General features: G+C 36.6%; 1 protein-coding gene across 1 annotated transcript; it reads right to left on the bottom strand.

Annotated features, from left to right (window-relative positions):
- Positions 1–10,812: 10,812 nt before the first annotated feature.
- RAB18 (RAB18, member RAS oncogene family) lies at positions 10,813–61,064 on the bottom strand. The gene is made up of 7 exons (XM_072651812.1): positions 60,744–61,064; positions 52,744–52,799; positions 33,253–33,314; positions 14,954–15,026; positions 13,295–13,413; positions 13,146–13,212; positions 10,813–12,123 (listed from the first exon to the last, which is right to left on the bottom strand). Exons 1-7 carry the CDS (start codon positions 60,809–60,811, stop codon positions 11,951–11,953), a joined length of 618 nt encoding a protein of 205 aa, XP_072507913.1. The 5' UTR covers positions 60,812–61,064; the 3' UTR covers positions 10,813–11,950.
- Positions 61,065–70,250: the final 9,186 nt, after the last annotated feature.

The following is a 70,250-nucleotide window of genomic DNA, read 5'->3' as shown; positions in this document are numbered from 1 at the left end:
GCTTCACAAATACTTTCTGATTGATTGGTGCCATGATTTTGTTTTCATCCTATGTTACCTGTCCTTGTTTTCACCTTCTGTCTTTTAAAAAATCTAAATGGGTGAGTTTCCTGTGCATTAGCATAGGGAACTTCACTTTAGACAAATTCTCCCTTTCCTTCTCAGGAGAGTAGTTTATTTCTTTCTAATTTCATTCCAGAAAGCACCCCATCACTCCAGAGCTTCCTTTACCTATTTGAATTTTAGGCCATGGCATCCTATCTATTCATTCTCTGAACCCTTCAAAATCTGCTCTTCGACAATCTACAGCACATATCATATCACACATGGCTTTCTTATACTTCTCTATTACAATACCCTAAGTTAAAATGACCACTTTAGTTCATTTCAACAAACACTTATCAAGTACCTACTATGTACCAGGCAGAGGCAGCCAGGTGTAGTTAGTGACTGGTGAGCCATCCTCAGAGTCAGGAAGACCAGGTGTCATATCTTGCCACTTTAGTCAAGTCAAATGAATTCACCAACATTAGTTCCTAAGCACCTGAGATCTCTTTCACCTATACGTCTATAAAGTTAGGAAACACAGACACAGGGAAATATATGTGTATAAATACACGTAATGCAACTGAGGGAATTAGGAGATGGAATTGAATTCCTTAAAGGGAGTCAAGAATTCCAAAAGGTACAGATGAGGAAGGAGAATATTTCAAACACGGGGCACAGTGTATACGAAGGCAGAGATGGCGAACAACCCAGTCCTGTTGAAATGTGTCAATAGTGAGAGAGACCAGTGTGCCCAATCTCCCCATAGTGATTCTAACATTAGCTATTTTCCCTTTTGTCAAATTCAAAATTGTTTTAACGTGTACTTCTTTATTAGCACTATGGGGCATGTTTTTATATGGTAGTTGAGAGTTCGGATTTCTTTTGAGAACTGTCTTTTCACAGCCTTTGACCGTTTTATCTTTTGGAGAATGACTATCATTTTAATATATTTGTGAACCCCTTATAGATCTTAAACATTAAACCTTTACTAGAAAAGTGTGGTGCAAAATTTTTAGTTAACTGTTTCCTTTCTAATCTTCACTATGGTAGGGGTAGTACCATTTTAGATAATTAAAATTGTTCATTTTCCATGATACTGTCCAGGAACCTCTTCGCTCTGTTTGTAAAAAGCTTTTCTCCTCCATGCTCCTCTAATTTATGTGACCTTTTTTACTTGTCATGTATCTGTGTAGAGAATATTGTAGATGACATAAGATGTTGGTCTAAATCTAATTTCTGCCAGACTGTTTCTAGTTTCCCCATCAGTTTTTGTTGAATAGTGAGTCCTTACCCCAGGGTTTTCAGGTTAACTCTGCACTACTGTACTCACTTTTTTCTCTGTTGAGGAGCTAACACGTTCTGTTGACTAACTAAAATCACACTAAATAGTTGGACGATTACTGTTTTGCAGTGCAAATTGACATTTGATCCTAGTTGGGCACCTTCCTTGCTTCCAACTGCTTTGAATCACTTCCCATGAGAATGAAGCTATTTTCTCTAGATGAATTGTGTTAATTTTTTTCTAGCTCTCTAAAGTATCTGTTAGTTCGGTAGTGACAGTTAAAACAATGATAATTATAACAGCTAGCATTTATGTCGTTCTGCGTTTTCTTTAAGTTATATCACACTTCCCAAATGTCACTTCATTTGATCCTCAAAACAATTCTGGGAGGTAGATGTGGTTATTACCCCCATTTTACAAATGAGGAAACAGAAGACAGAGGTAGTGAGTTGTCCAGGGCCATACAACTAAGGTTGTGGGGCTGCATTTGAATTCAGGTCTTTCTGATTCCATGCCCAGTATTCTATGCACTGTGCCATCTAGGTGTGTTTATATACCATGGAACAAATAAATTTAGAAAGTAGTCATTTTTATTACGCTGGCATTGGCTCAACAGGCACAATTAATCTTTCCATTTATATAAGCCAATACTTCTATAGTTTTTTGAAGATGCATTAACATTAATTCCTATGTCATGGCAGGTGAACCCCAAATAGTTTATACATATGTACAAAATCTCTCTTCCAGTTGGATTTTATTGGTAACATACAGACTGATGATTTGTGTGGGTTTATTTTATATTTTGCTATTTTGTTGAAGTTAATTATCTCTCTAGGGTTCTCTATGCAGATCATCTGCAAAACCATAGTTTTGCTTACTTGCCACTGAAATTTGAGCAAGGGAGTGACACAGTCAGATTTATGCTCTAGAAAATTCACTTTGATAATTGTGTAAAAGATGAATTGGAGAACACAGGCTAGGAGATCAGTTAGAAAAATATTACCTTTTTGTCTTTTAAGATGAAATATTATGAGAACCTGAATTAAGGTGGTACAAAGAGGAGAGTGGAGAGAAAAGGAAAGATGTGAAATGTGGAGACTGAAATGACAAGATCTGACAAATGATTTGATATGGGAGGGAAATTAGAGTCAACTGAGGATAACTTCTACATGGCAAGCCCAAGTAACAAGAATGGTGGAGCCCTTGACAAAAGCAGTTAGGGGGGAGTAGGTTTAAGGGGAAAGATGAGCTCTATTTGGGACAAACTGAGATGTTTAAGGGACAATTGGGTAGAAATGTCAGGCAGAGAGCTGGGAGTGTGAAACTGAAGTTCAAGAGAGAAGACAGGGTAATGTGGAGTAATCTTCAAGGTGACAATAGTTGAACCCACAGAAACTGATGAGTTCAACAAGGCAAAGAATGTCATAAGGGAAGAAGATCCAGGACAAGAGTGCTAAAATACAGCCACAGAGAGGGGAGCCTGAGCACTGGTCCCACAGGTAGGGGAACCACAACTGAAGTCTGTCGTGAAAATCTAGGATGGAGAAAGTATGCTATAGAGGAAGGGGTCTAGTAGTATGAAAATGCAACAGAGAGTAAAGTATGAGGACTGAGAATTGGATTTAATATTTACAATATCAATGGTAAACTTAGAGAAAGCAGTTTCAATTAAGTGGTGGGGACAGAAGCCAGACTGCAAAAGTTGGGAAGTGGGTGGAAGGTGATAAAGGAAAAGAAAGGTGTGAAGAACTTTGTTCCTTCTCCTCCTCCCCCTTTTCCCCCAACCCCAATAGTTTAACTGGCAAAGAGAGACAGACAGACTGAGGCTTGGTAAAGTCAACTGGAAGCTTTTTGAGGATAAGGGGACATGTAGGCATGTTTGCAGAAAAGATGGAGTCAGGAGAAGGAGAGATTGAAAGCAATGATAAGGTTAAGAATGTAAGTGGAGGAAATAATGTTGGCAAGAAGGGCAACCACGTTCTTGAGGAATGGAACAGACAGGAGAGGAGGAGAGGATGTGAGGTACAGAATTGTGGGAAGGAGGTAGTTTGAAAGGGATGACCTCAAATTTTTTTCAGTGAAGTATGAAGTGAGAGATGGTATGGATGACTTGGGGGGCAGAAGACATTTGAATTAAATACAGGGAGTGCAATATAGTTAATCAAGTATGAGTAATAACCCATTTATAAAGCACTTTAAAGTTTGAAAGGCACTTTACAAATATTGTCTCGTTTGAGCCTTGCAGCAACCCTGGGAAGTAGGTGCTATGATTATTCTCATTTTACAGATGAGGAAACTGAGGCAGAGAGGTTAACAGGTCACACTGCTAGTGTGTAAAGCTAGATTTGAACTCAGGTATCCTGACTCCAGGATCCAGCACTAATGATGGTCTAGTTGAGATTAGATAACAAATTAGCAGTGGACTGTTCAACATGGTAGTATGACTTCCTCCTCCACGAGCATTCAGCAACACCCCACTAGTAGTAATACTGGCATGGCATTTATAAAGACGTAAATGACAACAGGACAAAGAGGTAAGGGATTTAAGCTAAAAAGATAATTTAACTATAAGATCAAGATTTTGGAAGAAAGGAAAATGAGACTAGATCAAGGGTGACAGCCTGGGAAAACAAATTCTTTGTCTGGAGAATAACAAGTGAAATGAGAACGGAGAATTAAGTTCCTATCATTTCCACCCTTGCAACTTGTCCCTCACTGTTGCTAAATAAGGTCCAAAGTAGTTCTCCTCTTTGGTTCTTACATATTTTCAAGGTTAAAATTATTATCAAGGTAAGTCAAGAAATTATTACCTGCTCTGCTTTTAGAGGAAGACAGAGATCCTAGTATAGGTACAAATAACTAACATCCCTTGATCAATACCATCTCACACCTTCTTGCTAGGTTTCTGATCTATTTCCCAAACTCCTATTTTCTCTCTGTCCAAGTAGTCTAAAAATACTCCAGTATTTTTAGTAAGTGTTTGCTTCTGCCTTCAATGATCTTTATTCAAATGATTTCCACCATGTTCACTCTTCCGATTCCTGGACTTTCTCACAAGTATATTAACATTCTTTGTAAATAATGTTGGTCCCCTCACTCTGACCATTTAAGCTGTTTTGAAGTCTTAAGCAGTATTTTTACAATCCACATTTACATATCACTTTAAAGATTTCTAAGTTCCTTCCTTCCAGCAACCCTGTGAGGTAGGCAATGTATTATACTCATTTAACAAATAAGGCAGCTGGGGTAAGAGGTTCAACGTCAGAGCCAGGCCTCCAACTGTTCTTGGGCCACACCCACACACACCCATCCACACATACCCACACACAAACAGCCATCATTATTGTCAAATTCTAATACCAAAAAAATTATTTGAGTGGTGGAATTAAGAGTTTTTAAAGCTAAAGATTATAAGGATTTAGAGGGAAGATAACTGGTCATATACTGTTAAACTAAAAAGAAATCCAGTCCAACTCTTATTTTACAGATAGGGAAAATAAGACCTGGAGACATGATTCGTCCAAGGTTATGCAGTGGTAGAAACAGGACTTTAACACTAGTCTTTCAATTTCTGGTAATTACGCCAAAGTCTCAGTTATCTTTGAGTTTGCTCCTTCGAAGAACATCTGTTCAATACACCATGTATTTACTGGCGTAGTTCATATCCATCAACACTAGGTCCAGACATGGTGTCATTGTTGGGCAATATCATGCCTTCTGAGTAAGGACACAGTTGAGAATGGCAGAGCCAGACTCTGATGAAGAACACAATAACAGAATTGTCATCTAATGTGAAACACTCGGAGAAAGAGTCTATTAGAATTAAAATATATTCAATATCCAGGAATCAAAATCACTGACCAATTTAGTTTTAAAGTTTAGTGGAAAATGAAATGCAATTTGGAATCCTTTATTTTAACTGTTTCCAGAAAATAGCAATCCTTTTCTCTCCCCATCCCCAGAAAAGGGTATATAAACCTGTGTCTGCAATCCAATTTCCAAGCCTCCAAACACCCTTCAAAAGGGGAAAAGGGAATAAAAATTTGGATTGAAAAACATCTCATCAAATTCAGTTTTTAAAGTGCTATTGGCACTTCCATTGCTCATTACCCCCACCCAAAAAAATTCTTTACAAAGCTATAACCACAGAAAAGAAACCACCCCCTTCTTCAAAATACAGGATCAATTATGCTTTCATTTTCCCCACATTCAGCACAGTCAACCACTGTGAACACTGCACTGTAACCTGACACTGAAGGCTGTTGCGGGTCGGCTTGTTGACATCAGCATCAGTCAGCCAATTCAGAACAACAAAAAAATTTAGATCAAATAAAAAAGGCGTTACCCTGCTCATCTCCTGCCAAAAAAGACTCCAAGGGAATAGGTGACGAGAGAGAAGAGGCTGGCAAAAGAAAGTACAGCCGGTATGAGTTAGGAGTCAGAGTTCTCTTCCCATGCTGCCCTCCCAGCAGGCCAGGAGTCTGGGTTCCCCAGGTTACTTAAGAGTTGCTGCCACCTCATGGAAAGATGAAAAATATCCCAAAATAAATCTGCAGTCATGTCTTAAATCTTTCTTTGCATTTTTAGAAAAAATACGTGGTGTTTAAGGAGACAAAAAAAAATTTCTTATGAGAACCCTTTTGAATTTTTGTGATTTTTTTTCTAAACTAATTATTTCTGAGTTACACATATTTTTAAGAAACATCCAAAACAACTTTGTGATCATTAATCCAAAGGGAATAAAACAGTAGTTTTTACAGGGTTCATTATTAAGCATCTTCATCGTTAAAATGTCTCCCAAAACACAATTACTTATAGAAACCGCATGATGTGCTTAGGACCTCAAACTACAGCTCACAGCCTACTGAAATTTCATTTGCTGACACCAGATACAGAGGGTTCTGGGGTGCCAACCAGATCTTTTAAAGACAAGAAGTCGACCCAGTCTCAACACTACTTCCTATCTCTCCACTCACTCCCCTTCTTGCAACATCCTTATTGTTTTAATAGATTTAGCCATCTCAATTTTTTTTTTTTTGCAGTCTCCACACTCCCTGAAATTTTGAGAAGTTGTGGCTCCAGCAGGGGGATGGATTGGCTCACAATCTCATGAGTGATGAGGTCACTGCCAGGAAGCCTCTATCTCTGACTGGCAATGCATGGCAATGTGTTCCTCTGCTCAGTGTCTGAGTTTGATGCAGAGGAGCCACCCACAAAGTTTGAAGTCTATGGCACTGCTTTCTAAACTTGAGATGCTTGGCCAGAGAAAGAGCATTCACTGCTCGCAAGTGCAAATGCGTCTGCCATGTTTCTCAGATGCATGCAAAACTACTTTGGGTAAATCTGTCTCCTAAAAGTGAGTTATGCTTTCTTTGGTCATCTATAGTGGACCTACTAATGTCTGACAGCAAATCTGTATTATTCATTCTTGATACTTCATGTTCCAATCCAAGTTAGTCATCCTTCGATTATTCCAAGTGGAAGAAAAAAACGCAACATGGGTCCAATTTTCTTCCATGCCACTCCAGAACTTTCTAAAGCTTTACATATTGTCAGACAGGGGTGAAAGGAATATGGGTTCTATAGTTTAATTTGAATTAGTAAAGAGTAAAAAGGAGGGAAAATGATAACAATGACATACAAATATTAAATGGACACCTGAGGATAAAACACCAAAACAATCTAGCCTACCCTAGAGGCTGTCAAATCAGTAAGCATTTATCTATTGTGTACGTGTATTTCATTGTCCTACATGTTATATACAAACATAGACACTACAGATCTTTTTCAGATTACCCAATTTGCAGTCTAGGTGAGATCTACAAACATGGAATACAAGTGCTTGATTGTCTGGTTCAGCTTCAAGGCATAACAGAAGTCAGAAAAAAAACTGATCACTGGGATCTAAGGTGTTCAAAGAGGTCTGACTGGAGATGGTGTGTTTTTAGCCAGATTACAAATAAACTTGTTTCACTGCATTTTTGAGCAATGTGTTTTCAACCTTGCTTTCTCACATACTTTAAAGACAGTATGACCATATATATATGTGTGTGTGTGTGTGTGTGTATGTATGTCTACATACATATATGTATATATACACACACATACATACAAGATACATACATACACACATATATTCTTGAATCTTGTATTTCCTATATAAAATGGGAATAGTGAGCTATCCTGAAAAAAGGTTTGGTAGGTATCCAGTAGCTACGTAAATATAACTAATCATCATGCTTTTGCAAGGAGTCCTTCAAAGATTCAAAAGAAACAGACACTGTGATTATGTAATTACCAAGGATATTAACAAGTCCTTTTGGATATAGTGGAAATGACATGGCCTTTCTAAATTCAAATTCTACCCTGCCTCTTCAATTCCTCAAATTCAAATGGGCACAATCTATAGACATGTGAAAAGTACACAGTTACAAATAATTCTTTATTGGCACCCCTTCCTACCTCCAAAATGCTTTGTGTTTATTCATCTTTTATGGAACTCCTGTCACCTTTCTTTGTTCCTAATTACTAAGGAGCTCTCATTTTGTCTTTGAGCCATCATCTCTCACCCTTCAAGTCAGTCTAGTTAGGGTACTTCCCCAGAAGAAACCATACTTGAACTCCACTTGAGATCTTAAGGTTTCTCAGGGGCCCTTACATGAGAACATTTTCCTTCTCCACCCCTTCCCAACAATAACTTCACTTCTGAACTCAGGATTCTTACCCCACTTCCTTTTTCTAGATCTGTCATCTATCCCAAAGGGTAGGGTTTTTGGTGGGTGAAGCCACAACTTCAGATCACCCATGAAAAGCTAATCATCCCTTATCCACTTTCTAGATTTGGCTATTACCTTGAAGATACACTAGCCTCTCCAAGACCTAATACTACAAATTCATTTCCAATAATTCCCTTCTCACCTCAATTTTTCTATAGGAAAGATTAACTAGGACAACAAAGAATTTATAAAACTTCCTAATTTTATATATAGAAAATAAAAAACAATGATTCAAAACTCAATTTCCACCTGCTTTTTCTTTTTTAGCTTTTGTCTTCAGCAACAGATGTCAAATTTTCTGGGATGCCAGTGAAGCTATATTTTACGGCATGGTGGGAAAAAGCAATGAAATGAGAAAACAGAACTGAGTGTTACTCCCAGCTCTATAAAGCTAGATGAGTCATAACCTTCTTGGACTTCTTTCTTCATCTCTAAAACGAGAGAGTGGGAAGAGATGACCTCCAAGGTCCTTCCTATGAGGTGATGAGCTTGATCCCTAGGTCAACCAGCTGAGACAGACTTGAGACAACATTTGTACCAGACATTAATCTAGGATGAAAGTATCTTAATTAGCAAGAGTGCCAGAAAGAAGGGGAATAAAAACAAGTTTCAGCCATGAGGCAGATTATCCCAATGCTAGCCTCAACTATCCAGAATAACATTACTTCATTCAATTACAATTGTTATTCATTTGTCATATGTATCAATAACATTTAGTAAATACTTATATAAGTAGTCCCACAAAGTAAAATTAGTGTATAGGAATTATTTCTTCTCCTACTTCACTGTGTTTGTTGTGCTATAAACTAATTAAACGCTATGCGTGTACCGTTACTTTTTTTTTATTATAGACTTCTACACAGAGTAATCACAGTGTGATTATGAAACCAATCCACTTATACTTCTGGATACAAGATTTTGCTTAGGACTTTTTTTTCTGGCACCAGTCACTCATTTTAATGTCCATAGTTTTGAAAAAGGGACATTCAGAATCGAGTCTGAAAACAGTCTGAAATTAAGTTAAGCACCTAATGTCAAGCCTTTGATTTGAAACTCAATGGAAAGGTTGAATACTTTTAAGTCAGGTCTTTAATACTGACTCCCCAAAACTATGCCAGAAAAGTGCAAGTCCATATGAGTTTCTGTCAAGCTGGAAAGACTAAGCCCAGGCCTACTGACATACTGTGTTCATGGTGTTCAATGGGAGACCTCCCCTGAGGTTCTATGAGGTTTTACCCACGATGTCAATGTCATAGACTTTTAGTAGGGAGTATCACTAACAGAAGCCTACAAGGGTAAATTTAAAAGCAAGTTCCAAGTTGTCTAAGGCAAACTGCTTTATGCTCGTAGGTACTTCATACTCCTCATATGCCTATGAGTTGAAACAAATCAACCTTTTTGGGTTTCAGTTTCCTTATCTGTAAAATGAGATGGTTTTTAGTAATTTCTGAGGTTCCTTCAGTTCTAAATCTATGTTCCAACTGCTCTATCACCAATCTTGTTAAGCTCTGAGAGACTCATCAATAGAAGGCTAATCACATAAATTCATGAAGCTATGTGTACTGGGGTATGGAGGGGTGCAGTGCAGACTAGTAGAAGGGATTACCCACACAAGGGACATACAGATCTTCTGAGCATGTGACATAAAAGTATCAAAACAGATGTTTTCTTTTGACTGTATCCATGTGAGTGATTCTAGACTACAAGAACATCTCCTTTTAATATTCAAAGATCTGTATTTAATATATACTTAATTCTGAAATGCTTTTAATGATGAAGATGGGGATACTGTTAAAAAATGATTCTAAGGATAGTGGTATACTAAATTCTTAGTTAAATAATCTGTCAAAGTGATCAGAAAAATAGATTCTTAAATATTAAAATTATATTAAACTAGTAGCAAAATGCCAACCCTGTAACTTAAAAAAAGTTCATCACTACCATCAAGATCACTGACTTCTGATCTGATAATTGGAAACAGGAAAATGTGCATAACCTGTACAGGTACACTGGGGAAAAGCAGGCTATGAATTATTTATTTTTTAAAACTGTAAAAGGTTACAATAGAAATGGTCTTGAAAATAAGCAGCTTATAAAACATGACACCATTTAGTAACTAAATTCTGCCAATAAAATTAAGATTAAAGCCTGGTTCACAAAAACATTCCAGTTATAGGTCATTAAGGAGCAAGAAGAAATTTTAAAAATCATGTCAACAAATGCACTGTATAAAGAACTCAATAATATGAACTAAAGTTTTAATTGGAACATGAATAAATTATAAGTATACATGTGGATTATCTACCTTCTTCCAACATTACAATATTAATGATAAAATATTCAGTTTAAAAAACCCATCCAGCATATATAATGCTATCTAGTCAATGTAAACAAAGTAGAATGTGAGGCTATATGTGAAGAAAATGCATTTGAGAGACCGGGTTGTGGTGAAAATAACTCTTTAAAAACAAAAAATACTCATTATGATGTTGAAATATATAAAATGCTTATGAGCTCTAAATTCATACGTACAACAAATTTCCAAGACAAGAATACCAGTCACTTGCTGTCATGTATTATGGTGATTGACTTTCAAGGAAAAATAACCCCTATTTTTGGCATAAAATAGCAGAAACAAATAGTAATGAACTTATGTGTATGTAAAAAATATACAAGTATACAATAGCAAGAGGTTAGAAAACTGAATACTTTGGAAAAGATTTATTAGTCTGTACAAGTTAGTTTTGATAAACCACTGCTACTTGTTACAGTAAATTCAAGATTTTCATTGCAACAGTATTTCCCCACACATCAGAATCCAGAAGCTATATGTCTTTTCTCAAACTGTCACTTCGTGCTTTTCTCCCTGACCCCCAAAACACAGAAATAAGGTTCAGAATATCAACTAGCCATTTAAAGCGATCATATGATACATATCTTCATAACATTAAACAAGCTACAGTTGAGATACTTGGACAAATACTACCAACATTTAAGAAAAAGCGTTGGTTTTAAAATGTGCTAACTATTATATGAATAAGTCACAATGAACACACTAATTTCATATCCCTCTGGAAACAAAGTGGGGGAAAGAACTTGACTGCCACTGTCAGACACTGCACTACAAAACCTGCAGTGCAAAAGTGCCAGGAATCTAATGTATATATCACAGGATTAAAACTCCAGTTAAGCAACTGAGTTATTCATTGAAGTGAATTAAAAAGTAGGTCCCAATTGTGTTACTTCACCGCTAGTTCAGAAGCATCATCAGACAAATGCAGGCGACTACAAATTGGCCACAGCCATAATGAGTCTTGAGTTTTTGCTAAATACCTCCCTCCCCCCCAAAAAATTTTTTTTAAAAAAGAAATCTGTAACATCAGCTTCCTAGAGAAGCTCTAAGAACATGCTGTGAAACCTGCAAAGGAATTCATCTGTTATACTTATAGCTCCCAGTGTTCCTAGGAGTTATACAAAGCAATCGAATAATCAGACAAAATTAACCAAAAGGAGACCAAAATGCAGACAGACAGCTTTACAACAGATATTTGTTGGATGGATTAAAAAAAAATACATGATGAATGTAGGTCATAAAATTGAGTGCACTTAGTAATGCACACCCATTTTATGTTACACGAAAGACTGAAGGTTGCAATTTGTGCATGCTTACCATAAACATTTTTACCTGGGAAAGCTGATGAGTGTTTTCTTATAAATGTTCATCGCCATGATACAAAACAAATATGTGCAAACTGCAAGGTCCCTAAAATAGCAGTTAAGGAGTTTATATACAGAAAGATGACACTATCTGATCAAAAACGCAAAAGATAGACCTTCCCAGAGTTTATAACATAGAACAATATCCTCCACAAGCTCCTCCATGGCTTTCTTCCCTGTGTGATAGCCTTACTCCTTTATTCTGGTTCTCACTCTCCCATAGTCCAGGGGTTTGAATGATCTTTTCAACAAGTTCTTCAAAGGCACATTGTACACCATCACAGGTTTTTGCACTAGCCTCTAAAACATGGGAAAAAAAATAACGTTCATTTCTCATGCAAAAGAAAATAAGTACTTGGAAGTAATAGACAACTTCCTCTCTGTTTCTGTATTACCAATTTTTGCTGGGAATTATTTTGGTACTAAGTCATCTTCCCAAGATTTATTGTCACATTGGCAGTATTTCCCACAGGTCTCTCATTAGTCTTTCTTGACTCACCTCTCAAAACTGTATCAGAAAAATAACTGATATCAACAAAGGTCTCAATCTATATCGTACTTAATATTCAATGATTTACACTGGGTTCTTACCCAAAAGAAACCCTGGATATTATATGCATTTGATTTCAAAGAGAAAAATTACTCTGCCTATGAGTTTGTCATTATATGTAGTTTTAGCTAAGAGATACTATTTAACTGGCTCATTTAAACTCATGCAAGTTTACCTTATAAAAAAGATTCAATTATATTGTAAAAGGAGAATAAAAGTAATCTAATTTCTCATTTGGTGTTTGTAATGCCAAGCAAACAAAGAAAATATAAGTTAGCTGATACAATTTAACAAAACTTCTGACTCTTCAACATTTAAACAATTTAGAATGCAAACTAAAGCTAATTTTAAACACAAAAACAGGCAAAATCAGGAACATAATTCAGGGAATAAAATTCTAGGATCTTCAGTCAAACGTGCAAATTAATTCAAATACTTAGAAGAATTAAATATTTATATTTAATTAACATGACTACTTCATATAAATGGGAAGTTTTCAGTAGATGGTACAAGAAGCTCAGCGTTTAGATATAGCATCACTGATATTTATGTAACACCTTTAGGTCCAAAGTCTTTTCACACCTATGAACTCATTTAACCTTGGTATTATGATTCCCACAAGACTAAACTGCCACCCACAAAACAAATATTAGAATCCAAATTCCTGGAGCTCCTGTCCCCAGAACTCACTCACTTAACACTACTTGAATGAGTAGAAACTGATATAATTACTTCTTGGTCCCAGTTAGAACATACAACCTTATAAACCTACCTATAAATAACATGGAATGCTTCCGTGCAAATTTCAGCCCTTCATTTCTATCAACTTCACGGTTTTCCTACAAGAAGAACATACGTATTAATAAAAGTTCTGTAACATCGGTCAATTTTTAATAATGGTCAATTTTCCTACCTTCCTACCTTATCAATTTTGTTTCCAACTAGCATTTTCACTATGTCATTTCTTGTGCAGTATGTTTCCAATTCGTTTAACCAATTATCCAGCTTAACAAAAGTGTCTCTTCTTGTGACATCATAAACTGAAAGAGAAGGTTTAAAAGCCACAATACACACATTAGAAGAAGGAAAAGAATTTTTAAATGTTAAAACTTGTAACAAACAGCTCACATCTCTTTATAAAGTTCACTTATCTTCGGCTATGGTTACAATTATCTACTTTATCCAGATGAAAATGTCACAATAAAATTCACTTTTAATGGCTATAAAAACCAGGCTCTCGATAATGCATTCCATTTGATGGCAAAATAGCATTGCTTCTAACCACAGTAGTAAGAGTTGAGTGATTTATACCTAATAAATATAAACTAGCAGCATTACTTTTAACTTGTTGGTAGGTTTGAGCCTGTCAAACCATGTTTAGATATAAATCCTCAGTAAAATACTAAGAAGTTTCAAATGCATTTAACCTCTCATTAACCTGATAGCCAGTTTTCTCCTGGACCTGTAATTGTTACATTTCAAGGAAAATATGCGCCATATGACCAAATTTATGTTCCGTATTCTATCCTTTGTTCATTTTCTTTTTACTACCTATCATCTTAATCATCTTAGTTTTCCTAATAATATATGAAAATACAGTCAAACAGTTTACAGCATTCTTATTTATGAGAAAAGAAATGAAGCTGGAAATATTAGGAATCGTTTACCTGATGAACAAAAATGAAATTAAACCCCTGCAAATGATAAGAACTGTATATTCCTCACCGATAAAAATCCATTTCATACAACTATAGTACAAAACTTGCTAGAAAAAATTTTTCATCTGCATATTCAAATGTCCTGTACTGAAATTTTTAAACACACTGATAGGAATTACAACTTGGCAGAGGGCAGTAGGCTACTGAGCAAATTAAGTATCTTTAATGTACAGGGGGAAGTAGGTGCTTTCATCCATGGGCCTTCACTCTTCTTTTTCTTTTCCAAACTCCTAGGTCTTTTAGCGTATGTTGTTCTTCATAGATCATTATGATTTAGGAGTCTGGAATGTCTGAAGTGAAGAGGAGTAAAGAGAAATGAAGGGTATTTAGGGGAATTGGTGAACAAAGCATATGAACGTGGATTACTACGTGGATTACTATGATGCATATTGCAGAACCATTGCTGTCAATAAAAAGCATATGCTGCCTTTGCATAAGGATCAGATGCTTCAATGCCATGAGGTGTTTTTCTACCAGTGGTAAATGGTTTGTGCTGAGTCATATACTCTTTCTCCTCATCAACCTTGGAACCAAAAGCCTGGATTAAGTAAGCATTGGCCAAAAACATCAGTTTATCTCTGCCTGAAGATAGCTGGTCCAATACTTACATTGACTTGGTAATATTGTCTTAATTAACATCCTGCACTAACCAAATAAGTAAATTAGCCTTTGAAGGAAAGATAGATGAGGAGTAATCACTACAGAGTTCTTAGTATGAATAAACAAAATTAAAGACGTGGCACTGAAGAAAGAGAAAATTTTTAAAAACAAGGTTTAATGAGAATGTTCTAAAAATACTTAATTTCAACCAGAAAACCCACATGCCCAGATTTTACAAATGGCAGTGAAGTAAAATGCTTACCTAATATAACACCTTGTGCACCTCTGTAATAGCTAGGGGTCAGTGTTCTGAAGCGCTCCTGACCTGCTGTATCCTAGAAAGGACAAATCAAAATTACCTTACAAGTCATCTAGCTCAACAGACTCCTTTTACAGATGAGAAAATCAAGGGCCAAAGAGTTCACTCAAGTAGTGAGTACCAGAGCTGAAATCAGAATCCAAGTACTGTGACTCCATAACGAGCACCATGTACAACAAATCGATTTTCCAAATCCATTAAGTCAAAACAGCAGAGTGTTCTTCAATACGCCACCAAAACATCATCTCCCACAATAACATTAAAATAAAATGTTACACAACTGAAAAGTTTTCATTAAACATGAAATGAACCAATATTAACACATCTCCCTCTGGAGAAAAGAAATAAACATTTTATACCATTTTTCTTTTAAAATTTTTATTATGAAATGTTTACTTCATTTCAAAGAAATATGTACATTAAACAAAACTGTCTAAATACACATTTTAAACTACTTACATTTTAAATATAACATAAAGTTATCAATTCTTTCTGTGTACCCTTCCATTCTCCTTACACCTCTACTTTCCTTCTGGTTATCTTTTTACTTTGGAATATTTCACATTTTCATATTTCTTTATGCTTCTGCTTTTTTCACTCACTCATATTTCATTATACTGATATAGTATAGTTTTTTAGCCACCCCTAAGCTTAGATATTCAGGCTGTTTATAATTTTTCACTAGTATAAGGAACTATCCTTTAAATATGCTTTTAAATTTTTTCCATAATTCTACAATAATTCCAATGGCAGGACTGAGTCCAAAGAGTATGATATTTTTTGGATAGTATTCTACCAGATTGATCTCCAAAAGGATTCCACTAAATGGTAATATATAAGCATGAACTAACCACAGCAAACACATACTTTCTTTACCTCAATGACAGAAGGATAGAATTCTACTATTTTTAATAATTTTGGTCATAGATCTAGAGCTAGAAGTAACCTTAGAGGGTCAACTCACACAACCCTCTCATTTTACATGGGAGAAACTGACATTCAGGGGTGAACTAACTTCACCCAGGTAACAAAGGTAAAAAGTATTAGGAGCAAGTTTCTGCTGGAACCTCAGAGGGCTTTAAGTTGCTTTTTAAAAGAGAGGTGGAACTGTTTTTCAAATATTTGTAATATTTTTTTTTTAATCTTGATAAATTGCCTCTTGATCATTTACCAGTTGGGAGTGTATGTTGATCTTGCATTGAATCGGTTCCTTATACACATAAATGTCAAGTTTTTTATAACATATTTGCCATACTTTCCCCAATGTTAATTTATAAATTTTGCATTTTTGTTTGTATAAAATTCTGAACAAAGTTTTCTACAATGGTCCCAAATAATTTACCTCACTTGTTCAAGAGAACAAAATTTCTCTTTCATAAATACATTATTTCATTTTATCCTAACTTTAATGTTATTTTTTTATCTTGCATCTTGGATGCACAAGATTTGCACAAGTTCTATTTCCATTTTAATGGAAATGAATTAAATGAATTAAATCAGAGTACTAGTTGGATAGGAGAAGAGAGAATATATTATATATTACTCTATCCTCTACCTGAACCAAACTGTTTCCCTTTCACTTTCTTTGGGTAACAAAGGTAACTCTAAGTACTCTCACCAGTAGTAATGAGGAGTCAGCCCTACCTGTCAGCTGACATAGTAGGTAGGCCTGGCTGGGAGGCCAAGTAAGTGAAAGCTTCTTTTGCTATCTGCTTCTCATAAACCTTCAAGCCCAAAGGCATTAAGAGTAGTGCTGTGGAGCTACAGCAGCTGCCTGATTTTTCCCCATGGTGAAGCAGGGAAAATAGTACAAAATTTTAAATCAGAAATTTCCCTTTATCTGTTAATAATTATAATGATAATTATAATAATTCCATTTAGAATTATTAAGTCTTAATTTCAATTCAAATGATTTTTAATGTCTATATAGTTGAGCTAATTTGGCAAAAATCACCAAACCAATGCTATCAAGAATGTTTCTCTAAGGGAATCATGGATTCTCTGAATATTCTAGTTATGGAAGAGAATAAATTAATTTCCAGGTTGAAGTAGCTGCCAGTGGGAAATTTCATATCTATATATCACAAAACATCCTTTTTACAAGTCTTATGATACCAGTAATTCAAGATGAACTTAAAAATTCACTAAAGCAACATATAAAACTGTCCAAATAAAACAAAAGGCAATATTCATTTTAGAACACACAGGACACATAGCTCTGCACTCGTTCCCTCTGAACAGATGCCAAAGATCAGAACCAACAACTGTCCTCGAGGAATTGCAACACAAATGCTCCATATAGAAAACACAAACAAGACAAACACGTGTCTGGCCCCAGGCACTTGCTAGCTGTGTGACCCTGGCCAAGTCATTTAATACTATTTGCCTCAGTTCCTCATCTATACAATGAACTAGAGAAAGAAATGGCAACTACTCCAGTATCTTGTCAGGAAAACCCCAAATGGGGCCATGAAGAGTCAGACAGTTGCTCTCCCTGGCACCACTCAAAAGTTCCCATATCAGCCTCTATAGCACAAGGCCACTGAGAACAGTTACTGATGTATAATTCACCCAGGAAAAATAAAAAGCATTTTAAAAAACTCTACTGGACTCTGACACATAATTGGATGGATTAGTTCATTAAAATCAGAACATTTATCTGAGGAAAACACTACAGAGGAAGCATGATATAGTGGGAAGAGTGCTAGACTTAGAGTCAGGAGAAATCTAGGTTGACATTCCAACTCTGACATTTACTAGCTGTGTGACGATGAGGCAAGTCACTTCACTCCCCTGAAGCTCAGCTATCAATGTCATGTGTAAAATGTTGCATAAAGTGCTTTTTGGAAATCTTAAGGCACTATATAAAAACGAGCCATCATTATCATAATCAAAATAGTAAAGCTATGGAAAAGGACTACAGAGAATTGAAAAGATATGGTTGGATTGTAATTTATACAGAAGAAATAGTTACAAAATCTACGGATTAGTTAAGCATATAAAATTGGTCTGAGGCAACTCCTATCTGTTCAAACTAGTTCACAACTGACCAAGATGCAGTTAATAAGGCAATTATTTAGTTCAGTGTTTGATGAAGTGGGGGGAAATGGTCACCCTGTATCTTCAGTGGAATATATAGCATAGCTCTCCAAGGGATAACCAGAGAGAGGGCAGATGACTCACATAAGCCCACTACATGACAGCCAATCATAGGGCTTGACTCCAACACAACTTCCCCCCCACTTCACACAGCATTCCTTCCACAAGCCCTTCCCTCTGCTGTGTAACCTCTCCCCTTATGTTCCATTCCAGGCAGAGGCCCTTCAGAGCAGTTATATAAAATACAACCTAACCCCAACCAGAGCACTTGCACTAGCAGACGCATTGTTGAAATTCTCTGTGTTCCTTTCACCTCTATCTCTTTACAATTTCAACAAGCACCAGGCAATGAGTGTGACCAGTAAGAACCCAGCCTCTTTCCTCATTTTTGGCAGGACAAAGTAATCAGATGAGAAGGTACAGCTAGGCTGCAATCTAAATCTTATTACTTTATATTTCCCCCCCCAAAATCCACCCTTCTTCCAATTCTTCTCATTTCTACTGATGACTCTACCATCCTTCCAGTCAGCCAGATTCATACTTTTGGTGTGATGCCCAATTCCACATGCTCCCCTCATCCCACATATCTAATCAGTTACATAATCTTGTAGCTACCTGTACAATTTCATTCACAAGTCTCTTCCAACTCTAATCCATCCTCAATATCACCCAATTGTCATTTCTCAAGTAAAAAGTCCAACCATGTTAACCCCCTCCTTAAAAAACTCTAATATCTCCCTATTAACTCTGGGATCAAATATTATTTCGTTTTTATTGCATCCTTTAAATTTCTATCTTTGTGTTCTGTAATATGCATAATTATTAGCAGAGTAGTACAGATATTTACTTTATGAGTAAGTAAAAAGATACTGAGTGCTCAAAAATTTTTACTGATGAAGTGCACAATTATCTTTCTGGGCTTCGGTCCCCTTATGTGCAACATGATGGGACGAAGCTTGATTATCTCAGATTCCCTCCAGCTTTAAAATTCTATGGTTTACGTTGTCGGACGTTGTCATATTTCTAGTCTGAAGTCAAGAGCTATGCATGGTACAACACCTTCTCAACTTCTTAAAATCAAGCAAATTCCATTTAGAAGGGAAAGGAAAGGGTCAAATTCTCAAATCACCTCCTTCCATTCTGCTGATTTCCTTGCCTTTTCAACCACTGGTGCTCTCTGCTCCTTCCTTTTCCCCAAAAAGGCCACATGGGTGGAATGTTAAAGGACAGATTTCCAAATTATGTCAGCCAAAGGGAATAACCAGTTTAGTAGCCAAATGCACAGCAAATGGAAAAACATTAGATATAATCCATGATGTAGTAAACTGAGGTCTCTATTTTCTCTGAAAAACAATTGGCAATAAAACCAGATAGATAGCTCCATTAGTGCACAATATTTATAAACACTGAAAATACTTTTCACTTGACTACAGTGACTAAATGAGAAAGTCTTTCTCATTTTTACTAATTCTACTCAGTTGGTTTTCAGCTCTTATCTACAGTAGTTATGAATCCTTCCCACCCCAAACCATAATTTCTAATACTCTGAAACCAAATGGAACCTGTATATGAAAGCTATCTATAAAACAGTATGTGATCTTATTAAAATTTCACATTACCTGTCCCTCTAATTACAATACTAGGAGAGTGGAAAGAAACTGTAGGAGTTAAAGTAAAAAAAATGAAGAACTACTAGAATTTTAAACAAATGTAATTTAATATTTATTATTAGCATCTTTAACCCAGGGTATTTTAATTAGTGGCTACAGGTATTTTAATTAGTGGCTACAGTGGCTGATAAAATTAAGGAAAGAAGGACTAAAATATATTTGAGTCTGTTTCAAATCAGCTTTACATTTTGGCACACCAGGCAGAGAGCACCAAATCTCAATGTACATTCCAATTACATGCAAGACTGATCATCGGAAAATGAGACAAGCTGTTATAGATCCCAAAGACACCAAAATGTTATGTTCTCACTTTAAAACAAAAGCCAATTAAAGTTCCCAATACAAAAAGAGTTTATACAATTTTAACATCCAACGTTATTTAAATCATGTTACACAATAACCTAAGTAGATGAGTAAATGAAAACCACTGCAGAAGATATCCACTTGAGGTATGAAAAAAATCTGATGTTAGTTTTTTAGACTAACTTTATAGATTTAAAATGAATGAGAGAAAGGAATTTTTAAAAATTCACAATGAATATCAGCCAGCCTAACTAGTACTAAATTTTTGTTGCTGGACACTAGCTATACCTGTGTAATAAGAAGTCATTTAACTTCCACTGGCCTCAGTTTTCTCATCTGAAAAATTAAGGAGTTGAAATAAATGGCCTCAAAGGTCACAACCAGCTCTAGATCAATAATTCTAGGATTCTATCACAACTACAAAACTAGGCTACAATCAATGTAATTACATAAAGGTCTCCAAATGGAGATCTCTAACAGGTTAAGAGAGAAAGATTTCCTAAATGGTATTGAAGATTTCCTAAAATGGTATTGAAAGACATAGAACAATGGGATTCCTGAACTGATAGAGACCTCAGAGGTCTCTAATCTAAAAGCCTTCATTTTAGGGGAAATTAAGACCCAACAAGGCTAAATGATGAACCAAGTCAACAAACGACAGAGCAAAAATTTACTATATTACCTCTATATATGTTCTTTCTATTATGTCAAATCCACCACAATAATGCCTGGGCTGTGTCCAGAAAAACCATGTCCTATTTCTTTAGTATAAAGGATCCTACTCCACTATTCCATACCTATCCCATTTGTGTTTCAGTCTGCCCAGAAATGTTACTGAAATTGTGTTTTTACTCAGGAATAGAAAAGAAGGCAGGAGATGAGTTTTTCAAATGCAGCTTCACAGAATTTCAGACTTAGAATGGATCTTAATAGCCATCCAGTCCAACCCATATTTGAAAAATAATTCATTTTACAACAAATCCAACAAATGATCTTTTCTTAAAGATCCCCAATAATAGGGAATTAGCTAATTCCACATTTAGAAAACCCTAATTATTAGGAAATCTAAATCTGTCTCCTTTCAACTCTTCACCCAGAGTTCCTATTCTGCCTTCTAGGGCTAAGCAGACCAAGACTAAACTTTCTTCCACAAGAGCGCCTTTTAAACACCTAAAGACAGCCATTGTGCCCCACCTATCCCAACCTGCTTTTCTCCAGGATAAATATCCTTAGTTCACATAGCATAAACCTAAGACCTATTCAAAATCCTTGTTACATGGAGAAATGATGAATGCTGTGGATAAGTTCACTTACTTTGTTAGTATACTTTCCAGGGATGGACTCACAGATGATGAGGCTGACATAGCATTTCCAGAGCTAACTCAGCTTTTGGGAGGATCCAAAGGAAAGTGTGGGAGAGAAGAGGTATTAGACTGCCTACCAAACTGAAGAGCTACAAAGCTGTTGTGCTCACCTCACTGCTGTATGCCTGTGAAACTTGAACGGTATATCAAGTGTCATGCCACAAAACTGAATCATTTCCATTTGAATTGTCTTAGGAAGATTCTGAGGATCACCTGGTAGGATAAGGTACTGGACACTGAGGTCCTTGGTTTGAATTGTTCGGAATTCTAAGCTTTGCCCACACTGTCTGAATGCCTAACACAGGTTTGCTTAAAAGACTATTTTAGAGAACTCACAAAAGACAAACACTCACATGGAGGTCAGAGGACCAATACAAAGACATTCTCAAGGTCTCGCTGAAGAACTTTGGAATCAATTGCATGATATGGAGATACTGGCAAAGGACTTCTCAGCATGATGTGTCTGCATCTAAGAAAGTACTATGCTCTATGATAGCAGAATTGCAGTAGTTCAAAAGGAACATGAGATGTGCAAATTTAGAGACATCTCCACTTCAAATGTTAATGTAGAATATTTGTGTTTGAGCTGTCATAAAGCCTTCCAAGGTCTCAGCCTGATCAGCCACAGTGGGACACAGAGTATCTGGACTCCAACAAAGTGATGTCATTTTGGTCCTCCTCCAGAACAAAGGATAACCACCATTACAAAACATTACATCATATCAACCTCTTTCTTAAAATCTGATACTCAGCACCAGACATTAACATGTATTGACTGGTTTTACTGAACCACCTTTCAAACTTTACCCCTCAACCCTTTCCTTTCTTTTCCAATTCTTATTACATGGGATGGTTCTTTGGGTAGAGGCAAGGATTTTGGAAATGAAAATAATAGATTTGACCAAGGTAGGGTACAGCAGCAACACTTTTATCCTACTTCCAGAAACCATGCTACTCTCAAAAAGGCCAAAACTACAACACAACATTGGCCAGGATCTAACAGAGTCCCCAAGAGTGGCAATTCATTCCATGAGTTTAGTAATCACACACTGGAGAGTTTAACTTTCCCAAAGGGTACATGATGATATGGACACAATTATTAACACTTTCTTCCTTGAGAAGATATTGAAACTAATACTGAGCAAACACAGACTAGGTATAATGGAATGAGTTTAGGAACAAAGCAAGTTACTAAGAATTTCTAAAGTTTAAATTTGGCAACTAACTTATAATTCTTATGGGGTGATAGAAAAAAATGACAGATTCTTTAACTAAGTTTCTTCATTTGAAAAAATGAGTCAAAAACTATTTATTTTTTAGGGTTATAGAGAAACACAACATATTACATAATTGTGTGTCTTAATACCAAAGCAGTATGAACTAAGTGAGCTAAATAACTAAAACATGCATTTCACAATGTTTTTTATGAGTTTTTCTACAATTCCAATGAATTTTTATATTCTGTACAGAATTCTGAGTTATATAAAAGAAAGCATCCCCCTTTTTCATCTGTAATTAAAGGAGACAGGAAAGTAGCATCCAGTTCATTACTCACCATGTTTTTCCATTCTACAGTTTTTCCAATTGTTATAGCTTTCACTGGTTTGGAGGAATTTAACAACTAAAGTAGCTGCTGTATATATGCACATACACTATACATACATACTCTATCCATGATTGTAGATTAACAGGTTTACCTATTTGTTTGGTATCTGTAATCCAAGGGCTAAAACTAGAATCAAAACCTTTAACTTCTACAGTTTCATCATTAATATTTTAAAGATGTACTTGTATTAAAAAAGTATATCATTTTGGGGTTTTTTTGTTAAGGGGCTGGGGTGTAAGGAAAAGAGGGAGGAGTCTTGGATCAGAACCTGCCAAATTTCAGATTTTAAAATTTCAACTGTTTAAAGTTGTCCTACATGCAAAATTGTTTTAACTAAAAATCATTTTCTACCCTCACAACAAACAAAATTATGTAGAAAGTAGATGAAAATTATAAAGAAAATATATGCAAATCAAGATGATTACTCCTATGGAAATTAATCCTCTTGAAATTTATTGGCCAAACAAATTAACTTCAAAATTCTATTATGATCAATTGAAATTAACATTTCTGTTTTCATTAGGTCAGAATATTCATTCTACCTACAAATTAATTCTATAAAAAGCAGGACCTAAAGCCTCCAGAAAGTGACCAAAACCCATATATTGCAACTGCCATTCTTCAAAATCAATTCAATAAAAATATTACCATGATGAACCACAAAATGAAATTAGAACAAATTTATCAACATGAAAATATTCACTTTCAAAGAGGGTAGAGAAAAATCAAGAAGCTGCCTGAGCTCCTTCCCTTTAGCTTCCCTCAGAAGCAATGTTAAATCAGCCTCTAAATGGTTTCTGGAGCAATAGAACCCACAAAAAGACAAAGTGAAACAATTTTCCAGTTTAAGATAACTTAGGAGGACTTCAGGAAAGGTCTGTCTTACTTAGGTAAAAGGGGAGCACAATCCAGCACATACAGTGCCTAGATAGCCAGTGGGAGGCTCTTAGCCATAGCACAGATCAGCAACAAAGGCCCTGTGGTCCTGGTTCAGTAGGCCAGTGGCACAACAGGCTGCTGTGAGGCCTCTAGCCCTAAAGCAGAAGGCAAAGTGCCAGCCCCAGAACACAGGGCAGAACAGGTGCGACTAGGCTGAGTCACCCCAGTGCAGTGGACAAGCTACCAGCACCTGGAGGCCCCAGCACAGAAAATCACTGATGAGCTAGCTCCCTGGTCCCCAGCACAAGAAGCTTGGGACTCTGTTTCCAGTACCCCAGGAGCAAAGCTCAACTTTGAAAGTCACAAAAATACACAAGAAAATGAGCAACAAATAAAAAAGAGCCCTGACCATACAAAGCTACTATGGCAACAGGAAAGATTAAAATACAAACTGAAATGAAGAGGACAACAGTGTCAAAAATGTCCACATGCAAAACTGGTCTCAAGCACAAAAATCCTCCTGTAAGAGCTCAAAGAGAATTTTTAAAAATCAAATAAGAAAGGCAGAAGAAAAATTGGGAAAAGAAATGAGAGGTACGCAAGAGAGAGTCAACAGCTTGGAAAAGGAAAAACAAAAATTGAAGAAAACAATTCCTTGAAAAATACAATTGGCCAAATGGAAAAAGAAATTCACTGAAGAAAACAACTCCTTAAAAAGTAGAATTGTCCAAATGGAAAAAGGGGTAGAAAAGCTGACCAAAAAAATTAATTCCGTAAAAATTAGAACAGGGCAAGTGGAAGATAATGACTCTCATGAGACATCAAAAATCAGTCAAACAAAATCAAAAAATGAAAAAATAGAAGAAAATGTGAAATACCTCATTAGAAAAACAACTGACCTAGAAAATAGATGCAGGAGAGATAAAGAAAAGAAAAAGAACCTGGATAGCATATTTCAAGAACTTATCAAGGAAAACTGCCCTTATAGCCTAGAACCTGAGGATAAAATTAGTAAATGAAAGAATCCACCTATCACCTCCTGAAAAAGATTCCAAGATGAAAATTCAAAAGAATATTGTAGCCAAATTCCAGAACTATCAGGTCAAGCAGCCAGAAAGAAACAATTCAAATATCAAGGAGCCATAGTCAGGATTACACAGGACTTAGCAGTATATACATTAAAGAATCGGAAGGCTTGGAATATGATATTATGCAAAACAAAGGAGATTGGATTACAACCAAGAATCAACTATCCAGCAAAACTGAGCAAATCTTTCAAGGGAAAAGATGACCATTTGATGAAATAGGGGAATTTCAAACTTTCCTGATGAAAACACCAGAAGTGAACAGAAAATTCAATCTTTAACTACAAGAATCAAGAGAAGCATAAAAAGGTCAACAGGAAATAAAAACATGTTAATCAATAAGGTTAAACTGTTTACAATTCTACATGGGAAATGATACTTGTAACTCTTGAGAACTATACCTCTTCTTACAACAGTTAGAAGGACTACACATAGACAGAGGGTGTGGGTATAAGATGATGTGATGTGATGATAGAAAAAAAATTAAGAGGTGGAAAAAAAGGATTATACTGTGAAAAGAGGAAAGGGAGAGGCAGAATGGGGTAAATTACATCACAAGAAGAGGCATAAAAGACCTATTACAGTACAGGGAAAAAAGAGTGAGGTTGAGCATTGTTTGAACCTTACTTTCACTGGATTTGGCTCAAAAAAAGAAATAACATATTCAATCAGTTGGGTATAGAAATTCAACTTGCCCTATAGGAAAGTAGGAGGGGAAAAGGAAAAGAAAAGGGGGAAGGAGTGCTAATACAAGGGAGGGCAGACAGAAGGAGGCAGTACTCAGAAGCAAAATCCTGGTGAGGAGGGACAGGGTGAAAGGACAGAGAAAGTACAAATAGGGGGAAAAATAGGATGGAGGAAAATACACAGTTCGTAATCATTACTGAGAATGTGAATGGGATAAAAGCTACCATAAAATGAAAGTGAATAGCAGCGTAGATTAAAAACCAGAATCCTACATTATGCTGTTTACAACAAACATATCTGAAGCAGAGAGACACACAAAGAGTAAAAGTACAAGGCTGGTGCAGAATATATTTCTTCAGCTGGAGTTAAATAAAAAAAGCAGGGGAAACAATCCTGATCGCAGGCAAAGCAAAAGCAAAATTAGATCTAATTAAAAGAGACAAGGAAGGAAACTACATCTTGCTAAAAGGTACCATAGACAATAAAGCAATATCAATACTAAACATATGTCCACCAAGTTATATAGCATCCAGATTCTTAAAGGAGAATTTAAGTGAGTTACAGGAAGAAACAGACAGCAAAATTATACTGGAGAGAACTCAGTCTCCTCTTCTCAGAACTAGATAAATCTAACCACAAAATAAACAAGAAAGAAGATAAGAAGGAGAATAGAATTTTAGAAAAGTTACATATGATAGAGAAAACTGAAAATGGAGAAAACTGAATGAGGATAGAAAAGAATATACCTTTTGCTCAGCAGTATATGGCACCTACACAAAAACTAATCATGTATTAGGGCACAAAAACCTCACAATTCAATACAGAAAGGCAGAAATATTAAATGCATCCTTTTCAGATCATGATGCAATAAAAATTACATGTAATAAAAGGGCCATGGAAAGAAAGATTAAAAGTTAATTGGAAACTAAATAATCTAATCCTAAAGAATGAGTGGGTTAAACAACAAATCATTGAAACAATCAATAATTTCATCAAAGAGAACGACAATAATGAGACAACATACCTAAATTTATGAGTCAGCCAAAGTGGTAATTAGGAGAAATTTTATGTCTCTACATGCTTACTTGCACAAATAAAATAGAGAAAGAACAGATCAACAAATTGTGTATGTAACTTAAAAAAGCCAGAAAAAGAACAAATTAAAAACCCCCAACTAAACACCAAATTAGAAACTGTGAAAATCAAAGCAAAGATTAATAAAACTGAAAGTAAGAAAACTACTGAACTAATAAATAAAACTAAGAGCTGGTTTTATGGGGGGAGGGGGAGGGGCATGGAGGGACCAACAATAAAAAATAAAACAGATAACCCTTTGCTCTGATTTTAAAAAAGAGGAAAATCAAACTACCATAATCAAAAAGGAAAAGGGTGAATTCACCACCAATGAAGAAATTAAAGCAATAATTAGGAGTTATTTTGTACAAATGTATGCTGATAAACCTAACAATCTAAGTGAAATGGATGAATATTTACAAAAATATAAATTGCTTAGATTGACAGAAGAGGAAATAAAATATTTAAATAACCTCATTTTAGAAAAAGAAATTGAATAAGTCATCAATCAACTCTCTAAGAAAAATTCAGGGCCAAATGATTTTACAAGTGAATTCTACCAAACACTTAAAGAACAATTAATTCCAATACTATATAAACTATCTGGAAAAACAGGCGAAGGAGGAGTCCTATCAAAGTCCTTTTCTGACACAAATATGGTGCTGATACCTAAACTAAAAAGAGCCAAAACAGACAAAGAAAATTGCAGACCAATTTCCCTAATGAATATTGATGCAAAAATTTTAAATAAAATAATAGCAAAGAGATTATGGCAGTTATTACTTGAAGTATTTAATATACTACGAACAGATGGAATTTACATCAAGAATGCAGGGCTGCTTCAATATTAGGAAAACTATCAGCATAACTGACCATATCAATAACACAACCAAGAGAAATCATATGATTATCAATAGATGCAGAAAAGGCTTTTGACAAAATACAGCACCCATTACCATTAAAAACGCTAGAGAGCACAGCAATAAATGGAGTTTTCCTTAAAATGATAAGTAGTATCTCTCTAAAACCATCAGCAAGCATTATATGTAATGGGGATAAGCTAGAAGCCTTCCCAGTAAAATCAGGGGTGAAGCAAAAATGCCCATTATCACTTCTATTATTCAATACTGTACTAGAAATGTTAGTTTTATCAGGAAGAAAAGAAATTGAAGGAATTATGTAATGAAGAAACAAAACTATCACTCTTTATAGATGATATGATGGTATATCTAGAGAATAAACTAAAACACTATTTGAAATAATTAACAACTTTAGCAAGTTGCAGGATATAAAATAAACACACAAAAATTATTAGCATTTCTATATATTACCAACAAAGCCCAGCAGCAAGAAACAGAAAGAGAAATTCCACTTAAAATAACTGCAGACAATATAAAATATTTGGGAGTCTACCTGCCAAGACAAACCCAGAAACCATATGAACACAATTACAAAACACTTCACACAAATAAAATCAAATCTAAATAATTGGAAAAATACCAATTGCAATTCTACCTAAATTAATTTACATATTCTGTGCCACAGCAATCAAACTAGCAAAAAAAATTTTTATAGAGCTAGAAAAAATAACAAAATTCATCTGGAAAGACAAAATGCTCAAGAATATCCAGAAAATTAATTTTAAAAAAATGCAAAGGAAGGTAGCTTATCCTTACCACATCAAAAACTGTATTATAAAGCAGTAATCATCAAAACTAATTTGGTACTGGCTAAGAAATAAGAGTGATGGATCAGTGGAATAAATTAAGTACACAAGACACAGCAGTAAATGACTACAGTAATCTGTTTGATAAACACAAAGACTCCAGCTTCTGAAATAAGAATTCACTATTTGACAAAAAATGTTGGGAAAAATGGAAAATAGTATGGCAGAAAACTAGACATAGCCCAACATCTCACATCATATACAAAGATAGGTCAAGATGGGTTTTAGATTTAGATATGGTTTTAGATAGAAAGGCTGATACTATAAGGAAACTAGGAAAGCAAGGAATAGTTTCCTATCAGATCTATGAAGAAGGGAAGAATTTATGACCAAACAAGAGATAGAGAATATTATGAATACAAAACAGATATTTCTGATTAAATTTAAAAGTTTTGTACAAACAAAAACAATGTAAAAAAGATTAGAAGGAAATGAGAAAGCTGGAAAACAATTTTCACAACCAGTGTCTCTGATAAAGGTCGCATTCCACAAATATATAGAAAACTGAGTCAAATTTATGGGAACACAAGTCATTCCTCAACTGATATATGGTCAAATGATATGAACTGGAAGTTTTCAGATAAGACATCAAAGCTATCCATAGTCATATGAAAAAATGCTCTAAATAACTACTGATTAGAGAAATACAAATCAAAACAACTCTTGAGGTATCACACCAACACTTATCAGACTGGCAAATATGACAAAAAAGGAAAATGATAAACACTGGAGTTGTGGGAAAACTGGGACTCTAACGCATTGTTGCTGGAAATGTGAACTGATCCAAACATTCTGGAGAGAAATTTGGAACTATACCCAAAGGGCTATAAAAATGTTCATACCCTTTGACCTAGCAATATCGCCTCTAGGACTGTATGCCAAAGAGGTCACAAAAAAGGGAAAAGGACTTTCATGCACAAAAATATTTATAATAGGTTTTTTTCTCGTGGCAAAGAACTGGAAATTGAAGGGATGCCCATAAACTGGGGAATGGCTGAACAAGTTGAGGTATATGAATATAATGGAATACTATTTTGCTACAAGAAATGCTGAGCAGGTGGATTTCAGAAAAATCTGGAAAGACTTCTATGAAATGATGCTGAGTGAAGTGAGAAGAACCAGGAAAACATTGTACACAGTAACAGTAATATTGTTTGATGACTAACTTTGATAGATTTAGCTCTTCTCAGCAATACAATGATCCAAGACAATTCCAAAAGACTCATGATGGAAAATGCTATCCACATCCAGAGAAAGAACTATGGAGTCTGAAAGCACATCAAAGCATATACTATTTTCACTTTTTTTGCTTTTTGTTTTTTCCTTTTTTTTCTGATTCTTTCACAATATAATTAACGTGGAAATATGTTTAATCAGATTGCTTGCTGTCTTAGGGAGGGGGAGGGAGAAAAATTGGGAATTCAAAATCTTATTAAAATATGAATGTTAATAACTATCTTCACATGTAATTGGAAAAATAAAATATTTTCTCCTAAAACACACAGAAAAGAAAATACCCACTTTCCCAATAATCAATTTTTTTAAAAAGACTATATTAAAACTATATTAAGTTTTAAGAAAATGGTAGTTATTAACATTTAATGCATAACTGGGTCTATGGAATGTATAAATACTTAAACACTGAATGAGATAAGTTTAAAAGGTCACAGCTATTGAGACAGGAATCAAAGGATCATCTATGCAGAGCTGTAAGGGACTCTGAAGTTATCTAGATGAGCCCTTCTTAAACTATGGGTTGCAATCCCATATGGGGTCTACGTAACTGAACATGTGGGTTGCGAAAAATTTAGCAACAGTAAAAGGCTTCTCAATACTTAACAACCAAAAATTAATACAAAATCAAATGTAATAAATCTGAGATGTTTCTGGCAGTGCTTGCCCATGCTGCATTTTGCAACTTCACTGTAGCCTTGGTTCTGGACACAGCATTGACAATTATAAAATCAAAATATCACTCAACTCTGAAAAACGTAGAAGATACTCTACATCCTGCAATATCAAATATTCCACCAAGATTTAATTCTTTATGTAAAAATAAACAAATACATCCATCTCATTAGTATGCAAATTTGCCTTCATCTTTAATAAATGGCAAAATTATATGTATGCTAAATTGTTTTAAAATAAATTTTTTTATGATTTACATATAAATCATGTTTTATTTATATACCTATTTTACATACCTATATACTTGGGGTTGTGTAAAAATTTCTTGGGCAAAGAGAGGACATAAGTGGAAAAAGTTTAAGAAGATCTGATCTAGATCAAGTCCCTCATTTTAAAAATATAGAAACAAAGGGTCAGAAAGGTTAAATAATTTGCCTATGGCCTTCCAGGGATTAAGTATCAAATGGGATTTGAATCTAGGTCCTCCAATTCCAAAGCCAATAGTCCCTAGGACTATTACTCTACCTTAAACTTTGTTACATATAAAATCACTTAAGAACAAATTTTTTTAACTTGGTAGGTACATAAATAGACTAAGTCACAAAATCTATACATAGCATAAGGCTGGGATATGAACCTATGTCATTTAATTCCAAATCCAGTCATATAATACACATTAAAGTATTCAAACTAAGTTTAGAATGTAATATCCCAAAGAAATAATGGAATCAAAGACCTATTGGTTGCTGCTTGTTAAATGAATTTTTAAAATAGAATTTTATTAATATCTTTGGTTTTTATATAATCTATATTTCTCACTAAATCCCTCTCCACTCCCTTCCCAGAGGATGCATTTTTAAAAAGTTTAATATTAAAGAACATCAATTCAGTAAAACAAATCAACACACTTAAAAAGTGTTTTACACTTACAGTCCTCCTGTGCAAAGGAGTGAAGATGTTTTTTCATCTTTTTCAGTTTGTTTTGATTTTTTTTAAAAAAGAAGTTCCTCTATACCCAAAGGGTTACAAAAAATGTGCATACTCTTTGACCCAGTAATACGGCTTCTAGGAATGTATCCTAAAGAGATCATAAAAATGGGAAAGGGTCCCACATATACAAAAATATTTAACACCACCTTTGTGGTGGCCCAAAACTGGAAATCAAGGGGATGCCTATCAATTGGGGAATGGCTGAATAAATTGTGGTATATAAATGTAATGGAATACTATTGTGCTATAAGAAATGATGAACAGGAAGACTTCAGAGAGGTCTGGAAAGACTTATATGAACTGATGCTGAGTGAAAGGAGCAGAAGCAGGTGAACTTTGTACGCAGCAACAACCACAGTGTGCAAGAAATTTTCTGGTAGACTTAGTACTTCATTGCAATGCAAGGACTTAAATAATTCCCAATGGTCTGTTAAAGCAAAATGCCTTCTACATCCAGGGAAATATGGAATTCAATCACAGAATGAAGCAGATCATTTTCTTTTGTATTATGTTTTGGTTTGTTTTATGATTTCGCCCATTCATTTTAATTCTTCTGTGCAACATGACTAAGGTAAAAATACATTTAATAGCAATTTATATATAGAATCTATATAAAACTGTATGCTGTCTCAGGGAGGGAGTGGGAAGGTAGGATGGAAGTGGGGAGGGAGGGGAAAAATCTAAGATATATGGAAGTGATTGTAGAACACTGAAAACAAATAAATTAGTAACAATAAAAAAAATTTTTTTTTAATTAAAAATAAAAAAGTTCCTGAAATATAGGCTTTCAGAAGGGAAAAAATATTAAAGCTGTCTGGAAAAGATAACCAATTCCAAGGACAGGGATAAATAAATGGAAGGGAGGTTAGGGGGTGAATAAGGGGAAAAAAAATACTCATCCAGGTATTACCCTCTTCCTGGGAAATTCAGGCCTTCCAAAAACCAGCAGACAGATTGGGGGTGATGGATTAACAATTAAAATAAAGGCTCTGAGAAAGAAGTTAGCTCAGGAAGAACCAATTTTTAAGGGCCAAGAATTATCACAATATGGCAATTCTGAGAGAATATTTTCTAAGAACATATGAATGTGGCTATTCAGAGAGCATAAGTTCCAATTATCTACTACTGGAGGACACCCATGAAGTTAGGCTGGTTCCCTAAAAACACTAATAATGTAATGATTCTATAAAAAACTGAGGTTCCTGACTCTCTGGGACTAGTTAGAAATACACTGGAATTCCCAAAGTACCCATAGAAATAAGTAGCCTTCAATCTATCTTCCAGATCAAAAATGATTCATGCGTTCATTTCCCAGTACCACTTACGAGCAACCACACAAGACTTGTTCCAGCACCCAAGAGCAGCATGTTTTTTGCCAGGTAGTTATATTACTAGCTCTTCTTGCTATGATAGTAACATAAGGGAGTCTAATTAGGATCACAGTAAATGATAATCTATACTCTACAATAAAAGAGAATGAAACTAAATCAAGCAAGAATGTCATGTCAAAAAGAAAGGCATTTGACAAATCACCAAACTTTACAAACAGAATGTTAAAATAAGTTCCAACTTAATATTCATTGTGCCACTACATTTCTTCCTACCAAGTGCCTTCAGTATTAATTCATATAGAATGGCATTTTAACATTTGAGACACTCAAGTTGAAAATACCCTTCCCCAAAGGTCCTAATAACTTTGAGATTAAGTATTTATTACATTTTTAAACTGGTAACAAATTACCACAATACCTGAGACAAATCAAAATCTTTTAGAATACTATGTATCTTTATTAGATTCCTAAAAATTAATGTTTTATAAACAACATTTTATTAAGTATGCACAAATCTTACCCATATAGCAAGCTTAGCTTTATTTCCATCAACTGATATAGTCTTCACCTTGAAGTCAACACCTGGAAAAGATAACAGTTAGTTAAGTCTACAATAGCTCATCAATTTTAAAATCAACTACATAAACATATATATAAAACAATTCCAAAAACAGAATTTTTTAAAAGTTGTATGCCCAAATAATAGCTTGGAAATAAGAGATAGAACGGTGTGGTGGAAAGAATTCTAGATGTAGAGCAAAGGACCTTGGCTTGATAGAGAAAAGTGAGCAGAACCAGGAAAACAATGTATATAGTAACAACAACATTGTAAAAGAGAAAAAGATGCTGAAAGACTTTAAACCACTAATCAATGCACCGTCCAGTCATGATTTATCCAAGTCCTTGCAGAAGAGTTATGGGCTCAAGGTGCAGAATGAGACATACATTTCTGCACATGGTAAATGTGTGAACTTGTTTGCTTAAGTAAACCTCTTATAAGGACTACATTTTCTCCATTTATTGGGGATAGGAAAAACTTAAGGTAAAGTTGTCAAAAAAGGGGTAAGGAGGGAGGAAGAGAGAGATGGTCATTGAGCATTTTTTTTTAAATAGAGAGAAGGGAATAAAAATTCAGAAAGAAACAGATGAGCTAGTCAACTTTGAAACGTGTTGAATTTATTATACACTTTTCTTTTGGGGCAAGCTTTTATAAAAAGACACTCATGATTTCATTTTTTCAATCTAAAGAATATATGGAAATGTCCTTTTTATTGATATTCCTTAAATTCAGGATAAAAATATAAAATCTAGAGAAAAAATGAAGTAAAAAAAATGCACAAAAGAAAACAAGACCAGAGACACAAAGGACAAGTCTGGAATGGGTATGCTAGATTTATTATACACTTTTTAAAAATGTAAACTCTGTAATATATATCCACAGCTGAATATACAATTATTTTTCTTTTCTACTCTGCATATAGATATCTTCATGTTGTTCATCTTTGCCAACACAATACCAAAGTTAAGACAAGCTGGGCTGGAATCCAGTGGCACCACTAATACTTCCCACCTGAATGATCTCAGGCACCATGTTTTCTCATCTGTAAAATAAAAGGGCTAAAGAAGATAGCCTCTAAAAGTTCCTTCGAGTTCTAAATCTATGATTCTGTGATATACTGAAGAGGCTTTTATATGATCTTTGTAGACATGTAACATTTTAAAAGGTAGTCACCAAAGTATAAGAGCTTGTGGTTTCTTGGTTTCTTGCTATCACTATGCAGAATGAGAACTTAAAAGCTTATTAACTTAAGCCTCAACCATGTGTCTATTTTTTTTAAATTCCCTTTTAATTTGATGATTATCTGCCTCTACTGTACCCTCTGCCCCCTATCTCATCCTGTACCACAAAAGACAGAGTGTTCAATAGAATGGACAGGCATAACATTACAGGATCAGAGAACCTTTAAAAAGCTAATATTCCAGTCCCAGACTGCTTCTCGTTCCCACCAATAGTCAAGTCAAGACCTGAACTGCAACTGTTGTGACACATTAAAATTCATATTTAAATTATCTGCTAAATGCATATTTTTTACTATCAGCTTCTCTTTTGCCCTATTCTCCTTACTTTTGAGCACAACACAAAACTTGACAGAATTTCATTATAGAGATGCTTTTATTATTAGAAAGTCACTTGACATACAATTTGAAATTACTAGATACGAGTAGAGAAGAGTTAATAGTTTCGTGCTCAAATTCCTAAGAATCTTAGAGCCTATTAGGATCACAAAATTTTATGAAAAGCTTTTTCTCAGAGATAATTTACACAAAAGGGGGCAAGTTCTACATAAGCAGTCACATAAGGTTTTGCTACAGCTGCTCAACAATTTCTCCCTTTCCAGGAAAAGAGGCTTACATATGCCATCTGGCTCAAATGAATGGTAAGTGCCCAAACGTCTTTCATGAATATCAAAAATGTATGTAGCTTTCCCCAGTGACCAGAAGGAAAACATTAGCACACACAGCTTGGAAAGAAAAGTTTCAAAAGATCTTATTAGTTTGTCACAATACATTTAGAACAACCTCAGCTATGAAAAATGTATGCTCACAGAGCACCTGTCACTAGTATGGAAATAAATAAAACTCTTCCAGGTTCAGGATGATCAGGAGAAGGTTTTGCATACAAATTAGGTATCAGTCAAAATTAAGTCAAGCTTCCTCCACACACACTAAAGAAAGACTTGTTTTGCTTTATTTTTTTTAAGTTTTGGTGGTAAAAATTATAAATTACTTGACTGGAAGGACCAAGTATACAATGGCTTAAAGGTTACTACTTAGAAAATCACTGAGGTGAATCAGTCCCCTGGATATCCATAAGATTTCAATTTTTTTCTATTATTAAGTAATCAAATTAAAAGCTTCAGCAAGTTAGAAAAAAAAAACAAATAAATGAAAGAATATGTAACTGTAATTCTAAAGATACTAAAACAGCAGTAACTGAAAAAAATTAATAGCTTAAACTACAATAAATTAGAAAAACATCATCAATTTAAAGTTTTCCTGAACAAATTAAAATATTTAACTTGAAATATGCTTGTTTATTTATCTGAGTATTGTCAGGTCAGAAAATGCATTCACCACCACTGACTATAACGCATATTACTCTCTCACAAATTCAAACTTAAAATTACAAAGTAAACACACATATATTCGTATGCTACACATGCAAATGTTAAAAAATATTTTACAGGAGCTGCTTATTACTGTGAAGACTGGATGTCTTATACAGAGAAACCTCTCTCAAAGCAAGGAAGGCCACACAACGGAAGTAGTCGACGTGTTAATCACAAACTCCCCCTGGCAAAAAGATAGTAAGGGCAGATATGCAGCCTCTAACATTAGCTAACCTTGACTTAAGAGTTACAAAAAAACTAATTCAACTTGAAAAGACCGTAACCCTACTTGAAATAAAAATATGGACGTCAAGTCAAACGACCTGCAAAGTATGTTATATAGAGATGTCTGCTCAAGGCAGTCAACAATTATATGTGCTACAAATATAAAGGCAGATTTACTAAGAAAAAAGGGTGTCTAAACAGAGCAGAAAAGAGTCATCTAAAAATAAAAAGGATCTGAGGAAACAAAGAAAAATGCAACATAAGCATATAAACATATAGAAAATGTAACAAGTTGACGATTGGGACAAATAAACTGCGGAGATGAAAAATAACCAGATACACAATTGTGATATATTTTATTTTTATATCATCTACATTTCCTAGTCCTTCCAACTCTCTCAGAATTTTTATTCTTGATAACCTCATTTCAAGAGATAAAAAGGGCAGAAAAAAATTATCTAAAAATAGGGGACACTTGTTCCTCCCCATTAAAATATAAACATTCCATCACATAGTCTTTTCCTATAATTATTTACATCTGTGTTTCTCTTTATTCTGTCTGTATTTCAGAATATCTGTTCACCTGTTTTCTTCATCAGAAATACCTGGAAGTCCCCTATTTATTAAAGGTGTATATTTCTTCTATAAGATGATACTCAGCTTTGCTAGATAAGTCATTAGTTAAAAGTCTTTATCTTTATGGAAAAAGACCATATGATAGAGTGTTTATATTTTAATGGGGTAAAAAAAAACAAGTGTCTCCTAAGAACCCAAATGTTCTTCATGGAAGCAGTTTCATTATGTTTCTCTGAGAAAAAAGGAAAGGAAAGGAAAAAAGGAAAATAAAGAGAAAAAGGAAAAAACTAGGGAAGAAAAAGGAAAAGAAAGTAATAATTATTTTATATACCAGGCATCCCACTAAGTCCTTTTCAAACATTATCTCATTTTATCTTCATGACAACCCTGAAGAGTATGTTTTATTATTATACCTATTTTATAATTGAGGAAAGTGAGGCAGTTACAGTAAGTAAGATAGTACGTGTCTGAAATTAAATTTGAACTTGAGTCTTCCTGACCCACTGCCCCAACAAGTTGCTTCACAAAGAGGAAAGGAATGGAACTTACTATCTCATGTAATCTGTGCGTGTGAAAATTAAACAAATACAGGGAAGAGAGTGGGCTACACATAAATTCCTCTTAAAAGGGTAGAATGTGAAGAAGGGAAGAAAAGAAAAGAAAGAACAAGAACCTATGATCAGAGACTGGCTGAGGATAAGAGAAGAGGAATGGCAGAACAAAATAACTGCAGTAAACATAGAACACGAGCACTGAAAATACACACACACAACACCATCTTGACACTCTTCTTGTCATTGTAAAGTTGGAGTGGGCAGAAAATAAGGGAAAAGCATAATAGGACAGGATGGATAACAGGCATGGTGGTACACACATCTGTAATCCCTTTGGTTGGAAGATCTCTTAATCTCAAAAGTTCTGATCTGCAGGAGACTAGGCTGAACAAAGTCACACTAATTTTATGGTAAGTATCAAAGAGGAGGGAGACACCATTCTGCTCGAAGATGGACAAACTGGTCCAGGTCAGAACTGGAGAATGTATCAGTAATGAGATCAGCAGTAGCACTGCATTTCTAGCCTTGACAAGATGTAGAGAACCAAAAAAAAAAAAAAGACAGGGTAGAAGAAAATGCAGAATTAACAACCCTAAATATGAACATGAATAGGATGAATTCACCCATAAAACAGAGTAAGGTAGAAGAATAGATTAAAAAACAGAATCTACACTATGTAATTAATAAGAAAAATACTTAAAGCTGATGATTCACACAAAATCAAAATAAGGGACTGGAACAAAATCTACTATGATATAGGTACTAATTATCACGCATATTAATGTTCCAGGACCTGGCTTTTTTTTTAAATCATGGTCTCAGATAAGGCTACAATAAAAATAGATTTGACTGAAGAAATAAAATGGAACTATATTATAATTAAGTAACCCTTAGATAATAAATTAATATCAATAATTTTACATATCCATTAAATGGTACAGCATCTAACTATTTAAAGGAAAAGATAATCTACAGGAAGAAAGATAATAATAATCTCTAAGTCAACTCTAGGCTTTAAGATCTAAAAAGTGCTTTATATTTGTTAACGCATTTGGTCTTCCCAACAATCCTGGGAAATAGATGATATTGTTACCTTCATTTTACAGATAAGACAACTAAGGTACAGAGAGATTAAAGTAATCATCAAGATTTACACAGCTAGTACATGTCTGAAGAATTCGGTCTTCCTGGCTCCAAATTCTATACTCTGTCTACTGTGCCACAGAGCTGTGTCTGCCAATGAAACTGTAATAACTGAGGAACCTGAAAGTATTCCTCTCAGTCTAACAAAAATATTTTTTAAAAAAGACCTTAAAAAGTTTTAGAAATTAGACATGACAGATCTATAGTGATCACTAAGCAGGAACATAAAGGCATATACAGATTTCTCAACTATACGTGAGAATTTTCTAGAAACCGATCAAGTACTAGAGCATAAAAGTCTCAAAACAAATCCAAAAAAGGTAAAGTATATAACTAAAAAAAAAAATCAATAAAATGATTTTTAAAATGTGGATTGGCTATTTAGAACTTAAAATATATAACAGTGGTATAAATTAGTGGTGTCAAACTCAAACAGAAATGGATAACTTCAGCCTGCATATTGATTTTAAAAAACAAAAATTAGCATTTTGTACTGTATATTTATTTATTTTGTTAGATGGGTTACTCCACTAAGTCCTTTCCAATGCCTCACTGCAGCATGGGAGTAACTATGGGTTCTTGAAGACTGCTAGTAGAGAGTAGGCTTTAGGAGGGGACAGGATCCCTATACCAAGCTGGAAAGTGAATACGCTGTACAGCTGCTTGTCCAAAGACCTGTCATCTAAGCTCAAAGAGCAGGGTAATGAATTTTCAGCCACAAAGAAAATAAGCCCATACACATGTCAACTCTAGGTCACAAAGAAGTTGCAATTTGTGCTGGTAGAGCACTATCACTGATAAAAAATCACAAAACCTCAAAATAATAACTGTGCTAACCTTAATAGGGTCCTGGGGGCAAAAACCCTACCAAGAGTAGGAAAGAAAGTTGTCTGCCCTTTTTTTCTGCGCACCTTTTTCTGCACATTTTTCTTTTGTGAATCGAGGAGGAACCATAATGCAAAGAGTGCCAGGCCTGGAGTCTCAAATCTGGCTTCCTAACCGTGTGACACAGAGCAAATCACTTAACTTCCGATTGCCTCAGTTTCCTCCTCTGCAAAACAGGAATAGCAACTACATCTCAGGGTTGTTATCAGGGTTAAGTGGGATAAAAATTGTAAGATGCTTATTAGCATGGGTACTCAGCACACAGTAAGTGCAACATAAATGTTTGTTGCTTATTCGTGCCCAACTCTTTGTAACCTCATTTGGGGTTTTCTTGGCAAAGATACTAGAGTGATGTCCCATTTCCTTTTCCAGCTCATTTTTCAGATAAGAAACTGAGTTAAACAGGGTTAAGTGATTTGCCCAGGATCATACAGCTAGCAATTCTCTGAAGCCAGATTTGAACTCAGGAAGGTGAGTCTTCCAAATTCAAGTCTGGCTCTGTGCACTATGGCACCACAGAGTTGCCATAATATAAATGTTGGGTATTAGTATTAGCTAATATTTTCTTTTCTTTCATGCTTAAAAAATTCCCATAGGGGGCAGAGCCAAGATGGCAGAGTAGAAAGATGCACATAAAATACCTGTAAAAAATGACTCTAAACAAATTCGAGAGCAGCAGAAGCCACAAAATGACAGAGTGAAAGAGATTTCCAGGCCAAGGTAGCCTAGAAAGCCAACAGAAAAGGTCTACCACACAGCCACGGAGCGGAGCACAGCCACGGAGGTGAGCACAGCCACAGAACCCAACCCACCCTTGGCCTCACTGCACAGCAGCGGTTCTCAGATCCCTCAAACCATAAACACCAAAAAAAGCTTCAAAGGTCAGTGAAAAACCCTTTTAATTTGGATGAGAAGAGAACTCGGTCTGGCCCCACTGACAGCAGCCACTGCAGCCAGCGGCAGCATCCATTTTTGGAGTTTTCCCCCTAAAGTCTCTGGGAGAACCCAGCAGCTGATCTGAACCACAACCTTGAGTGGCAGCCCTGCCCTCTGCCTAAAGCCCCTGGGGGAATTGAGCAGTTGATCAGAATCTCAGCCCTGAGCTGGGCCCCGGGGTGAGGAGGAGGAGCACTGGCAGAAAAGGGAATTCTACTCTCGGATTCTGAGCAGAAAAGTTTTCAGCTGCTCCCAGATCAGTGCACAGGCCAGGAGAGGAGTAAACTCCTCTCCCCTGATTGTGCCACCTTAGAGGAACTGAGAACTTACATGACCCCAGAGTATACCCTCCTCTTGACAAAAGACTCAAAAGTCAAGTAACTGGCTGGGAAAAATGCCCAAAAAAGGGAAAAAGAATAAGATAATAGAAGGTTACTTTCTTGGTGAACAGGTATTCTCTCCCATCCTTTCTGGTGAGAAGGAACAAAGTATGCCATCAGAGGAAGACCTAGGGGTAAGGGCCTCTGCATCCAAAACCTGCAAAGTGTATGTGCAGTAGTCTCAGGCCATGGAAGAGCTCAAAAAGGATCTTGAAAATCAAGTAGGAGAGGTGGAGGAAAAATTGGGAAGAGAAATGAGAGCAATGCAAGAAAATTATGAAAAGTCAGTCAACAGCTTGATAAAGGAGACCCAAAAAATGCTGAAGAAAATAACACCTTTTAAAATAGGCTAATTCAATTGGCAAAAGAGGTCCAAAAAGCCAATGAGGGGAAGAATGCTTTAAAAAAGCAGAATTAGCCAAATGGAAAAGTAGGTTCAAAGGCTCACTGAAGAAAATAGTTCTTTAAAAATTAGAATGGAACAGATGGAAGCTAATGACTTTATGAGAAACCAAGAAATTACAAAACAAAACCAAAAGAATGAAAAAACAGAAGACAATGTGAAATATCTCACTGGAAAAAACAGCTGACCTGGAAAATAGATCCAGGAGAGACAATTTAAAAATTATGGGACTACCTGAAAGCCATGATCAAAAAAAAGATCCTAGACATCATCTATCATGAAATTATCAAGGAAAACTGCCCTGATATTCTAAAACCAGAGGGCAAATAAACTGAAAGAATACACCGATCACCTCCTGAAAGAGATCTGAAAAAGAGAAACTCCTAGGAATATTATAGCCAAATTCCAGAGTTCCCAGATCAAGGAGAAAATATTGCAAGCAGCTAGAAAGAAACAATTTGAGTACTGTGGAAATACAATCAGGATAGCACAAGATCTAGCAGTTTCTACATTAATGAATCGAAGGGCTTAGAATATGATATTCCAGAAGTCAAAGGAACTAGTATTAAAACCAAGAATCACCTACCCAGCAAAACTGAGTATAATACTACAGGGGAAAAAAATGGTCATTCAATGAAATAGAAGACTTTCAAGCATTCTTGATGAAAAGATCAGACCTGAAAAGAAAATATGACTTTCAAACACAAGAATCAAAAGAAGCATGAAAAGGTAAACAGCAAGAGAAATCATAAGGGACTTTCTAAAGCTGAATTGTTTACATTCCTACATGGAATGATAATATTTGTAACTCTTGAGACTTTTCTCAATATTTGGGTAGTTGGAGGGATTATACACACACACACACATACATATAGATAGATAGATAGATAGATAGATAGATAGATAGATAGATAGATAGATAGATAGATAGAGATAGATAGATAGATAAGATAGATAGATATAGACAGAAAGTACACAGTGAAGTGAATAAGAAGGGATGGCAACTAAAAAAATAAAATTAAGGTGTGACAGAGGAATATATTGGGAGGAGAAAGGGAGAAATGGAATGGGGTAAATTATCTCTCATAAAACAGGCAAGAGAAAGCTTTTTCAATAAAGGAGAAAAGGGAGGAGGTGAGAGGGTAAAAGGGAAGCATATTCTCTTCGCATTTGGCTTAAGAAGGGAATAACATGCTCACTCAATTTGGTATGAAAATCTACCCTACACTACAGGAAAGTAGTGGAGAAGGGGACAAGTGGGGTGGGGGTGTTGATAGAAGGAAGGGCAAAGGAGAGGAAGGAGTATTTAGAAGTAAACACTTTTGGGGAGGGGCAAGGTTAAAGGAGAGAACAGAATAAATGAGGGGTAGGATAGGATGGAGGGAAATATAGTTAGTCTTACACAACATGACTATTATGAAATTCTTTTGTAAAACTACACATATATAGCCTATATTGAACTGCCTGCCTTCTCAGTGAGGATGGGTGGGGAGGGAGGAAGGGAGAGAAGTTAAAACCCAGAGTTTTAGGAATGAATGTTGAGAATTGTTTTTGCATAGAACTGGGAAATAAGAAATACAGGTAATGGGGTATAGAAATCAATCTTGCCCTACAAAAAAAGAGAGAAGATGGGGATAAGGGAAGGGAGGGGTGTGATAGAAGGGAGGGTACACTGAGGGAAGGGGTAATCAAAATGCAAGGCATTATGAGGTGGGAGGAGGGGAGAAATGGGGAGAAAATTTGGAACTCAAAATTTTATAGAAATGAATGTTGAAAACTAAAAATAAATAAACTTAAAAAAAAAATCCCCATAAAAACTTTTTTAAAAAACAGCATGGGGGGTAAGGATTTATATTCTTAGTTGTCTTTGGGGAGTGATAATTAGGTCAGAGGTATCTGTTTTGTTTTGACGCCTTTGTATGCTCCCCTACATCACTACATGAGTCTCCTACATGAATACTTGGTCTAGATAAGTTATTTTTCCCACATGCACTGAGGACATCCTTGGTGAATGAAGCTCCATCAAAAAGCATTCAGGATTTCTATAATGTTTAACAAAGATAACTTGGTTATAACCAATACTGTGGAAACTGTTTGGCCCAAGTCAAAGTGAGATGCCCTACAAGAATAATGTACTTCTATTTGTAGATCAAAGTTATCCTGCGTTCATACCTCAGAACATTACAGAGCCTTCATAGTTTAACCTAACTATTCACACATAGCTAGACCATCGCTACGGCTTATCCATTTTTCAGTATTTTTATCTTAGACATGCTAAAAATAGACAATAAGCTAAAACCAGATTTAACAGAAGAAAGCAAGTGGGACTACTTTTGAGAAAATGTCACGTTCTTTTAATGATCCCAAATTTTCTTGCCTACTTAATACCCATACTGTTAGTTCCAGTGGTAATACATAGCTCCAAGTCATGGAGTATCACCAACTCTAAAAAATTAAACCTGAAGATTTTCCAAAAGGCAAGGCAAAAAAAAAAATGTGTACACATTCTTTAATTATCTACTATTAAAAACTGTTCCTTCTAATAGCAAAACTTAAAGTGCTATGCAAACGTTAGCTGCTATTATTATAAACAAATTCCAAAACAACCATTAAAAGCATTACATAAAATTATTGTACTAAAAAGCTAAAAAGAAAATCATGTTGCCTAAATATCAGAATGGAACAGAGATAATGATACAATTAGAATCTAAAGTACTTTCAGATACACAAATACAGCTGAGTCATGCTATAGTTCAGAGTTTCAAAACTAAATCTAGGAAGCGCTAGACTCTCAAGCATTCTAGCTATTTCATAACATACAACAAAATGTTGCAAGAAGTTACGATTAGGAAGAAAATATACATAACAGTAATGCAAAACACACAGGAAGTGAAACTTAATACTATGTAATTTTAATGACTGAGTTTGTCCCAAAGAGCAGAGAAAATGAATCATCTTTGCAAAGACAGGGCTAGCCACGTGGAAATGTGACATATATCATCAGACAATGTATTGCTTAGTTCTGCCGAATACTCTTTTCCCTCATTTCTTTATTAATCTTTGTTTAAGGGATAGCTAGAAGGATAGGAGGCAGGGGAAATAATATATATGGAAATGAAGGTGGTATAAAAATAAAAGATATAAATCAAAAATAAATTTTAGAAATAAAGAAATGGTTAGGAGGAAAGATATTCACTTTTCCAGGAAAACTTTCTTAAGGAAAGAATTTCTCAAATTGTGGAGTGTGCCCTCCTGAAGAGATATGAATCCCACAGTCAACACAGTTGACTTCTGCAAAAATTTTTTTAAAAGTTCAAATGAAAGGCAACAAAAGAAAGCCTAGGTAAATTCACTGGGGGTGAGGGGTGGGAGGGGAGAGACAGAGGTACAAGGAGGGACAGGAACAGGGGTCAGGGAATGAGTGGTAAAAGAATACAACCATCTGCTGCTTATGAAAAGTACAGAGAGAGAAAGGGACAAGCTGCTCCTCAGGGAAGTGGGAGTATGTTCTTATGTAAGCAGGAGAAAGGTCCTATATAACACCCAAATATTTATAGTAATACTTTCTGTGGTATCAAAGAATTGGAAGCAAAACAGAAACCCATCAACTAAGAAAAGATTAAATAAATTGTGGCATACAAATGTAATGTAGTATTGTAATTGTCATTTCAGTCTTCTCTGACTCTTTATGACCCCATCTGGGATTTTCTTGGCAAAGATATTGGAATGGGTTCACCATTTCCATCTCAAGCTCATTTTACAAATGAGGAAACTGAGGTCAACAAGGTTAAGTAATTTGCCCAGGGTCACACAGGTAATAAGTATCTGAGATCAGATTTGAACTTAGGAAGATGAGTCTTCCTGACCCTAGGTCCAGCACTCTATCCCCACTGTGAGTCACCCAGCCTTCTCAATGTAGTACCACTGAACTGTAAAAGAAAGGGTAAATATGATGGAAATAGAGAAGTTTGGGAAGACTGACATAAAAATACACAGAACCAGGGATTAATAACATACAATAACTACAACAATGTAAACAAAAGCAACAGTCAATCAAGAAGCATTTTATAGAGACTTGCTACAAGCCAGGCACTGTGACTCAGAAAAAAAACATGATTAGAGGTGGGGAAGGGGGAAATAGGTGGAAGATCAGAATAGCCTCTTGCTGAAGACAGGGAGTTCAGCTGAGTCTTTAAGGAAGCCAGGGTGGCCATGAGGTAGAGAGGAAGAGAGAGAGCACTCAAAGTACGGGGAACAGTCAATGAAAAGGCATGGAACTGAGAGATGAAACAGTATTACTGGATTCTAGAGTGTATTAAGGAGAATAAAGAGTAAGATTGTGAAGACAGGAAGAAGTCAGGTTGTGAGGAGCATTAAAAACCAGAGGACTGGATATGTGACTGCTCTGGGGCTGAGATCGTGAGATCGGGTGACTAAAAGATGGTATAGTCTTCTACAACAGGAAAGTTCAGAAAAGGAGAGAGTATGGGGAGAAGGAAAAAGAGCTTTCCGTTTCAGACACACCAAGTGAGGCATCTACACACTGCAGGGGGTCAAGCCCATTGCTAAGCCATTTTTATAGGACCTCAGGGCCCTTAAATAAAACCATTCAAATGATCTTACATTTAAAATCATTTAAGAAAAACAGGCCCCAGGTCAGGATTTGGCTCTCAAGCTGTAGTTAATGAGCCACTCCCCACTCCCCCAACCCCCACCCCCAGTCTATGGAATACCTAGTGCAAAATTCCAAGTAATTTGTGATATATTACTACACTCAAGAGAGTGACTAGAGCAGGATATACGGAGCTGAGATTTATTTGCATAATTAGACTCATGGGGCCGGAAGACAACAGCAAGTTAGACAAAAGACCACAAGTTTTTAACCTAGGGATGGATTTCAGAAGGATTGTTAACTTGGGATAGAAAAAAAAATTATATCTTTATTCTCACTAACTGAAAATTAGTATTTCCTTCAATTATGAATGGAGGCAACAAACCAGAGTAGTATCAGTAGAACTCTGACTTCGCTACCAACAGAAATTGCACATTTTCATATTATATTATAGTTATCATTTATGTTCATACTACTTCAAAATTCCTCCATTACATCTGCCACCAGATCATACATAACAGTCTTCTTGACTCTAGGCTAATCTTTATATAATTGCCTTCTTTTGTAGTCTTCTATGTTTTATTTTGTGCATTTAAAAAATTATTCCGAAAAGAGTTCCATAAGCATCATCAGACTGCCAAAGTGGTTCATGATACAAAACCCCTGGTATATTTATACAAAAAGAGCAGAAATGAGACCCAGAGGGCCTTGGGGGGACCATTTATAGTTAGCAGGTGACAAAACAATGAATTGTAAGAGATGCAGGAAAAGAACTAGGAAGGAGAATATATACAGAAGGAAATGTCAAAGGATGCAAAGATGTCAAGAAGGACGAGGAGGATGGAAACTAGACTGCAAAGGGTTTAGGACTGAGAGAGAGAGAAGAGGTAGAAGTATTAAGTTTAGACATTAACCATGAAAGTAAAGAAAGGCTTAAGAGGATTGCTTAAGAATTCGGTGAGATTTTGTTTGTTTTCTTTTGTGTTAAGGATGAAGAGGCATGGATGGTCAAGTTTGCAAGTAGGAAAGAAACTAGTGCATAGAGAGAGACTGAAAATTAGCAGGAAAGTAGGGATAAGGGGGAAATCTGCTGAAGAAGACTTTCTGACAAGCATTACTAGAAAACTGGAAAGCAGAATGACTGCAACAAAATGTGCTCCATATCATTAAAAAGACAATGTAGGTTTCAAACATCTCACACCATGTCAATTAAAAAAGATGACAACAGTAAATTGTGGAGGGCCTTTGGGAAGGTAGGCACATGGATAAAGTGGATAGCAGTCCAACTTTCTGGATATTAATTTGAAATTAGGCAAGAAAATCATAAACCATCCACAGTCTTTGAATCAGCAACCCTGGGACTCTATCCCAAGGGAGTCAAAGACAAAACAAAGGTCTCAATAAACCAAAAGATTTTGCTGACCTGAGTGACCATCATTTGGGTTATAGATGAAAGAACTATGATGCATGAATGTAATCAAATATTACTGTGCAATAAAAAATGACAAATGAGAGAGTCCAAGAAACATGGATGAACCGATCAATGCAGTCAATAAGCAAAACCGAAAAAATATACACAATGATTGTAACCATGCAAAGGTAAATATCATAAAAAGAAAGCTAAGTAATTTAAAAAACAGCTATGGTCCAGAGAACAGATGAAATATACTTCCTTTCTCATAGTAAAGAGGTCACTAAAACAGAATATGTTGCATACATTTTTCAAATCTGATCATACTATTGGACGTTTGTTACAGGGAAAGGGCAGTTGGAAAGGGTCTTCTTCCAGAAACGACTGGAAAAGTGAAAATACATCATCATAATTTTCAAAAAGTAAATCTCGTTTTATATCTTCAAAAACTCTCAATACATGTGACTCATTCTCAATGATTTCATAAAGATGAAAAAATAATCCTACAGATAGATGATTATTGATATTTTCTAAGCCAATCAATTAACAAGACTTATAAAGCAGTAACGTGCCAAATCAGTGCCAAATGCTAAATGACAAAACTGTTAAAGCAGTTCCTTCCCTTAAGGCACTTACATGCTAATGGGAGAAAACATATATATGTATGTATAAAATAATATATATGCAAAATGAATGCAAGGAGTACAGAGGAAAAGCACCAACAGCTACGGGATCAGAAAAGGTTCATGTAGTAGGTGGTTTGAGCTAAGCTTTAAAGCAAACCAAGGAATGCAAGAAGCTGAGGTAAAAGAAAAGAGTATTCCAGGCACAGGTGACCAACCAATGCAAAAACCATGTGTCCTCAGTGACAAAGAGCCAGCTGGCCAGTATGGCTAGACTGTAGAGTGTGGAGGGAAGAAACATGTAATGAAAGAAAAGAACGGCCAAATTGTGAAGAGTTTTAAATGGGAAACAAAACAATGTATTTGATGCTAGAGATAACAGGAAATCCCTAGAGTTTACCAAGCTGAGAAGATGTGTTTTAGGAAAATCATTTTGCTGACTTTTTCTTGAAGTAACATTGTCCTTATTCTTTTTGGAATCTTCCATTCCCTGAAAGATTCCTCATGATTCAATAATTTTAAGATAATTGCCAGTGAATTCTTAGTCTGGCCCAGTAACTCTTACATAGTCTTAAATGTCATTTTAACTTCTTAATAAAACATATCAGAACTCAGCTATTATGGCTCAAATGTGGTACTTCCATTATCACTGTTGATATTCTATTTTGTAAAGCATGTCATATTTTTCACCACCATGAAGATGATTCTTAGATTTATATATGCAATTCCACTCCAAAATGCCAGTCCTTCTGCATATCTTCACAGATATCTTGAATCAAAAGTTCAGAGGTCCTCTCAAATTCCTTGTGTCCAAAAGGCTTCAGTCACATCTGTATGACCCTGGGCAAGTCACTTAATCCTGTCTGCCTCATTTCCTCATCCGTAAAATGAGCTGGAGAAGGAAATGGCAAACCACTCCAGTGTCTTTGCCAAGAAAACCCCAAATGCGATCACTACAGCATCACACATGACTTCAAATGACTTAACAAACAACAAAAAACCCAGAACTCATTCTCTCCTCATCCCCCCTCAAAACTTCCCTCTTCCTCACATCTTAGTTCTGTGGAGTATACCAATAACCAGGTTCACAACCTGGGGACCAAGTCTTCCCTCTTCCTTTCCAATTACTTGCCAAATATTGTTGATTGTATTTATACAATAGAGCTCACATCTGTTTCCTTTTCCCTACTAGAAGTGATACCATCTAGTTCAGGTCCTCGTCACCTCTCACCTGCACAAAGCTATCTGAATAGCTTCCTAATTGGTCTCTTGGTCTCCAGTTTCTTCCCCTCACCCCCCAATCTACCAAACTGAAACTCCTAAAACATAGAGCTGATCATGTTATTCTATTGCTCAATAAATTCCCAGTGATCCACTCTTGCCTCTAGGACTCATAAGCTTCCTTTCTTTGGTTTTTAAAGCCCTTCGCAATCTGAGCTCCCACCTGCCTTTCCAGCCCCACTAAAGATTAACCTTCCCTTGGACACTCTACCTTCCAGACAAACGAACCTGCTTGGCTATCTCTGTACAGATCGTTCCATCTTCCATCTGATGCCTTTCATTCCCCAAACCTATAACATACTTCCTCTTCGTTACCTCTTCTTAGAAATCCTAGACTCCTTCAAAGTTCAGTTAAAGTGCTACTCCCTATAGGAAGCCTATACTAATTCTCCAGTTGCAAGTGCCTTCTTCAGAAATTGTTTTGTACATATTTTGTATTTAATCATCTACACATGTAGTTTCCCACCTCCTCCCTCTCCAACCCCCAATATAAAGAGAGATCTCTGAAATTAGGAACTGTTTCATTTTGGGCTCTGCATCCTTATCACTTAGTATGGTGCCTAACAGACAGGAGGCACTTAATGCTTATTAAGTGAATAAAATTAAAACTACAGAAAGGCTGGAAAATGTTCTACTTTCTTTTTAACATCCTGCCAGTTTCATCTATGAACTTTCTTGGGAATGTCCATACTCACTAGCTGAATTTCATTGAAATTCAAATCTGCAGATGCTGGTGCTGTTTCAAACGCAGAAAAGGTTTGGGAATGAGAACAGAAATGTAGCTAGAAGTATTCAATGTCCTTGCAAAGTCTGTAATATCTGTTATGTTTATTTCACCTGCCCCAACAAAGCAGCTGATCTCTCTAGTTGTCAGACTGGTTCCAATACCCACTCCCATAAATGAAAAAGGACCACCACCCATTAATGCAATGAAGATACTAAGTGAAACAACCACCTCAACCTGACAATTATATAGCACAGTGCTTTATGAATATTATCTCATTTAAGATACTGATTAGGAATCTGAATAAAAGAAAAGGAAATGCAAACCAGAATATTTTTGTTGCTTTTTTAACCAACAAACTTTTCCTGTTCTGTACAAAACTGATTTCACTGGTGTGGTTAACACCCTGTGTGAACACAAATTCCAACCAGTGATGCAGCTCAGTTACTATAGCTCAGAAGTGCCAATAAATGACTGTCTTAGAATAGCCAAGAGTACTGAGAAGCTGAGTGACTTGTCAGAGATCACACAGATGATAAGTAAAAGGCAGGATTTGAATCCAAGCTTTCCTGATTCCAAAGTGATACCTATACCATCCTGTACCCTACACAGAACTCTATTAATTATTGAAGTCCAAGCTTTTAGTCCAAGAGTTTTTTGGAAGGGTTACCACAAAAAATGAAAATATAACACTCAAAATATCTTTATCAAAGGGTGGGTAGCAAGCATTAACTACCACTTTACAGTGAGGACTTTCCAAATTAAGTTTTTGTTACGCACCATTAAGAGTTTTGTGAGAAGCAAGGTGATATGTGGATAGACTATAGTCTTGGAGTCAGAAAGACCTGGTTTCAAGTACTGTCTCTGGCACATACTAGATTTTAGGGACAAGGACAAGTCAGTAACCTTTCACACCATACCAAGCACCCATGAGTTGGAGGCAGAATTGTTCTCTGTTCTTGATAAAAATAGCAACTAACATTTAGACAGCACTTAAATGTGCAAAGCACTTTATGTATATTATTCCATTTGATTCTCATAATTCGTTAAGTTTGGTGCTCTTGGTGAGTATCTGAGGCAGGATTCGCTCAGATAGTTCTGACACTAAGGTCAGCATTCCTATCCCCTACACCATCCATCAAGAACCTTAAAGATCATCTCATTCAATCTGCTCATTTTACATATCGGGAAACTGAAGCCCGTAGAACTGAGTGACTTACAATCTGGTTATCAAATTCATATAAGTCAATTAAGTTTCCTGCAAACAAACAAGAAATAAATAGTACAGGTAGGAAAAGAATCTAAATAAGTCATTATGCATGATGACTTGATGGTTAGCTTTTGGTTGAAATGTGTCAACCCTCTGAAACATTCAGAGTAAAATTAGTTGGACATTTAAACTCAAAAACTATACATATGGTAATGTGCTCAAAAATAGTCTCAGCTATCAAATTATTATTACTATTTTCAAAAGTTTAACAAAACAAAGCACATTATGATGAATGCAAAACAAAAGAAAAAAATTCTCCTAATTAGTAAGTCTACCTTATTATATATATATGTGTGTGTGAATATATATCAAGTCAGATATTTTGGGTAATTTGCATAAATTGTATAGCTAACAACTTCTATGCTTAACTTTCAATCAATTCTATCTAGCATAAGCAAAGCTAAGTGAATCTCTAACACACCAATCTCTTTTTGATAACTCCCCCCTGGTAGATAAATTGCCTCTAAGAAGAACTTTCTGCCACATCCCACAAATTGCAGAAACATTCTAGCTACAATGCAGCCTTGGCACAAAAGAACCAATACAGTGCTACTCTCTCCTTTCTGTTCATATGCCTACAGTGTTAAAAATAAACTCATCTAAAAATAGTTTTGTACCAGTAAGGAAAGAGATATTACTACACAGAAACCAGGAATTTAATAGCTCCAGTGTAGTACTAAGGATCATAGCAATGTTTAGTCAAGTACTTCATTATTTGGTAAATGCTTTCAGAAGTCAATGAGAGTAAAAGCAATTAAGGTAATCTGGGATATAAAATTTTTCTAAATCTCTCTGCAGGAACATATTGCTTATAATCCGTAACAGTAATCTGAGAACTAATGTTATAAGAACAGCTTTGTTTTCAGGAGTTCAGGACCCAGGGCATATCACAGGAATAAATTGTGCATGTCTTGACTTTATTTCTTGCCAAAGTACATATGATGTCACAACTAGTCAAGATCTACATTTTTTTTTAATATACAGTGTTTTTCTATAATTTACTAAAGACTGAAATAAATCTTTTGAGACAACTAAAGATAATGACCACTCTTTTTGAATACAGATTAATCATTCTTAAAGTTCAATAGATCTGTATTTAGTAAACAGAATTAGCTTTTGGCTACTGACAACAAATTCTTAATTTGGGTTGGTTTACCATACTGTCACCTAACATATCCCTGGATGGTCTTTCTTAGCACTCACTTTAAAAGAAAAAAAAAGCAAATTATCATTTTGGCCATACCAAATTATAGTTAATAAGGAAGTTACTTAAAAAAGAAAAATAGCAAGAAAAATGTTATAACATATACCAAAGTCCAACAAATGTCTTCTGAAGTACCTGATGTTTGAAATCAATATTGTTCTTTTCCATTCATTCAACTGAGAGAGATAACTATGAATGCTAATTTGTCAAAAAAAAAACTTCATAAGACTACATTATTCATAGTGTAGTTTGTATGGAATAGAAAATCATAGAATTTGTAAGTTTAAAGGACCTTAGCAGCCATATAATCCAATACCCTCACATTCTAGCTGAGGAAAGAGAGATCTAATGAGATTGACTTACTAATGTCACTTTCCCATTTAGTGGCAAAGTCAGGACCAGAAGTCAGGCCAGTACTCTTCCCATAATAATAGGCTGCATCAAGATATTAGTCTACTCACTAAACAAACAATACTCAAACTATTTACTTTTATCTTCTATCCATAAAAATTTGACAAAGCACATGAGCTTCTATCAGTCTACTTGATTTGAGGGAGTCACAAATATAAAGTCTTACCTTTTATTAATACTACCATTTTTTTTACATAGCTTACCAATTGTTGCTGCAAGCTCTGGATCAAAGGTATCATCTGTGAATCTCAACAGAAGGCTGCAAGAGATTAAAAATTAAGTTTAGAAACATTTTTCTTTCACAGATTGATAAGTTTATTAGTGGTTCCTGAAATTATAAATGAAATCCGTAAATGATGGCACAACCTCAAGCATGAAGTGGGGGATGGGAGGAAAGGAGGAATATTCAAAAGTTATACTGAGAGAAAGGTAAGGAAACAATTCTAATAACTTGAGGGAAAAGGCTATTCTCATATTCAACTGAATAATCCCTTACCTACAGCAAAAGTATACCTTATCTGTACAAATATGCTGCCTATATGTCCCTTTGGGGAAATCCTATAACATCCATCTTTACCTCCTTCGTAATCTTTACTCCACAACTCAAAACGTCTCTACATCTTCACCTGTCTTCTTCCCTCGCACAAGTCTGAGGAAAAGTTGACCTCTTTGTCAAAACTGGCAAAGATGACAAAAGATGCGAATGGTTAGTGTTGGAGGTGTTGCAGGAAGGCAAGCATATTGACAGACTGTTTGTAGAGCTCTGAATTTGTCTAATCATTCTGAAAAGCAATTTGGAATTACTAATTCAGGACGGATGGGCACAGGAATCAGCAGGAAATATTGGAGAGATAGAAGGAAAAAATCAATGAATACTACACTCTAGATTTTGCTAGGAATCAGTCTAGCTTGTGGGCCTATAGTTTCCATTCTACTTTTCTATATGCAAATGTTCTTGATAATATACTTTCCCCTCCCCAAACAGCTGCCAAGATTTATCTTGTATACATCTGCTCTCCGCTCACAAAGCACCAACCAGGCCTCAGTTTCCTCATCTATAAATGAAGGGAAATGAGTAGGCTTGATGACCTGTAAGGTTCCTCCTAAAGCCAAATTTATTATCCTCTTGATCTCTTCTCACCTGGACTACTACAACTTCAAACCATTAAGAACCACAAACAAGCTTTAGGATCACAGCTTTAGAGCTGGAAGGGACTTCAGAGGCATTCACAGACAAACTCTGAGGTCCAAAGCAGGTAGTAAGTATCAAAGGCAGGATGGGAACTCAGGTATTCTGACTCCAGAGCCAGAACTCTTTCTATTGTTCAAAGCTATGCCTGCACAGTACCAAGCTAACAGATTTTCTATTGCCTTCTATGACAAAACACAAACAACTCAGCCTGGTTTTTAAGATCCTTCGACACCTGACTCCAACCTACCTTTTTGGACTTAGTTTATATCATTAACCTTCACAAATTTCAGACAGATTTGACTAGAAGCTTTTCAATCTTCTATTCCATCTTTTCCTTCCTCCCACCCTTATTCACACAAGTTATTCCCAATTCAATGAAATATATTCACTCACTTTTTAGAATCCTTACATTTCTTCAAGAGCCATCAAGTTTCTGCCCCCTCTGTAAAAGCTTGGATCTCCCAGTTATTAGTTCTCTCTCCTTTCTCAAATTAACCCATATTTACTTGGGTTCATGGTTGTATAGCGCCTGTAAACTGTAATCCCTTTAAGGGTAAGTAAACAGTTTCTGTAGCTTAGCACCACTTAGCACCCAATATTGCACACTGTAGGGGCATGACAGATATTCATGGACTTGAATAGTATAGTTTGTATTTATATAATGTCTTTCCATATATTCTCTTATTTGATCATGAAGAAAATGCTGTGAAGGAAGTAATCTAAACATTTTAATCCTATTTTACCAATGAAACTTTCTGGAGACTTGCCCAGGTTACAAGGCTACTATGCAGCAGGTCTTCAATAAACTGATGAAAAGCTTTGATGAGCCATTTCCATTTGGCAGAGAAATAAACAATAGCGTCAAATCACTAATAAGAGAAAAGCAAATCAAAATAACTCTGAGACTTTTTGCCTCATATCCAGCAAAACTGTCAAAGATGACAAAAGATGAGAACATGCAGTATTAGAGGGGTTGTGGGGAAGACAAGCACACTAATACAATGATGTCAGAGTTGTGAGCAGCTGCAATCGTTCTGTTAAGAAATGTGTAATTATTTAAAGAAAATGACTGAAATGCCCACTCCTTTTGTCCAAAAATCCCCATATGCTAGGCATAAAGACCAAGAAGGTCAAAGACAGAAAGATCTCCTATTACCCAAATACTCTATGCAATACTTTTTATAATAAAAAAGAACCCTAAACAAAATGTACTCCCATTAATTGGGGAATGGCTAAACAAACTGTGTTTACGTGAACGCAATGTGCCATAAGAAATAAGGAATATGATGAATACAGAGTGGCAGGAGATTTGTAAGAAGTGATGCACACTGAGTAAAAAAAACAAGGAAACAGTATATATGACTATAACAAGGTAAATGGAAAAAAAGAACCATTAAAAAAAACCTGATCACTGTATAATTATAATGAACAAGCTATAGCTTGTTTTAAAAGATGACTCCAGAGAGGGGAGGAATATACTGAAAAATAAAGATGCTGCAAAAAAAAAAAAAGTGTGTGTATGTATGTATATATACGTATGTATATATATATATATATATATATATATATATACACATATATATGCAACAAGAATTTTTAAAAAATTTCAAAAAAAAGAAAAAAGATTAACTTTTCTGTAAAAGTTAGTATTTGTTATCAGGTTTCGAACTAAAGTATGAGTATCTAATACTACATAATTATTTACAAGAAAACATGATTAAGATAAAGATAAACTTTGCATAAAACATTCCAATAATTTGAACATTTTCATATACATAAATATTGCAACAATATTGAACATTTTTAAATAGCAAGTCATGTGTTTTCTTTAAGTTTGTTCCTTACTACTTTAAGAAACTCTACTTTGAAACTACCATCTAAGTTAATTCAATTGTCCAAAGAAACAGAATTATAAATAGCTTTATAGATGTTAAAAAGCAATTCATTTACGGAATTCAAGATCAGAAGGAAAGCAGAATATTGGGCTGGGCAAGTAGGAGGTACAGTGGAGAAAGCAACAGGCCTAGACTTAGGAAGACTCTACTTTCTGAGTTCAAATCTGGCCTCGGACACCTACTAGCTGTGTGGCTCTGGGCAAGGTACTTAACCCTGTCTGCCTGTAAAATGAGCTGGGGAAGGAAATAGCAAACCACGCCAGTATCTTTGCCAAGAAAGCCTTCAATGGGGTCACAAAAGAGTCAGATACTACTGAACAACAAGAAAACTGGAGGAAAAAGTTTATAGTCTGTTTCTCTGATAAAAATCTCATATCTCAAATATATAGAGAACTGAGTCAAATTTATAAGAACATAAGTCATTCACCAATTGATAAAATGGTCAAAGGATATGAACAGAGAAGATGAAATCAAAGCAATATATAGCCATATAAAAATACTCTAAATAATTACTGATACCATCTCACACCTGTTAACTTGGCTAAAATGATAGGAGGGGAAAATGATGAATATTAGAGGAAATATGGAAAAATTGAGACACTAATATACTGTTGGTGGAATTATGAACTGATTCAACCATTCTGGAGAACAATTTGTAATTACGCCCAAAGAGCTATAAAACTGTGTGTAACTTTGACCCCACAATACCACTGTTAGGTTTCTTTCCCAAAGTGATCAGGGAAAAAGGAAAAGAACCTATATGTTCTAAAATATTTATAGCAGCTCTCTTTGTAGTGGCAAAGAACTGGAGAGTGACAGGTGCTCTTTAGTTGGAAAATGGCTGAAAAGGTTGTAGAAGTTGTGGTATGCGATTGTGATGGAATACTAACTACTACATTGTGAAGAGATGAGGAGCAAGCTGGTTTTGGAAAAACATGCAAAGACTTGTGTGAAATAATAAAGACTGAAATGACGAGAATCAAAAGAACATTGTATATGATAACAGCAATACTGTTTGAAGAGTAACTATGACTAAGCTATTCCGAATCCTATGATCATTCAAATCAACAACAAAGGACTAAGGAAGGAAAATGCTATCCACCTCCAGAGAAAGAATTGATATATGGAAATATGTATTGTATGGTTCCACATTTATATATCTATATTAAATGTTGGCCTTCTCTAATGCTGGGTTGGGAAAGAGGAAGGGAGACAACTCTGCATTCAAAATATAACTAAATAATAAACTAAATAATTCTTTTAAAAAAAGCAATTCATGTCTCAATTTGAAATGTGATTTTATTCAGTACTTAGAACTGAAATACATGCACTTTAAGGACTAAAACTAAAATTGTCAACTGTTCATGACTTCTAAGGTAACCTTCCATGCACTCTGTATGTGTAGGCTGCCCATTAAAACATAAGCTACTGGAGGACAAGAACATTTTATTTTATTCTTGTATTGCCAATACTTAGAACAGGACCTGGCCCACAGTGAAAGCTTAACATTATACCACAGGGCTTCTTTTCTACAAAGGCAGTTACGATCCAAAACTCCTTCACAGTCTGAAGCAAAACACTAAGAAACTCACACTCTCTTGAACATGGAAAGTATTTAGCAAACATTTCTTGAATGGGACAAACCAAATTTATGAATTGCTTTAAAATTACTTTTGAATAAATCAAATTCTCCTCTCATTATCCTCTTCAAATTAAGTTTCCTAAAGAGAAGAAAGAAAACAATACCCTTCGGAAGTTTTACTTCTGATGGTTTGGGTTTAAGGGGGTGTGGGGGTGATAGTAAGTAATGAAGTGAGGCAGATATCTCAAGGTATGATATAACTAGCTGCAACAGATATTCAGTAAAGTATCTTTGGAAATAGAAATGTTTAGCACACTTTCAGCAAAATTAAGTGCAAATGTTGTTCAAAAACACTGTATAACAGGCTGTCCATCAGAGAAATGATGACATGACTTACACTTGATTTTGTTTTGAGTGAGGGCCAGAAACTTACAAATGGTGAGACTGCAGAAAAAGCAGGCTCTCAGTGGAGATCTATTTTGTAATAAGCACATCATGCTTAATACAAATATATTTATTTGTTTATTCTTTAGACTTGGTTTAGAAAGCTTTGAATGTCAAATAACAGAAATTGTCTCATACAGAAACTGTACAACAGAACGTTTATCTCCAATCTCTGCTAAAATATGCAAACTAGTGGTCACATCACTACATCAAATAGGAACCCACTCTGCTTTCAAATAGAATTCATCATACTGAGCTGAAATTTGATTGCCTGGAACTTTTACCCATTCTGTCCATGGAGATAGACAGAAAATCTAGTCCCTCTAGGGTCTTTCAAATAGTTGAAAATAAGTATTTATTTGAAAATAAGTATTCCCTTCCCCCAAATCTCTTCCTTAAGCCAAATATTTCAAGTTGCTTCAACCGTTCTCTATGACATAGTTCCTCATCCCTTCCTGGTCACAGTCCTAACCCCCTCTTAAAAAATGTTATCCCAAAATCTACAGAATACTCCAAGACTGAGATGACAAACAAAAAGTTTGGCCTTTTTTTAAAGCTGTTTCTACTAATTCAGAGTAATACTGAATCCACTTTGACAGCTCATCCTACCATGGATTCCCACTAAGCTTGCAGTCAACTAACTAAAGCTCCAGTATTGCTTCTACATAAACTGCTGTTAAGTCACTTCCCATCTGTCTGTATCAAATGTTAGTCACTGTCTGTCAATGAGACTTTTAATATTAGGAATAAAGATGACAGAAGAAAAGAGGAAATAGGCTGACCCAACATAATAGACTATTAAGATTTAGAATGGTTGTTATGTGTCACCTAATCATATCTTCCTCCTCATTTTATGGATGAGGAAACTGAGGCCCAGGAAAGTTAAAGCGAATGTCTAAGATCATACAACTCTGTTAGAACCAGGACTAGAACATTTAGGTTTCTTGACAGTCCTAGTCCAAAGACCATTCAACACTCAGGTAATTTTAGAAATCACAGATCTTACTGATTAACATTGGTATGGACACCCCATGTATCACTTGGGAATTTCTTATCACCTTTATAATGACAACTCATAAAACTGACAGGATTTAAAGCTGGAAGGAACCTCAGAAATCACCTCTTTCACTTGATTACACAGTTAAGTTCAATTTTCAATCCAAAAATTAATCATTGGTGTATTTGGTTCAGGCTGACATTAATGACAAACTTGTCTGGTATTATCTGCTTTAAAATACCTGGGCTTCCATTACATTAAATTAGTGTGACATCATGGTACACTGGAAAGGGAACTGGATTTCTATTTGGAGGAGCTGAGATGGAATCCCATCCTGCCACTTTTTACCCTGGGGAAGTCACCGTACATTATCCTTTATGGGCTTGAGTTTGCTCATCTGTGAATTGGGACTACCACCACCTACCACATACTGCTGGGAGGTAAGTGTTTTGTAAATCTTTAGGAGATATATATATATATATATATATATATATATATATATGTCACCATCACTGATTTAACAAGTAGAAAGTGACTTGTGACCTTAGGCAAGTTACAACTTCCCTGAGCCTCAGTTTCCTCACCATTTGAACCAGATGGCCTCTGAGGTCCTTTACAACTCTATGATCCTGTGACCATAGTGAATAATTTCTTCTTTACACTGTTTGAAGAAAAGACAGTAACTAAGGATTAGAGTTAGAAGGTTCCCATGAGAACTTTTTAACATTTACTAAATTTGGGATGCTAACGGACAATGGAGAAAATAAATACATGCTTAATAAAGCTAAGTATTATATATAATCCTAATTTAAACAAAAAAATCCAACACTGATACAGCAGCCCATAAAGTTCCGCTGATCTAGTCCAGAGGTGGGGAACCTGCAGCCTGGAGGCCACATGTGCCCTTCTGACTGACTCCAAGTTTTACAGAACAAATCCTTTTATTATGGGGATTTGTTCTGTGAATTTTGGATTCAAAGGGCCACACTTGAGGATCTAGAGGGCTACCTGTGGACTCCAGGCTGCAGGCTCCCCACCTCTGATCTAGCCCCAGGGATGCAGGATATTTTTCTCAATTCACTCAAGTGGATATATTCAAGGAAATGGCATATATGGTAATATTGTGTAATACTTAAAAAATAATAAGTCAGGAGAAACCATAGCACAAGCTTCAAGGAATCACAGAGGGGCAAGTTAAAGCAAGGATCCCCTTTTTTGTAGCTGAGAACAGTTCTTACCCCTAAGAAAACTCAGAAACACCCCCGGTATGCAGTTTTAAGAGAGCAGGTTCTAAAGAGGCCCGGCGCTTTCATCTGGTCTACACCTCCGGGCTGCCCACTGGTGACCTGACTCATGCTCAAGTGACCCAACGATGACTTCACCCGCAGAACTTTGTTCCCGGGCGGCTGGGCTCCCTACAACGTTCCTGCCACAGCCGTCCGGACCCGCATCGAGGGTGGATCCGAAAGCAGGCCGCGGCTTATCCTCAGCATTATTTATACGGAAAAACAAGGAAAACCCCCAAGGCTGAGCGGTTTGCGGAGCAGCAAGGGCAGCTTTCGCCGGAGAAGATCCAAGACTCCTCCTGACCACCCCCTCCCCACGCGTCAGCCCCGGGCCAAGCGGGCTGGAAAAGCGACCCGGGGAGCTGGGGCTACGGAGGCACCGAGCGCCCGATAAGCATCGGCCAAGGGGGCGGCGAGGACGAGGCCCCAGAGGACAGACGGGGCGGGGGTCAAGGCCCCGGCTCCCCGCTAAGTCTCGAGCAGCCGATGACAGCCCGGGCCACGCCTTCGGCTTGTTTGCACAGGGCTCGTGGTCCCCCACCCCCACCCCGAGCAAGGCTCCCCAGGGGAGCCCGGCTGGGCCTGGCAGCCCGGCCCGGGCAGGGGTGAGGGTGGGGCAGCCCGGAGGGGAGATAGAGGGGAGGCCCTCGCCTCCAGGCGCAGGCGCAGGCCTAGGCCCAGACCCAGGCCCGGCCCAGGCTCCGCCGGCCTGGCAGTTTACTGTTCCCCGTTCCCCATTCCCCGTCAGGACAAGAACGGAATTGAGCAGGCGAGAGGGAGAGGGGCAAACCCGCCGGCCGCGCTCACCTGGATTTGCCCACCCCGCTCTCCCCAATAATTAGGATCTTCAGGGTGGTCAGTACGTCCTCATCCATCCTGGCCCCCGGTAGCAGCTCCTGAGCCAGCTGGCTGCCTCACCCCGGCGCTCTCCCCTTCTCTGAGGGGGAGTGGCCTGCGCATGCGCGAGTCGCCGCCGGCAGCCGTTTGGTTTTTTTCCTTTGGTTGTTTTTTTTTTTTTTTAAGCGGGGCTATTTGGGTTACGGGTGAAGCTCACAAAAGTCTTGTCTACCCTCCCCCGCCCGGATACAATTCTGCGCCTGCGCAACCTCCAGAGCCTCGACGCCTTCCGGCTGTCGTGTTGTCTCGCTCTTACGCAAGCGCATTCCCAAAGGGAAGCCAGAGTGGTTTACTTTGACCTTTGCCCGGACTATAGCCCCGCCCACATACCCAGACTTCTCCCCGCCCCCTTTCTCCTCCCCCTCCCCATCGGGTGATGTGGAAGTGCTCAGCTGGGTGATGTCACCCAGAGATCAAAATGCCCATTTGTTTCATCCCATATTGCCCGTTGTGCCAGCTTTGGTTAGGTCTACAAGTGCCCCCTTCTTCATTTTTCCCCTAAATTAACCTAGAAACCTGTTCTTTGTAAACCTTAAAGCATTGTAAAAATTAGGTTATTTTTACATGCAAAGTGCTGGGGAGAAGCTACAAAAATGTGTAATGGCCCAAGAAAATGGCTTTATTAGTAAGTGAGATGCACAAGGGGCAAAGGTTCTTACCTGGAGCCTTTAAAGATCTTTGAAGAGTATCTATTTGATGTAACTATTTTAATACAGTTGGTTTCCTTTGTAATCCTACATATTTGATTTTATTCATTTAAAAACATTATTCTGAGAGTCCACAAGTTTTACCAGACTGCCAAAGGGGTCCATGATATTAAGAACCTCTGATGTAGAACTTTTAAGGCTTGAAAAATCTTTTTCATCCATTAGCTCATTTGAGCCTCAACCGTGGGTTAGTTATTACAGGTATTATTGTACAGATGGGGAATCTGAAGCTGGAAAGGGTTAAGTGACCTGCCCAGGGGGTACACAGATAGTAAGAGAAGAGATAATAATTTTAACATAACAAAAACAATAGCCAGCATTTATATATGGCTTTAAAGTTTACAAAGCGCTGTACATATACTGTTTCATTTCATCCAGATTTGATGAGAAGGCTCATATATATGTGCCCATGTAAGATATGTGTATCTACTGGGTTGTCTAAATGTGGCTCTGATAACCTTGGAATATGACCTACCCCTTTCCAAAGGAGATCGTGGTTTTCTCCTGGAGGGGAGCTGGAGAAGGGCTGTGGGTGAGTGTTCCTTTCCTTATTAGACTAAAACTATACCTGTCTACCCCTCTTACAAATTGTTGGTTTGAGCATAATTTTTTTTAGGGATTCAAAACAAAAGCTGTTTCCTTGGTCCTGAACCCTCAGCTTCTATTTGACAGTTTGATTCTTTCCTAAATGACTATTTACGTGTCTTATTTCTCCTCTAGGGAGATAAGGAGATAGTGAATAGTGGAAATAAGACACTATTTACTAGTCTATTATCAGATTAGAAAATACCAGAAAATAGACTAGTGAATGAGACCACTACCTGGGAACAACATATCTCAGGACAAACCAAGAGAGTAGCCTGGATCTCATTCACCGGGAAATTTCCCAAAACCTCTGGGGAGATAAGCAAGAAATTGGGAATTTTGAGCCAGCTTCCCTTACATGTTTGAAGCTTCTAAGAGAAGTTCTTTCTCTCCTGAAGATCGTCTAGAACCCATTCATGTGTCTCCCCAAAACTCTGTTCCTCACATAGGTACAGTACTCAGTATCAGTCTTGCTCAGCATTCTCTCCACCAATTAGAAGTCTCATTCCACATACCCACCTGAAGGCAAAAGTCTCAGTCTTGGAAACCCATTTATTTTACATACAGGGTGGTCCAAAAGTCTTAGTTCAGTTTTAAGTTTTAGTAGATTTGAGAGCTTAAAGCTGCACTAAGGCTTTTGGGCCACCCTACATTACATACACACACGTATGTATATTGTGATGCATAAAAAGTTTGAGAGACATAATTTCTGCATAATTAATCATTTTGTTAATTATGGCTAATGAGTAATTAATAAAAGGATCGGTCATTTGGCCATCTCTCCTGAACCAAAGATAGATCTTCTTGACTTGGCTTCTTGACGTTTATATGCCCTTGAAAGAGTGAGTGTTCCAGATAAATGGCAATCAAAATTGGTTAACAATTAATAGGTTAAAACCTATTCTAATGAGGGGTTGGGGGATGTGACTTTGATTATGTCACTTTTACTCTCAGACCACCCCCAGTGTCCCACCGCGCCTCCAGCAATCTAGACAAAGGATCTACTCCCCTCTCAAGCCTGAGTAGAACACAATGGTCTTCCCCACTTGGGTGAGGTCTGAACAAGACTGAGGAGAAAGGTAATCCAATCTCATTATGAACAATGTCCTTTCAATTGCTGGCTGAACAACCTACAAGGGGCTGATTTCTGAATAAGAAGATAGAAAAGGGAAAAACTTAGTCCTAATTCAATAATTGGTGATTAACCTAGGAGTGAAATAATCATTTCCCTCATTATCAACACAAGGTAATACATGCTAAGAGCCAACTGTATGGCACAAAGTAAGCACTAGGAGTCCATAAGAAAGTGACATCACCAAGAACTGTAGCAGCAGGATAAGAGTTGATGGAGGGAAAGGTGGAACCTGAGATGAGCATTAAAGGCCTTAGATAAGTTTTAAAAAAAGGGGGGGGGGGGGTAGGGAATTCCAGGGAGAAGGAATGACTATGAGACAAGATCCATGAGAAGTAGTTTGGTTAAGTCAGAGGATTTAGAGGATCAGAAGGTTGGGAGAGGCCACATGGTGAAAGACCTTGAATCCCAAGGGTTTAACTTCATTCTGTAAACAAAATAAGCTACTGGAAGTTTTTGAGTTGAGGGTAACACATTCAACAATGTTTTGAGGAGAATCTTCTGGAAGAGACATGGAATAGTTTAGAAAGTAGAGAAAGGAAGAATCCATCAATCAATAAGCATTTCTTAAATGCCTACTGGGGCAGCAAGGTGGCAGTGGATAGAGTGTCTGGCCTACATTCACAAAGATTCATCTTCGTGAGTTCAAATCTGGCCTCAGAGGCTTACTAGCTGGGTGACCCTAGACAAGTCACTTAACCCTCTTTGCCTCAGTTTCCTCATCTGTAAAATGAACTGCAAAGGGAATAGCTAACCATTCTAATTTCTTTGCCAAGAAAACCCCAAATGGGGTCACAAAGAGTCAGACAGAACTGAAACAACTGAACACCAACAACAAATACCTACAGTGCACTAGCCACAGTGATACAAAGACAGGAAAAGAAACAGTCCTTTGCCTCAAGAAGCTTACATTCGATAAGGGGAGAAAACATGCAGAAAATAAGTATGTTCCAATAAATTCAAAATTCTTTGAAGAGAAAGCACTAGCAACTAGGAGGATCAGGAAAGGTCTCATGTAAGACTTAGCACTTGAACCTAGCCCTGAAAGCACCTGGGAATTCTAAGGCACAGAGATGAGGAAGGAATACATTCCAGACATGGGGAATAGTCTATGTGAAGGCACTTTAGTTGACAGTATTATGTGTAAGGAAAAGCAGGAAGGTCAATTTGTCTAGACTACAGAGTACATGAAAGAGAGTAACATATACTAAGGCTGAAAAGGTAGGTTCCAGCCAGACTGTGAAGGATTTTAACATGAAAAAGAGGAATTTTGTATTTGGTCCTAGAAGTAATAACGAGTCTCTGCAGATTATTGAGAAGAGGAGTAAACTGTGCTTTAGAAGTATCTGGCAACCTTGTGGAATTAGACTAAAGAGGAGAGAGATGAAGTGGGGAGGACAATTAGGAGACATTTGCAATGGTCCAAGCAAGAGGTGATGGGGGGGTTGGAGCTAAGAGATGGGGAATGATGGGGGTTGAGCTAAGGTGATGGGGGGTGAGCTAAGATATATAGAGAGTCTTAGTCCCATTGCTGCCACTGCTGCTACCCAGAGACCACTGAACCCCCTGCAGCCAGCCAGCCACCACCACCACTCACTCCAGGGCAGAACATTCAGTCATGGATAAAAATGAGCTGGTGCAGAAGGTCAAATTGGCTGAGCAGGCTGAGAGATATAATGACATGGCATCTTGCGTGGTCTGTAACAGAGAAAGGAGTTCAATTACCCAGTGAGGAGAGGAATTTTCTCTCTGTCGTTTGTTGTGGGGCCCAAAGATCATCTTGTTTCAAGTATTGAATGAAAAATGGAAGGTGCTGAGAAAAAGCAGCAGATAGCCTGAGAATACAGAGAGAAAAGTGAGACTAAACTAAGCGATATCTGTGATGAGGTACAGTCTCTGTTGGACAAGTTCTCAATTCCTAATGCTTCACAAGCAGAAAACAAAGTTTTCTATTTGCAAATGAAAGGAAAATACTACTGTTATTTGGCTGCGATTGCTATTGATGGATAAGAAAAGCATGAAGGATCAATCACAATAAACATATCAAGAAGCATTTGAAACCAGCGAAAAGGAGGCACAACTAACACATCCTACAAGATTGCATCTGGCCTTGAACTTTTCTGTGTTCTATTAGGAGATCCTGAACTCTCCAGAGAAAGCCTACAAAGGCAGCTTTTGATGAAGCCACTGCTGAACTTGATAAATGCAAAGACAGCATGCTATATGCCAATTTGCTAATTAGCCAATTATTGCTTTATTGATTATTGCTAATAATGAAATTACTGAGAGACAACTTGAAGCAGATGTTGGACACTCAAGAAGATGAAGCTGAAGCAGGAGGAGGTTGAGAATTAACCAGCATTCCAACTTTTGTCTGCCTCACTCTAAAATTTACATAGTAGATCATCCTTGGTATCCCACAAATAGTTTTTGTTTACAATTTATGACTAGTTTATGTTACTTCTATTTGGATTTCTACATTTCCCATTTGCTTTTTAAGTTTAATAATAGAGGAATAGAGCTAGTTAGCATTTGGGGAGTTATCTGTTTTTATCTGAGGTGTCCAGTATGGAATTTTGATACACATTCTACATGTTTGGCGTAGTATTTTTGGTGCATTGTGATTTCACAATGCCAGTGTTAAAACAGCTTCCATATCTAAGCAAAGAAAACTGCCTATATATTAGTCTGTCATGGTGGAGGGATAAAGAAATAATCGGTTCCAGCCATAGATATAGTTATTGTGGGTACTTTAGGGTTGGAGCACTCATGGCCATGGTAAAAACAGATGTCCCATAGATAATACATGTCATTCTATGTGTACCTGTGGAATACTTGATTTCAACATGTACACCTTTATGACTGCAATTGCAAAAGTGTTCCTTAAGACAAAGATTTAACCCAGTCAATTACTCCAAAGGGCAGAAATGTTTCACATTCCATCATTTGCAAAATGACTTGCTGTTTGCTTTCACTATTTTTGCTACACTCATTTTGTTTGCATTTAAATAGTTTAGGCAACCAAAGATCAAATGTACAAATAAAGATGCAATAAAAATTGCTTGATATTCATAAAGTCACTGTATATCAAGCACAGCAGTAAAACAAAAAACCCATGGATTAAATTTTTTTAGGTTTTCTGCTCTTGTGATTTTTTTGATACTTGCCTAACATGCATGACCTGTAAAAACAGTTAAAAGGGAAATAACTTGAGATGATGACTTCATAGTGTCTTATGAAACTCTCTTGAATAATCCAAGCATAATTGTTAAAAACATGTGTATTAAGTTGATATAAGTGGAATAAAAGTTTTATGAATGGACAAATTGGACAAAAAAATGGACAAAAAAAAAGAGGTGATGGGGGCCGGGTCTAGAGTAGTGACTATATGTGTATGTAGAAAGAGGACAGATACAAGAGAGGAGATAGAAATATAACTGACAAGACTTGGCAACAGACTAGATTATTGGGTATGGGGAGTGAGGAGTTGGAGTGGAGAACATAGATAACTGGAAATATGGTGGCGCATTCAAGAGAAAAAGGGAAATGTGTTGGGGAGGAAAGATAATGCCAAATATGAGAAGATTTGACAACTACAATTGTCAAAATGTGACATGATACAAACCTACGCTAGGTCAGTGATAGCTGAAATGGATAGAAAGGGATAGATGACAGAAACATGATGAGGAAGAGATGAACAGGACATGATCCCTGCCTGGATAAAGTTGGAAGAAGGAAGAGGAGGTAATGAGGGGAATAAAGAAGTGTTTGAAGAGGTAGGAGGAAAGCAAATGTCATTGTCTTCCTTTGTGCTACTTTACATATGGCTGCCATTTTAGGAATATGTAGTATTCATCCTCATTTTGCAGATGAGTAAACAGAGTCCCAAAGCACGAGACACAATTAAATGACTGAAGAACCACAAACAAAGAAAGCCATTGGCCGAGTCAGGATTTGAACCTAGTTTTTCAGACTCTGAATCCAGTAGATTTTCCACCACACCATGCTGCTGAGTAAGCATCCAAACAGCTGAAAATGGAGGACATCCTGGTTGTCTTTCGCTCCACTACTTACACACACACACACACACACACACACACACACACACACACACACACCACTTCTCCTGACCCTCACTTCAATTCAATTTAATTTAACAAACATTTGTTAAGTAGTTACTGTGTTCTAGACACTGTACTACGTGCTGGTGATACAAAGATAAAAATAAAACAATTCCTGCCCCCAAGGAGGCCTAGACCTTCCACTTAGCATAGGTATAACTTTGGATCAGCCCCTTAACTTCTCTGTATTTTCTACATATGTAAAATAAGCAGGCTAAGTCTAGTCATCTAACTTCTAAGATCACCTCCAGTTCCAATAGTCTGGGTTCTATGTAATTATTTTATTCTATCTATTTACATACTGTATTTGTTCAATGCCTACCACAGAAAATTGTATTGTGGGTCTCTCGTATTTGTTTCAAGAAACAGAATCACAGAATTTGAAAGCTGTGAAGAACCTCATTGGCTGTTGTCTGAGCAGTATACAAATTGAATCCCCCCCACTAACAAACCCAGTGATTTGTCATCCAGCATAAGCATGAGGATTTCAAAGGAGAAGGAAGCCACAATCCCTTAAGGGAGTTCTAATTGTAGGAAGTTTTGGCTTCCATGGCTTCCTTCAGCTCAAAGCCCACTTTCCCTATCCACAAAGCCTCCTCTCACTCTCACTCAGCTTCCACTCCATGGTTGGTGACTTCCTTCTAAGATAACTTCCCATTTACACTTAATATAGCTTGTACGGACATGATCTCCCCCACCAGAATATGAGTTTCTTGAAGGCAGAGTTCACATTTTTGTCTTTTTTTCACAACATGTATCACGGTGCAGGGCACATGGTGCTAATAAATACCTGTTGGCTGACTAACATCAAGCTTAAAATGACCATTTTGCAACTTCAGTAGTGTTCTGCATCCTAGGGCCAAACAAAGCAAATAGAATTAGCCTCCACATGACAACCTTTTGAATACTTGAAGTTATTGTGACTTCTCTAGGCTAATCACTCCCAACATTGCCATTGTAAGAAGGAAGATAGTGAAGGAAATAAAAGAATGTTTGGAGAGGCAGAAGGAAAACAAATTTCACTGTTCTTCTTCCTTTGCACTATATTACACATGGTTATCAATTTGGGATTTTTGGATGGGACATTAAAGATTGTCTAGTCTAACATCCTAATTTCACAGATGAGTAAACACAATAAACCAAAGAGGTTGCCCAAAGTCACATGGGTAGTCAATGGCAGAGTGAGGATTTGAACCTAGTTTTTCAGACTCTGAATCCAGTAGGTTTTCCACTATACCATACTACTGAATAGACATCAAAAAAGTCTGGAAGTAGAGGATGGAGCCATAGGTGGAGGGGGTTGGAGTGGAGGAGGAGATGGGAAGGGATGGTGGGGGAAGGGAACAGCTATCAGTCCCATCAGATGCCTTCAGTGATTCAAATCCCAACTCTATCACTTCCAAGTTGTATAGTCTAGGACAAGTCACTCAGCCCTAAATCTCCTCTCTAAAGTCAGAGTAATAGCACTTACACTGCCTTCCTCATAGGTATCATAGGCTCATAGAGCTAGGAAGGGACCTCAGAGGCCATCTAGCCCAAACCTTTTATTTTATATATGAGAAAACTGAGGACCAGAGAGTTTGTATTGCTTTTCCAAAGTCACACTGGTAATATGCAGCAAAAATAGGTCCTCTGACTCTAGCACCCATGATCTTTCCTTTGTACCAAAGTGCTTTATAAACTGGGGATGGCAGAGGAACACATGCAGAAATGAAGATAATAGAAAATCAAGATAGTAAGAAAAAGGAGATTTTTAAAAAGTGAATTGTTATCATTACTTCATTGTAAGCCCCTACCATGCAGGAACCAGGGATAGAGTGTTGAATGTGGAATCAGAAAAACTTCAGTTTGATTTTTACTTCAGATTTTTACTAGCTATGTAATCCTTATGGATTACATAAATGGGGTGTTCAGGGAGGACTAGAACCTCTGGAGTGAGGGCTTGCAGAGCCCTTTTCAGGGCTGTTCATCCACCTTTGGTGCCCATCTGTCACCCAGCTCTTACCTGTGGTTCCAAGAAGCTATGGCATGTACAGTAGCCACCTTCTGATAAACCATCTCAGCAGATGGGCTAAACCAGGTTGAAGGTAACCAAAAGGCCTCACACCCATTGGTGACGTAGGGGTGTGTCTACCCTAAGCATGTGAAGACTTCTCCCTCTCCCAAGTGGAATCGGCGAATGCAAACAATTTGTTCCAACAGTTATGATGGCAGCTGAAGCAGGTGCTGGGAAGAACTTAGAGCTTGGTCAGGCATCAGGAGCACGAAGGTCATCCACTGCATCCTGGGCCAGTGCCAATAATACTGACTTTTGTCTTACTACTGGGCTGTGATGACTACGGAAGAGAGGGTAAGGCTGACAACTTTGTCAACTCCACCTCACTTAAATCCAATTCATGCACAAGTCAAGACATCACCCGTCATGTCATTGGTCCTCTTTAAAAAGGAAGGACAAGCAACAACAAACCTTGTCTAGTCATTAACTAATCTCTTTGAGCTTCATCTGTAAAATGAAGGGATTTGACTTGAGAGTTTCTAAATTCCCTTCTAGCTCTAAATCTATAATCCTATGTCCAGGTAATTCAATCTATTATAAAATGTCATGTGGAAACAGTCATTCCAGAAACAAAGCAGGACACCCAAACAAGATTGCATATGAAATCATGAATCTCCATTTCATTAAATATTTCCTTACTTAATATATTCTGGTGACTGAAATGAGGTCATAAAATCAAATTCCCTACCTCTAGATACCACTGAAGTATCCCAAAAAATTTCCACCTATAATATCAGTATCTTCAGGGAATTCACAGACTTATAAGGTACAAAATATCCTAAGCCTTTCTCATTCTTTCTAAAAGCCCTACTTCAT

The sequence above is a fragment of the Notamacropus eugenii genome, chromosome 3, assembly GCF_028372415.1.
Source record: "Notamacropus eugenii isolate mMacEug1 chromosome 3, mMacEug1.pri_v2, whole genome shotgun sequence".
NCBI classification, from domain to species: Eukaryota; Metazoa; Chordata; class Mammalia; order Diprotodontia; family Macropodidae; genus Notamacropus; species Notamacropus eugenii.
This window is presented reverse-complemented; position numbering and strand designations above follow the sequence as displayed.

Bases quoted from the DNA above. Each gene is read 5' to 3' on its own strand.
- RAB18 (XM_072651812.1), bottom strand. From the start codon at position 60,811: ATGGATGAGGACGTACTGACCACCCTGAAGATCCTAATTATTGGGGAG. The intron at 33,315-52,743 runs GTAAGCTATGTA...TATCTTTTCCAG, and splicing joins AGAGCTTGCAGCAACAATTG to GTGTTGACTTCAAGGTGAAG. The intron at 12,124-13,145 runs GTAGGTTTATAA...CCCATGTTTTAG, and splicing joins GCATTCCATGTTATTTATAG to AGGCTAGTGCAAAAACCTGT.